Source organism: Drosophila albomicans, unplaced genomic scaffold (genome assembly GCF_009650485.2).
Source record: "Drosophila albomicans strain 15112-1751.03 unplaced genomic scaffold, ASM965048v2 utg000122l_pilon, whole genome shotgun sequence".
In the NCBI taxonomy this organism is placed as follows: Eukaryota; Metazoa; Arthropoda; class Insecta; order Diptera; family Drosophilidae; genus Drosophila; species Drosophila albomicans.
The window spans coordinates 1086-73174 of NW_026263521.1; the positions used below are offsets into that span (position 1 = coordinate 1086).

The 72089-nt window shown below is 36.8% G+C and overlaps 1 protein-coding gene, 1 long non-coding RNA gene and 1 pseudogene across 2 annotated transcripts in view; 1 reads left to right on the forward strand and 2 right to left on the reverse strand.

The window, feature by feature from the left end:
- Nucleotides 1–15364: 15364 nt before the first annotated feature.
- On the reverse strand, nucleotides 15365–43224 carry LOC127566278 (trissin receptor-like; annotated as a pseudogene).
- LOC127566280 (uncharacterized) lies at nucleotides 23604–24104 on the forward strand. The gene is made up of 3 exons (XR_007955526.1): nucleotides 23604–23815; nucleotides 23930–23953; nucleotides 24010–24104. It is a non-coding gene; the product is annotated as an uncharacterized LOC127566280 (long non-coding RNA).
- A 27370-nt stretch (nucleotides 43225–70594) lies between the features above and the next one.
- LOC127566279 (uncharacterized) overlaps nucleotides 70595–72089 on the reverse strand; it is a 6233-nt gene continuing 4738 nt past the window's right edge. The window contains exon 2 of the mRNA XM_052008297.1: nucleotides 70595–71641. Within this exon, the coding sequence (XP_051864257.1) occupies nucleotides 70900–71641 (742 nt within the window). The 3' untranslated portion in view covers nucleotides 70595–70899. The remainder of the gene's footprint in view (nucleotides 71642–72089) is intronic.

The following is a 72089-nucleotide window of genomic DNA, read 5'->3' on the forward strand; positions in this document are numbered from 1 at the left end:
ACTGAGGTTCCGATGCATGAGGTTTGGACGGGATCACTCTCGAGTCTGTTACTGGCTCAAGCAACAGCTCTAAAGAACTATGGATTCACGAACCCCAACTCCTATTGCCGCACTTGATACCAAACAGTGATCATAATCACCAAAGTCACAATATCGAAGTCCAACGCGGATGCCCCCAACTCAAACGCTTAACAACAACAACAAAGATCCTCACGGTGCTGACGGACCTGCACCGGCGCAGCCAACATTGTCTCTCATCAGCGCAGCTGGTTGCATATCGGCTAGGAGAAGCATGCACCAAACTACATCAGATAAGATACGGCGCATCATACGGACGCAGCATGCCCCGAAGATTGGACCCTCAGCACTAGCTTCCATCCTCGAAGCACAGATGATGCCACGTGCCGACGCACACAACTAACCGCCGGACAACTAGTCTTACTTCCAGTTCGCCAAATACACACGCGCCCTACACGAACGCTCATGTGTGAAAGATTTGAAACCCATTCTGCATAGCAATGAATACATCTTGACCGCTTCATCATGTGCCGGCCGTCAGGCGACACCCTAGGCAAGTCACCCATTCTGAGGCACCACGAAATGTCTCTCACCTCTGCGCCCACAATCCGGGAGAAGTCTTACCCGAAAACCGAATAACTATATTGATATGCGGGGCGGGATGCAGTGAGGACAGTAGGCAAAAATGGGTGAAACAAAACTTGATCTGCGTGCAGAAACATAAACACACCACAATGCTGTTCAAAAAAAAACACCACCATATAGATCTCTCTCTCTAGATCTACGGTTTCATTAGACAGGGACCACACACCACGGACCAGACGCGACAATGGCCTAAATCTCTACACCCCCCCTACAATGATCTACGCTGATCACAAAAAAAATAACCGGAAAAACATGCGGAATTTGTTCTTTTTAATTCTACTATTTTTCAAAAGGATAATCACCATCTTAAATATTATTTATTACTGGAAGTGACTTGTAAAAAGTGTGTATTATCGTCCGTCAGTCTTATCATCTTCGTCTTCGTCGTCTTACGCGAGCCAACGCCGAAGCTTCTAGGTCTTCGCATCCTTCAGGACTGAACTAGTAGGCATCTTCCCTTTCGCCGTCCTGCCACACCCGGTAAACGAGTTTCTTTGATTTTTATCCAAGCTTACAGCTATATTGTACTGGTTGAATTATTGAACATGCCGAGGAGATGATTTTTGATTTTCATATTTTTTATTTACACTCTTTCAAACATATATATTGAAAATCTTTTGTTCTTTTTTGCCTAATTCAATATTGGCCGTTGCCTTCCTTTTGGTTATCAGACGCCGTCTTTATCGGACTATCGCAGCTTGTATGATTTAAAAACGAATTTTGAAATAGCTTCACTAGGTATTGATTCCAGGGCCAAAAACACCACGAGAACATGTCTTTCATAATTTCACATCAATAACATAATTTCACAACGAACATCTTGATTTTCGAGCTATACAAATAATAGAAGATGCGTATAACGAGCTTAATATAAGAGTTGCATATCGCGTTATTTAATTGATGAGGAATCGCGAGCGGAACCGAATTTTTTGAATAATACTTGACAACAAATTTATAAAATGATACGTAATCATTTCAAAAACTCCTTCCCTCCCCGTGACTAATCAAAAATAATCATTTCCTTGACCACCGCCCTCCCACCATAAGTGATTACAATAATATATGGACACCCCTAGACCCTAGAGTAAGTAGCGGTTTTGCCATTTTAAAGTAATTTCTTCGAATGAGCTACATATTATCGACTATAACATAATATACCGTAATGGTAATTTTAGTATTTTGTACTATTTGTATATTTTGAAAATAACACCGGAACTATATTTTGCTTTTTTACTCCAAAATGGTAAGATGGGTATCTCACAGTCGAGCACACTCGACTGTAAGCTTCCGTACTTGTTTTATATGTATTATTTTCGCGCATACTGGAAACAGACCATAAGGAATAAATTTTTAGGCCAATGTTGTTGCACCTCACACATAATGACAACATTATAAATTATTTACTCGGCAATGTGACATTGAATTCTAATCCATTTTGGTATTTCATTTAAAATTTCCATCACCCTATGTTGAATATTTACAGGAGAATCAAAAGAACTGCTAACACAATTTTTTCTAATCCACTCAATAGGTGCGGAATATATTGTATAAATTTGGAAGAAACGAAATACAGCTGCTATATAAAATTGATCACTAGAAAAATACGGTAAGACAGCATAATACATACATGATAAATCTTAATATGTACCCCTGAAGTGTCACATCTTGCTTCCGCAATTTTTTAAAATTTTATATTTGTAGATTACAAGTGGACACGCTTCGAGGAACATAAAGAAACATTCAAAACGGAAAAAATAAACAGAATAGCGTAATAAACATTTTTCACATATTCTGGAAATAACTGCAATCGAAATCAACTTCAAAGAATAAAAGTGTTCTTAAATAACTTATGCAATAATTCATCTAACTGAACCAATTTTTTCGAATCATAAATACTGTAGGTATTACTCGTGTTATTCGATTTTTGTCGATTTGTGGGGGCGGAAGTGGACGGAGTGTTTCAATATAATATAACTAGAGTCTTTATGATTTGTTAACAATCAGAAAAAAATATAGAAGTTATATCGTTATTTATTCTTCGTTTTGAAAACGAAAAGTTTGGTGTTCCCGCTTTGACCTTTCATAAGATTTTTTCGATTTACAAAACGAGCAAATTTGTCTGCAGAAATTAAATTAATTAATCTACGTTAAATCGATTTTGTGTGCAAAAGGAAAAAAAAAATAGTTGACTCATTGGTTTATTTGTTGCTGTTAAGGACTGCCGAAAGGTCAATTAGGCATGTCCACTTATTTTTTAAAACAACTTATTTCCGACACCACCTTCAAATTTGGAAAATAAGATTTTTACAAATCGCTACAAACAATTTTGCATTTTGTTTGAGCGACCATACTTTTCATGGAATGAAAAAGCAAGTTAAATCAATACTTGTAAAATGAAACGAAATGCATTACAAATTTGTTGAAGTTTGTAAAATGTTTTTTTTTTAGAAATGAATTAGTTTAATTTAATAACTTAAATAAATAAATTGCATAAAAAGTTGTTTAAATCATCGGAATGAAATCGGTTAAAAGGTGACATCCGCTTTTTTGTGGAAAAACCTCTAATTGCGTTCACTTTTTTTTTTTAATGTAAGTTTTAAATATAATATAATTAATATTAATAATAATATAATTAATATTTTAAATATATTTCTTTCAGGAAAGCATAAAATCATCTATGCCGAATAAATCATAATTTATGCGATTCTATCCTGGTTGAATGCCGAAGGACGCGTTTTTAGTTTAATTTTTTTATTCAGGTGTTACAGAAATCACTAAACGTCAAAACCACTAAATATATAATATATGTCGGGAAACAATAAATTCAGGGAAGCACAGAATTGTTGCGAAATTCTAAGTTCGGGGAAGTACAGAATTTATGCGTAAAGGCATAGCAGCAGAGATGGTGCAGTCTCTGCTGGTGAGTGAGGTCCGTTGACGAGTTACCGAAAGTCGTGAATAGAAAGAGATGACGTTAGAGGGCTCAACTGAGAGAGAGAATGCTGAGAGAGCATGATTGAGCATAATGATCGATGAGAGTGGATTCAGTCTAGTTTCGGTAACGAGTGTGAGGCGGGAACTCGCTGTGCTGCCGCATCGACTATAAAACTTAAGTGACAATGGATGAACATTACCGGTCTTCCGACATCAGAAGTGGGATCGCCTTCGCCACAAGAGCACAGCTCCGCTCAATATATGGCAGCGCTGGAAGAGCAAAACAAAAATCACATGGAAATTATAAAAGCCATGCAGGCGCCAAGGAGCCTCGGCGTCAGATGGGAAAACCACGCATGTGACACTGCCCAAATTTAATCCCGATGGCGCTGGAACAGATGCATCAGCATGTGCACTACGGTCGATTTAATCTTCAAAGATAAATGTGCTCGAAGGCAGCGCCCTAGTAATAGCACTAATCAAAGCGCTGGAAGGCAGTGCTTCGCAATGGCTATCCCAGGTATGCTTTGCTGCATCACCTCGACCCAATTCAAGGAACTGTTCATCCAGCGATTCGTGGGCATTGAGACAACAGCTGCCGTTACTGATTAATGTTTTAAATGGGCATCCCAGATCTGGAGAAAGCTTTGCGGAAATATGGCAGTCGCATAGTTACGCTCATTACTATCCAAGTGGAAATCGAAGGAACTGGAGGAGATTGCGGTGTCAATAGCGTTAGCCCACATGACACAAATTGACAACAATTTGCTGCGTTGGGTTTTTGACGACGCGTAATGAACTACAGCGGCAGCCGCAGGCTTACGCCTTCAAGAAACGTAAAAACGAAAATTATGAATATTCGTCAAGCTCTGACAAGAAGAAACCACGAATGCAGTCGCAGGTAAAAGGCCATTGTTGTGGAAAAATTGGACACAAATACGCCAAATGCCGCGCTCGCATGGAGAGCTCATCCTTCACCAATGGAAAGAATTACAGTGAAAGCAGCGTGTCCGGAGTAAAGGAGCGTTCAAAGTGTGGTGAGGTTGGACATATTGCTTCTGTATGCCCCAAAGGTAGTACCAGTGGAAACGGCGAGTACAAGAAGAAGCGCGTGGACATTTGTATGTCAAGTTCTTCAGCCCAAAGGCTTATTCTATCAAAGGGGTGAGACCTTTCCATTTTTTTTTGACTCGGGTGCCTTGTGTTCTTTGAGAAAATAAAAAATTAAGTAACAAAATTTCTGGAAAAAGATTTAATAATTTAATTGTACTACGAGGAATTGGCGACAATATTGTTAAGAGCCATTTGCAGATTTTGTCTACGGTTCAAATATCCCAATTTAATTTATAAATTTTGTTCCATGTCGTATTCCAAGAAACATCCAATTTTGAAAATTTACTTGATACCGACATAGATTTAAGTGAAATTGATAAATGTAAACTAAAAAACGTATTGGAAAAATACTCTGACAATTTTATAAATGGAATCCCAACTAAACGCGTAACCACAGGAGCATTAGAAATTCGTTTGATAGACGAGAATAAAACTGTTCAAAGGCGCTCATATCGACTCAGTGCAGATGAAAAGCTATTAGTTGGAGAAAAAATAGACCAAATGATTAAATCCAATGTGATCCGTCCAAGCAATTCGCCATTTGCAAGTCCAATGCTCTAGTTAAAAAGAAAGATGGCAGCGACAGACTGTGCATTGATTTTTCGTGAGCTAAATTAAAACACTATCTCAGATAAGTACCCGTTGCCATTGATTTCTGATCAGATAGATCGCTTGCGAGGCGGAAAATATTTCTCTACTTTAGACATGGCCAGCGGATTTTATCAAATACCGATTCATCCTGACTCCATAGAAAGAACAGCATTCGTTACCCCAGAGGGTCAGTACGAATTTCTGGTGATGTCATTTGGGTTTAAAAAATGCATCTTCTATTTTTTCAACGTGCCATAGTCCGAGCCCTGGGTGACTTAGCCTATTCCTACGTAGTAGTCTACATAGATGACGTGCTGATTGTAGCAGAAACAAAGGAGGAAGCATATGAAAGGTTAGGCATAGTGCTGTGAGTTTTGTCTGGGGCAGGTTTTACATTTAATATGAAAAAGTGCGCTTTTCTTCACACAGGAATAGAGTACCTCGGATTCTATATTAAAGATGGTGAAATTAAACCGAATCCAAGTAAGAGATAGAAGCCCTGTCTGTTCTGTCGCCACCATCCACTGTAACGCAGTTAAGGCAATTCATAGGTTTGGCATCGTACTTCAGACAATTTGTCCCGCAGTTCTCAGAGCAGATGAAGCCGCTCTATGAGTTGACCTCTAAACTTAAAACGTTTGATTGGAAAGAAAAGCATGAGCAGATCCGACAGAAGATTATCAAAGTACTGACGTCTGACCCTGTACTGACAATCTTTGACCCTGAACTCTAAATCGAATTGCATACAGATGCCAGTGCTGATGGGTATGGCGCAATGCTAATACACAAAATAGATGGTAAAACGAAGAGTAGTTGAATATTTTAGCAAACGCACGACAGTATCGAAGCTAAATATCACTCATATGAGCTGGAAACCTTAGCTGTTTACAAATACAGTGAAAACACTTCAGACATTAATTTACATGGTAGAAATTTATTTGTGCACACCGATTGCAATTCACTAAAAGCGACTCAAACGAAAGCTGAATTAACCCCAAGAGTACACCGTTGGTGGGCGTATTTACAGGCTTTTGATTTTAGCGTTGAGTATAGAAACAGTAGCCAAATGGCACATGTGGACTTTTTATCGCGCAATCCAATTCCTGTAGTTTCAACTGTCATCCGTAGAGCAGAGGTTCGTGTAGATCTAGCAGCAATAACAAATAATTGACTGATAGCCGAATAGCAACGAGATGATAGCATAATAAAAATCATGGACCAATTAAATAGCGAAGTTATAGAGACAGATGTGATGAAAACTTATGAAATTAGAACTGGGCTATTATATCCCAAGATACAACGTAATGGCAAGAATCGTTGTTTACCAGTGATTCCTAAAGCGTTTAAGTGGTCTGTCATAAACCATGTACACGAGGCTATGATGCATATGGGATGGCAGAAGACTCTAGACTAGGTTTATGAACAATTCTGGTTTGAGCACATGTCTAAATATGTCAAGAAGTTCGTTGAAAATTGCATAACCTGCAAATTATCTAAGCCCCCTTCTGGAAAGGCACAAATGGAATTGCACCCCATACCTAAGATTAATATACCTTGGCATACTATCCACGTAGATATAAGTGGCAAGCTCAGTGGAAAAAATTACCTGAAGGAATATATTATTGTCCAGGTAGATGCATTTACAAATTTTGTTCACTTGTATCACACTCTTAATCTAGACTCAGAAAATTGCATTAAAGCCGTGAAGTCAGGTATATCTTTCTTTGGAGTTCCCAGTCGAATCATCGCAGATCAAGGCAGGAGCTTTGCAAGTAATAAATTCCGTGAATTTTGCTCAACGAATAAAATTGACTTGCACTTAATAGCCACGGGCGCAAGCCGTGCCAATGGACAGGTGGAACGTGTCATGAGCACGCTAAAAGCTATGCTAACTGCTGTAGAAACTAGTGAACGTTCTTGGCAGGATGCATTGCAAGATATTCAGTTAGCCATGAATTGCTCTACAAATAGAATTACAAAATCTAGTGCTCTAGAATTGCTAATAGGGAAAGAGGCTAGGCCTTTTGGTATGCTGAAAATAAAAGAAGAAGATAATATAGTGAATAAAGAAAATGCTAGAATAAAAGCTAATGCACGGTACGATAAAAAAAGATTTGACAAAAACAAGGCGAAAGTTATTGCGTATAACGTAGGTGATCATGTTTTACTGAAAGCTGAAGAGCATCATCAAAAAAAACTTGATCCCAAGTTCAAGGGTCCGTTTCAAGTGGTCAAAGTATTAGATGGAGATCGATATGAATTGAAATCATTAGTTAATAAGCGGACGTATAAATACTCACACGAGTCTCTGAGAACGCTACCAAACAGACAGTTAATCAGCGAATTTACAGGAGAATTCCAAAGTAATGATGAGCCCCAAAATGGGGGAGAGCCTGCGATTGGCACAAGTGAAAGTGTGTCTGTGTCCCAAGAGGGGAAAGAGCATGAAGACGGCACAAGTGAAAGTGCGTCTGTGTCCCAAGACAAATTTAAGTTATGTAAACGATGAATTGTTTAAAATTAAGAATGGCTATGTATAAATTTGTACAAAAAAAAAAAATGAGAAGTTTATGTTAATTGTTGGAATTGTCTGTGGAAAGCGACTCTTATAGTTTGTAACTGCATAAGAGAACAATGATGAAAAGAATCAATGAATAAATTAAATTTAAGGCTTGGAATATGAAAACCAATATAACAGATGTTTTCCTGATTTGTTTGGCAATCTAGAAATTCAACACACAGGGACGTGTGATAGGTCAGGAAGGCCGTGTCGGGAAACAATAAATTCAGGGAAGCACAGAATTGTTGCGAAGTTCTAAGTTCGGGGAAGTACAGAATTTATACGAAAGGCATAGCAGCAGAGACGGTGGCAGTCTCTGCTGGTGAGTGAGGTCCGTTGACGAGTTACCGAAAGTCGTGAGATAGAAAGAGATGACGATAGAGGCTCAACTTGAGGGAGAGAATGCTGAGAGAGCAGGATTGAGCATAATGATCGATGAGAGTGGATTCAGTCTAGTTTCGGTAACGAGTGTGAGCGGAGCTCGCTGTGCTCCCGCATCGACTATAAAACTTAAGTGAGAATGGATGAAATTACCGGTCTTCCGACATATAATATATGTACCTAAATACTTCGCGGCGGGATCTTCCAATGAAACATCGCGAATTTTTTGTTTATACATTTGAGTCATTTTTTTTCGCAAATGATCACCGTACAAGCAAACTTAACACAAAAATAAGTTAATTTGAATGTAGAGATGGTAGCATTGCGATCGCTAAGCGATTTTGAAAAAATACCCAAACACTACAGAGTAAATAGTATTTTAGTATTTAAAATACAAAATTCGATTACGCTGGGCGGTAACGTGGTGTGTTTGAGTCGATAACTACACAGTGTGTAGTACACACCATGTCTCTATTGCCAATATACGATTTCCGAAAATTGATAGAGCATTAAATTTTAAGGTCCACTGTTTTTTAGTCGACTTTAAATAAATATTTATTTATTTATTTACATGTTAATTATTATACAAAATAATATAATAACTAAAAGAAGGTAGTGCTAGCAACTAAGGCCATCGACTTTTAAATAAATAAATAAAATCAAATACTACAAATTATTTAAAATAGCTAACAAATAGAAAATTATTTTTGTGAAATAACCAAAGTAAACAATAGCCCATAAATAGCAAAATAGCCAAATCTGGCTAGAAATAGCTAGTTGGTTGCACCTCGGGGCAACTCAGGCTGAGGCTGTGGCTGAGCGGGGCTTAGGGAGAGATTTGTATGAACCGCTAAGCATCTTACCTGGGGCAACTGTTGCAAGTGTTGCATAGAGGTGGAAAACTATCGATAGCGAGCGATTGTTTTTCTCAAACCATCGATAGTGTTGTACAAATTAATAAAACATTTCATTTAAGCTATTTTGAAAAAAAATAGATGTAAAAAGCTTATTTGTGGAGCCAAGAGTTCTAATTGAGAAACAATAACATTTTATTCTCCTTCAGTCGAGTTCGGCGATCGGAGACTATTTGTCCGGACTTGCTAAACAAAATCAAAAAAAAATTTTTTTTCTTTTGAAGTTGTAGCTTCCAATTCCACAATGGGTCTCGAGATTTGCTGAGATGCAATGAGAAGCTCACTTTCTAAAGAACGATTGCTTGCTCAGCGTTATTTAAGCGTTTTAATTCTGGTCATGCTTCTTTCTTCATATTTAAAAAACATTTTTTTTATTGACTCCAACAAACATTCTTGCAGCATTTTCCATTCGGTCGTGTTTAACGATGGTGTCAGTTGGTCAACTTTGCGGTATAATCCGTAAACTATTGGTATTATTAGAGAAACCGTGATGTGATGTCAATATGTTTGTTTGTTTTAATTATTCGCTCTATTCTAAAGTAGAGTCTGTTTCACCTAGTTGGCATTTCCTGTAACAAGCTAAGCGGTGTTTCGGATTCTAGGGCTTTTTATACCCGCTACCCATAGGGTAGAAGGGTATTATAACTTTGTGCCGGCATGAAATGTATGTAACAGGTAGAAGGAGGCATCTCCGACCATATAAAGTATATATAAGGTTGGCAAAAAAGTCTTGCGGTAATTCCGATAGGTGTCTTTGCAATCGCGTAGTTCTAGTTCTATTCGTCGCATCGGTTCATGTCGTTCGTGAGTTATAGCGTCACAAACATGGAGCAAAATAAAGAGAAAATACAGCATATTTTACAGTACTACTACGATAAAGGTACATACCGATACAGTTTCCATTTCCACCGCACAACGATGGTTTCAACGTTTTCGTTCTGGTGCGGAGGTGGTCGAAGATGCTCCACGGTCCGGAAAGCCTGTCGTCGAAAATTGCGATAAAATCGCTGAATTGATCGAAAGAGATTGGGATAGTAGCGCCGTAGCATCGGCCAAGAGCTGGGCATGAGTCATCAAACCGTTTTAAACCATTTGAAAAAGCTTGGATTAAAAAAAAGCTCGATGTATGGGTGCCACACGACTTGACGCAAAAAAACATTTTTGACTGTATGGATGCATGCGAATCGCTTCTGAATCGCAACAAAATCGACCCGTTTTTGAAGCGGATGGTGACTGGCGATGAAAAGTGGATCACTTACGACAACGTGAAGCGCAAACGGTTGTGGTCGAAAAGCGGTGAAGCTGCCCAGACGGTGGTCAAGCCTGAATTAACGGCCAGGAAGGTTTTTCTGTGTGTTTGGTGGGATTAGCAGGGAATCATCCACTATGCTCCCCTATGGCCAAACGCTCAATTCGGACCTGTACTGGACCGCGTGAATGCAGCACTCATGTAGAAGAGTCCATCTTTGATCAACAGAGGCCGAATTGTCTTCCATCAGGACAACGCCAGGCCGCACATCTTTGGTGACGCGCCAGAAGCTCCGGGAGCTCGGATGGGAGGTTCTTTTGCATCCACCGTATAGTCCGGATCTCGCACCAAGTGATTACCACCTATTTCTATCCATGGCCAACGAGCTTGGTAGTCGGAAGTTGGCCACAAGAGAGTCCTGTGAAAATTGGATCTCCGAGTTTTTTTGCCAATAGGGGAAGCGAGCTTCTATAATAGGGGCATTATGAAGTTGGCATCTCGTTGAGAACTCGTCATCGAACAAAACGGCGCATATTTGACTTAAATCGCATTATTATAACCAATTTTATGAACAATTGAAAATTCAATAAAAATACCGCAAGATTTTTTTGCCAACTTTATATATCATATCAAATACATTTCCATATATGTATATGAACAGCAGCAACTTGTGATCCAACGAGTTTAATAAAGATTCACGCTGCTATTTGTGTTTTATTTTTAAATTTTTTTGTTTTTTTCCAACAGCGATATTTCCGTCTGATTTTTGTGTCGGCCTTGTTCACTATCCTGTGATAGCCGAAGTTCCTCTCCATTTTTTATGCTTGCTTTCGGCTGTCCGCTTTATCTTGAGTTTTTTTTTGTCGAGAAAAAGACTCTAAAGAGACTGCCGAAGCATAGTATGTCCAAAAGCCAAAAGAGTAAAAAAGACTCAAAACCTTTATTAAAGCTTCCGACCACAGCTCGTCGCCTGTCGTCCACTTCGTCCGCTTCTTCGGGGTCCAAATCCGCCACTCCTGCCGCTCAACTCCAAGTCAAAGTTGATCGTCCGTCGCCGTCTGCTTCTTCCTCGGCAAAGACTCCGTCGTTGCCTAAACCTCCAACTGCTTCACGTAGAAAGGCAACTACCCGTTCAGTCCAAGCTACTGGTGCACTTCGAGAGTCGGGTCAGAGGGCCTGCAGCCGAAGGCGACAATGTACACACGTACGAGATCCGTCGTGACCGGCTGGAAGTCCTCTGGGACAATGTCGAGGCCGCCTATACCACATGCGCTGATGCACTGCATCGAGACGGCGATAACGAAGGCATACAGGCCATGGAGGCGAAATATGACCTCTGCTATGCAGTGTATGAGCGGTGTCTCGCCCGTGTAAAGTGGCAAATTAACCAAGTTTCCGGGTCCACCAGGAGTGAAGCATCCGCTCCTCCTGTGTACTCCAGTGGCTGCCGGCTCCCTCCAGTCGACACCGAAGTATTCCGTGGGGATTACTTGCGGTGGCCGACCTTCCGTGTTCTTTTCACGGCCATCTACGTCAACAATCCGAGGTTGACTCCGGTTGAGAAACTTTTCCATCTCAATTCAAAACCGCAGATGAGGCCAACGAGATCGTAGCCAAATTTCCGCTGACGAACGATGGTTTCGCGTCGGCTTGGAGTGCTCTCTGCGAGCGGTTCGAAAAAGCGCTTGTTGATAACGAGCCAATTAAAAATACTCGTCAACCTGTCCACGGTTTCGCAAGAGTCGGGAGCAGCGATTAAGGATCTGCATCATCCAAGCTTCCCAAACTTACTCTCTCACTATGGGAGCAATCATTGGTGAACAAGTCCAAGATTCCCGCATGGCAGGACATGAGCACGTTCCTCAACGAGCGTTATCATACACTCGAGGCTGTTGAGGACGTGAAGCAACCTTTCAACTCGCAGAACTCGACCGCTGGACCATCCCGTCCACAGCAGAGTTCAAAGCGAGTTAACTCTTTCAAGGCCCGAGTCATTCAGAGAGGCAAATCGTGTGACTTTGATCAAAAGAGAATCACCCTGTCCGGGTCTGTCCAGGCTTTCTTGAAATGTCGGTCCATGATCGGATGACCTACATCAAACAGAAGAGCCTCTGTTTGAATTGTTTTGCAAGAGGTCACCAACTCCGAGAGTGTGCGAGTGCGCACAATTGCTTCACATGCAAGGGGCGGCACCACACTCTTCTCCATCGGGGCGACAGTGCCCACAATGGTGCCTCTTCCTCTTCCACTTCAGCCACACTTCCCAACATACCGGCCACTCCGAATCAATCGGCAACAAATGTGCAAAATTACTTTGCCATTAACGCTCAGAACATCCTTCTCGGCACGGCGGTTGTCACTAATCGACTCGGGGTCCGAAGCGACTTTCATTTCTGAGCGTTTATTTCAACGCATAAAGTTGCCATTCCAATCCGTGCAAGCCCAAGAATCTGGGGTGAATCATGCAATTGCCGCCCAATCGCAGAAGTTATGCAACTTCAGCATTGGCTGTCCAACGAAGCCGAGGCTCCATATCGACACCTCAGCGTTCGTTATTCCACAACTGGCAGACAAGCTGCCATCATTCCGTGTGCCGAAAGGCTTCCTAAAGGATCTACCAGAGATTGAACTGGCAGATCCATACTTCTACAAAAGTGCTCAGATTGACATCTTAATTGGCGCGGATATTCTTCCGTCAGTCATTCTGAGCGGCTCCCGGCCAAACATTTGTGGCTCACTCCTTGGGCAAGAAGCCGTGTTTGGTTGGATCCTCACCGGCCCCGTCTCCCAGAATGTGTCGACACAACTGTCTCTGCGTTTTCGACGAGAGACGCCATCCAAGCAGACTATCAACTCGACAGATTAAGTTCCAAATTTTGGGAGGCGGAAGATATTCCGTCGAAGCTGGTTAGCTGCGAAAATACAACTTTCACGTAGCAGATGTGGCAGATATCGGGTGGTTCTTCCATTCCGGAAGCCCGTCACCACTCCTAATTTGTATCTGCCTCATCATTCATTCAAACCAGATAGGCACCGACACAAAGAAGAATAACCTCCTACTTCGTTTCTCTATTCGTCGTCCTGTGCTGTCCTATACTGTCCTGTTCCATGTGTCATTGACAATGTAAAGAAGGTACTGTAATAATCATTTGTTCTTGTTTCATTCCATGTTGCATGCCTTTCTCCGTGTGGATGGGCCTCAACTCGCTCGTAGACATTGTGATGTACTTCTATTACATGATTGCTGCCATGGGACCCAAGCACCAAAAGTTCATTTGGTGGAAGAAGTACCTGACCACCTTCCAAATGTTGCAATTCGTGGCTATTTTTACGCATCAGTTTCAGTTGCTGTTCCGCGAATGCGATTACCCCAAGGGATTCATGGAGTGGATTGGACTGCATGGCATGATGTTCCTGCTCCTCTTCTCCGTTTTCTACAAAGCCAAATACGTGAATGCCCAGTCGTCAGTGACGACGCGACGACCAACCGGAACCGACTCGATCTTAAACTCCAGCACGGCCACGTTCCCGCTCGCTGTCCCCCCATCGACCGGCCTCACCTCCGCCCGAGGGCGTTTCCAACTTCGCTCACATCTTTGCTACAGGATAAGGCTGTGAGCATCCTCCCGAGGCCAACATCCTGATCGACACCGGGTGTAAAACCTTCGAGATGCGAGCTCTGATCGACCCGTGCACTGCAACCAGCCGTACCAGCGCATCCTTGGCAACAGCCTATCGGCTTTCCGTCACCTGCGTTGGTATGGAGGGCGTATGCACGGCGATCATCCGCTCACGGACATCCGACTTCCGTCGAAAGGTGCTGCTTTGCCGCCGCACCGCCCTCCGAGCTGTCGATGGTCAGAACTTGGAGCAGTTCCGCAGCATTACTTTTGCCGACGAACGCTGGTTCCAGCCATCGATGATGTCCTTGGTGCTCGGCACTGATGTGTATCCTCACATCATTCAACCTGGCATCCTGCGAGCACCAACGGTTTTGCCAATAGCCCAGAACTCCACATTGGGTTGGATTCTGTCCGGTCCATGTGGACAATAAAACCGTTTGCAACTCATTGCAAGGGGGGAGGTTGTTGATGATAAATGTTTTTCGACAGCATTTGTTATGTTTCCATGCAGATAAATTTGTTTCAAATTTTTGCCATGCCCACAACCGAAATTTTAAAGTTACAGCTACAGAATTTTGGTGTATACTACAATAACAATAGTAATTATGATGAAAATAATACCGTAATATTTTGTTTATATTTCAAACTGGGTAGCGGGTATCTTACAGTCGAACACACACGACTGTAGCTTTCTTGTTTACTCTGTGATAAATTTCAATGTAGTACATCGATAAAAATAAATTTACATTTGGTATACTTAAATGATAATATGTATTGCTTTGTTTTTATTGATAACAGGTAGCGCTTAACTTATAGCCGAAGAAACTCAACTGAATCTTGGTAAACAGTAAATTTGGTTAATCAAATTAATTAATTAATAAATGTCAACTTAGGAGTCCTCACAATTAAATAAGACTCACAATTATTAAGACTGTATTGGGCTAGCGCCGAAATTATTTCTAATATTTATTATCGTACTTCTAATCGTGCTAGGCATAACCCAATTCGTATTCGAGTGGGCGTGGCAAAAAATTTGAAACAAACTTGATCTGCGTGCAAACATAACAAATGCTGTCGAAAAAAATTATAGCTCTATCACTGTCTCTGAGATCTAGGTGTTCATACGGACAGACGGACAGACACACAGACGGACAGACAGACATGGCTAGATCGTATCGGCTGTTGACGCTGATCAAAAATATATATACTTCATATGGTCCTTCTACCTGTTACATTTCCTGCCTGCACAAAGTTATAATATCTTATGGGTAGCGTGTATAATAATAAATAATTATAATCAACGCATATTTTACTTTTATTTAAAGTCTGTATTCACTCACCTGTCTATAAGATAGATTGACAGATTTTGCATAACGCAAAAGAGACCTACGCAAAAATCGGCGAATGCCAAGTTAGCCAGGAAAAAAGTTTGTTATAGATCGCAGGCGACGGGAAAGCGTTACTACCAATATTACAAGTAAATTGCCTGAAAATAAAAGTTTACATCATTAGCAATAGATTCGAAAATGCTTGAACATAGGTTCGACAAAAAAAATACAGAATGCTTAAGTTCTCACGTTAAGCACGTTCGATAATCATTATAAAGAAATTAGGAAGCTAGTGCTCTCGACTATGAGATACCCGCCACCCATTTTGAATAAACAAAAATATTGCGGTATTATTCTCAAAATATAAATACTGAATACTAAAAATAACCGAATAGTATATTGGGTATACTGTATACTACTACTATAGTATCTGATCGCAACCAAATATCCAGGAAATCATTAGAAGAAACTCTTGCTTCTTCTTAATTTTGAGGCTACCAATAAGTTCACGAATCTTAACATTTAAATTTAACTAACAGTGTTCTAAGACTGCATTCTGGCTGCGCGTCCCTTAAGTCGGTCGCTGGGTGGGTAAGTCATTGCGTCGAAGACGTGATTGGTTGCTCAACCTTGTTAGACCTCGCGCGTGGTGGTTAGGATGCAACAATAGCTTGGTAAAGTACTTTTCCTTCTGTTCTGCGATCACTTCTTTGACTGTTTAAGTCGCTATGTATGTTTTCGTTGCGAACGTAACACGGTGCCCCGGTGATGGTTCTCAAGATCTTCGACTGAATTCGCTGGACTATGTGAATATTACTATTGCTGGCATTTCCCCATAACTGGTAGCCGTACATCCATATAGGTTTTAGTATCGAGTTATACAGCAGGACCTTATATTCAAGGCTAAGGGGAGACCGAGCGTTGATAAGCCAATGAAGGCTGCTGGCTTTTAGCTTTAGGTGTGTTCTTTTGGCTTCAATGTGCCGGCGCCATGTGAGTCTTCTGTCGAGGTGTACTCCTAGATATGTCACTTCGTTTGCTTGCGGGAGTAGAGTGTTGTTTAACGTTAGCGGCGGCCAGTTTTGCCTGTTCAAGGTAAATGTAACGTGTTTGCATTTTTTTCTCGTTCACTTTAATTCTCCAATCTGACAGCCATTTTTCAACATCGACCATGTGAAGAGCTAGCTGTGCAGTTACTTGCCTCGGGCATTTTGAGCGGCTGAGAATAGCTGTATCATTAGCAAACGTAGATGTTGTTATTCGTGTGCTTGTCGGGATATCTGCTGTGTAGATATCTGCTGTGTAGCACGCTACCTTGGGGAACTCCAGCTCCAACAGGGAAATCTTCAGATATAGCAGTGTTGCATCTCACATCAAAATTTTCTGTCGTAAAAGCTTGTGGGTGTTGTTGGGGAGCATTGTCTTGATCTTGTAAATTAGGCCTTATTGCCAGACTCTATCTAATGCTTGAGATACATCTACAAATATGACAGTACAGTACTCTCGTTCTTCGAACGCGTTTGCGTATTTCTGATTTTATCCGTTTACCTGCTCAATTGTTCCGTGCTTTTCACGAAGCCCAAATTGGTGTGACGGAATTCCTTTCTGGAGTCTTAGGTATGTGTTTATCCGAGTCAAAACGCATTTTTAAAAGAGTTAAGATAAGCACGAAAGTAGGCTTATAGGTCTATACTACGTGGGGATTGTGTGGTCTTTTCCGGCTTTGCTATCACTATTATAATTGACTTTTCCATCTGACTGGGAGCTCGATGATCATTTTGGGAGTTATGTGGTCGTAGCCCGGAGATTTTTCGGATTCAGTTGATTTTTGATGATGCTAACGATTTCATTTGGGCGTAATTCAATTGGCTCATGTTGAAGCTGAAACTCATATGGGAAAGTCGGCAAAGTAAACGCACTCGTGGCAGGATTTGGTTGGAAGACATTTTTAAGGTGGTTGGCAAACGTGCTGGCTCTGTCTGCAACGCTGCGCGCCCAGCCACCTGTGGGATTTCTTTCGGTGGGTCAGCTGTCTATAGTGAGTGTTTTGTACGAGAAGTACACAATTGCTCTATGTAGTGGCGGTGGACATATGCTTCTTCGTACTGTAGAGCTTTAGTAAGTTCTCATGAGGCATGTCTTTAACTTTGCTTAGCAGATGGCGATCTGTGGAGTTGCCACTTTCGACGTAAGCGTCTCTTTTCGAGGACGAGCTGCTCGATTTGTAGATTTGTCTTCTTTTGATTGCGTTGTGTATTTATAGTTTGAGGTGTTGAAGCTCGAGCTGCAGAGACAAGTACAGACTCCAGTGAATTAACAAAGCTGTCTTAGCTTAGCTCAATGTGTGAGCTAATATACTTTCTGTACTTAACCCAATTAATTAATAGTGATTGTTCCAATTTTCCTGGATGACGGAGAATAAAATAAACAGAATAGGCGAGTGATCAGATGAAAGATCCGAAAGGCATTCGGCGCTTATCAGATTTTTTGCAATGTTTTTGGTAATCGCAAAGTCTATTAAATTGGGTAGTTTCTTTGGGTCGGCGGGCCAGTATGTTGGTGTGCCAAAAGAAACATAGTCGAGCTTGTCCTTGACGTTGATAATTGCATTATAGAGCTGATTTCCTTTTGGAGTCACGAGACGAGATCCCCAGTGTGTGGGCTTGGTCTCCTAGTGAGTTGAAAAACTGCATAAACTCATCTTCAGCTATAGTGATATATGGCGGCTAGTGTAAGTTGGTTGCCAGTATTTAATTTTATATTTATAGATGTGTCCTGTAGGCAGTTCTTAGGAAACGATTTGATTGTCGAGTAGGAATTGAGCTAACTCAAGTTTATGCTTCAAAACGCCGTTAGCGTTCCATGTAGATATCTGTAGGAAGTCATTATTTGAATTGTTGTGAAACCACCATTTGAATCAATAGATTTTGGTTTCGCATTAAATCTTGCATAGTTGTGCGCATAAATGACATAAATTCCGTAAGGTTTTTTGTAGGCTGAATATCATAGCTTCGCAGTTGCTTTTTGGCTGCTCCAATGATTGAAGCTGGTATGCTGATTGCACAAATAAACTTTTTGAGGCAGGGGTAGCCGGTCCTGATTTTAAAGCGCGCGTATGTCACACTTTTGACAGAGTTAATAGGTTCTAGTGAGGATCTGGCTGCAGTCGAGAAGAAGACTTCAGGGTTTGATCTGGAGACTTTCAACGTTTTATTTTGGGTGCGGGCAGTGATTAATTAATTAATCAATCATTCAATATAAACATTATCGATTTCATCGCAGAGAGCGTCTTTTCGCGTTATTGTAGATTTATTGAACCAGTCACTGCACTTTTGTGATTTTATTGAATATTTTTTCCCGGAGCACAATAAATACACGTCTGCAAGCGACGACTGATAATAGTTGAAATAGTGTCAAAAAAAAAACTTGGTCTGCGTGCAGACATAACATAACACGATGACGAAAAATTTATATCCCTATCTCTTACAGTCTCTGAGATCATGGTGTTCATACGGACAGACGGACATGGCTAGATCGTCTCGGCTGTCGGCTCAGATCAAGTATATATACTTTATAGGGTCGGAGATGCCTCCTTCTACCTGTTACATAAATTTCCTGCCGGCACAACGTCATAATACCCTTCTAACATAAGGGTATACATAATATATAATACATTAATTGAATTAACCGAAACAATAAAACAACAATTTTTGAAATTTTCTTTATCATTACTTTATTAATTTCAAAGGTCAGTTTAAAAAACCTATCAAGCACAATCGTTTTGACAAAAAAAAAAATAAACACTAATGGTGACTTATGTGGTGCGCAGTGCGAAAACATAAATCAAAGAATTTTGTATATTCGCTCGCATTCGCAGTCAGAAGTAACTTTTTTACACTTTACCAATCTTACTAGCTTAGTTGTGTTATTAAAATACCTGTGAGATAGTGACTTTAATTTGAAAAATTGGGTTTTAATAAGCAAGCTATCACCCAGCTCGCTATATAACAAATATAAAAAGTTACCAATTCTAACATATATTACTTTTAATTCACGACTTGGGTACTATTTTAATAAGGCAGCTGCATTTTATTTAATGTAAACAAGAGCTATATTATAACATTGTTACATCATCCTATTTTACACCAGAGTATTTTATTAATGCTTTACTTTAATTTTTTATGGATCTGTTCTTTGGCTGGGATTAAACGATATATGAGCAAGTCTTATAATTAACAGAAATTAACAGTTTTCTTTCACTGTCTCCGAAACGGCTGCACAGTCTAGAGTTCTCGCGCGAAATGATAAGGATGCTAAGACAGCTTACAAAGATATTTTTCTGTGTATTCGTCTATTACACCGTTGCCATGCTGAATATTAAGGTCTTTCAGTATGTTTTCGGTTTGAAAGTATCACGGCGCAGTGATGATTCCCTAATCAATTCATTAATCTTTGAAAGCTGAAGACTCACCTCTGCAGAGCTCTGCTCATAATAGCTAAAAAATGAATAAGCCAAACTATTGTCACCGTCGATCGAATGATCATTAAAGATCGAGATGGGATTGTGTATTTCTTAGGGCAATAATGTGCTCTAGCCTTCCACAACCACACTAAAAATCTTTGGAGTTCTCTTTCACATTAATGCATACATTCATATACACAGACGGTTCCAAAACGCTTCACTCGACTTTATACCCCAATTACTACATAATTTACTACTAAGGCATCCGAGTTATTCAATCAAAAAATATTTTATTTAAACCATTAAGCTTAATCATGGCAAATATGTTGTTTGCTCTGATTTCTTATCCTCACTCCACACTAAATGCAACTGTAATAATACTTTTTTTTTCCCGACATCTATAAGAACCCTGGATTCCAGGTCATAAAATCATAACAGGAAACGAATTTGCAGACAAAATTGCCAAATTTGCAACCAAATTTCCACTTTCCTCATTCAAGATATAACAGACAAAAATATGTTTTGAAAATATAATTTCCTTATCTTAAAACCTAATCGACTATCTGACACATCCATATAGTGTCGACCTAATAACATATCAAACACCAACAGATTTATAAGAAATATGTTATAGACCATGCCGATATCCCAAAAAGTCAAATCAATAAACTTAAAGCTTAGACTTGGGCACAAACACTAACTCTGAAACATTTACTATTATATATTTATTGTTACTAAAGCTAATAAATATATATATAATTAAATGTTTGCGGTTCACGAACAGTAAAAAAAATAAAACAACAAGCGATTTATTTTTATTTACTTGGTAGACTACTTTATTGTTATTTATAAGTTCGCGGGCTACGCGTCTTAGGCGACGAAAGTGTCTTTAAAAACTAACTTCACAATATGCTGAGCTTTAACATGAAACTTCTTACTGCGACTTAAAGCTAGTGTGATGTTTGGTGTTTGTGTTAGTGCATTAATGCTGAGTCCTCAAGTTGTAAGTGGAAAATTTTAATTGACTTTGGACTTTTGAAAGTGGCATGATCGCCAATGTAATAGGATCTTTTTGTTGGTCGTCGTCGCGACAAGTGTTTATGCTTACAATATGATTTGTGGGAAAAAATTTGGAAGATAGGGGAATATTTATGAGTATGTGTCACATACGAGAAATTATTATGGAGGTGGATATATTACTCCCCCAAGCTATAGAGGTTAGCTTGTCCTCGAGCGTTTAGTTCAGGGTACATAAGTAGGACTGGAATTTCAATATTATCGGTTTCAGCATTAGCACTTATGTTTGTGTCATGTTTTCTTACAAATTTTTGTGTTATTGTGTTGAATAGTGTTTTAATTTTCTTATTCACTAAGTGGTATATAACAATGAGGATTAATATTAATACAATCATAATTATTGAATATTTATAAATGTTGTTTTCTCTATTATTATACATAATCATTTCTTTTATCTCAATGTGTGATAGTGGTTCTACTTTAGTTACATTGTATTCTGTAAACATAATGGTTGTAAATTGTTGTGCTCTATTTTAAATTTAAACATTTTTTTATTCAATAGTACAATTAAATATTTTTATTATTTTATCTTTTTCAATGTACATATCTAAATCGTTACAATTTTGATTTAATTTGGTTCTGGTTAAGTTCCAGGTTATTATGATGTTTGTTTCTACTATTTGTATAAATTCTTGTTTACGATATTTATTAAAGGTGCAAACTGGAGTTTCATGTTTTATTATATTAGTTATGCATTGGTCATTTATGATCTTTTTAGAGATTGAATTCGAAACAAAGTTATTGTGTAAATAAAATTTTCCTTCAACACTTTCATTGATGATTTGTCCATTCTTATCTGGGTAAGGGATTACTTGGAAAGTTTTGGTTTCAAGATTACTCAATGGAATATGGGACATGATGAAAATTTTCATTTGTAAGTGTACTGAACAAGCAGAAGTTTTTAATATTCATCAACTTTTTCGTGATTAATGTGATCTATTTGATCGTGTTTAAGTAATTTTGGATTAAATATTCCTAAGCGAGTTAATTGTAGGCTTAGTTCGATGTCTTCTATATATTCGGTAAAATGTTCAATGTTAAAAATTAATGAATTTAATTGTTTTTCTTCTTCCAAAATTTTGCTTTGATTATTTATAATATTAATACCTTGATTAAATGTATTTATAAAATCATTAAGATTATTTGCCTGAATTGAATTATGGGCAATAATGTTAATTTGGTTTTCAAATTGTTTCTTATCTTCTTCATCTAACGTGCCAAAAAGGAATTTAAGTGATGATCCTATGAAATCGAATAAACCTCGTTTAGTACGACTTGTTATTCTGATACCTGCCATTTGCTTTTCTAATTTATTCATTAAATATTTTATTTGGGGGTACTTGTTAAGGATATGGCTTTGAGTTAATAATAAATCAAAATAATTTTCTATTTGTGTTACGTTTATAGTTAGACAATGATGTTCGAAAGATATTGGTAAATTGATTGTTCTTGACTCAAATAGGATGAATCCTTGGTCATTTTGAATTGGATTTACTTCGACTCGTTGAGTGTTTACGGTTGTGCAAATAATTGATAATATAAGTAACATCAGCAATTTAGGGATGTTTCATCATTTAACATATTTACTTTTGTTAATTACTTTCTTCTTTTTGAACTTCGATCTATAGTGTGTAACTTTTCTGCCTCTATTAGTTTCTTCAAAATGTTTTTCATCAAGCTTTTTTATGTTACCTGTCGTTTTGAAAGGATTTGTTGTTTTTATTTAACCAATGGAGCTTGTCTAAATCGTGTATCTACTTCAACATTATTCCTGTTTTTTTGCGGTTATTTATTTGATTTATTTTATTCTCTTGTGAGTTATACTCAGGGGTTCCTGCATAAATAAAAATATCCGCTGGGTTTCCATTAGTGGCTTTATTTTTTGTTTTATGATTATAAATGTATAATATTGTTTCAAACTTTGTTATTTTATTTTCTACATTATCGTTGCTTCCTATTATTCTTAACTTTTCATTTATAGTTTTGTGAAACCTTTCTATATCTGATATTCCTGTTTTACTTGTAGTTATGTTAATTTTTATGTTTTCTTCTTGTAACCAAATCTGCAAAGCTGCACTAATAAATGCTGAGTTTTTGTCTGCTTTTATTTCTATGGGCTTTCCCATTTCATTGAAAACTTTTAGTAAAGCTCTTTTAGCTTCTAGCCAATCTCTACTTTGGACTTCAACTAATGTTGTGAATTTTGAATAAATATCTAAACAAGAAAGAAACTGTTTCTTATCTATCATCTAAAAATCTATTACATATTTGCCCCTAACATTAAGTACTTCGGGTGTTATTTCGAACGTGAGTTTTGTATCTCTATGTTCGGTTTTAGCTATGTTGCAAATTTCACACTCATTAATTAAGTTTTGTATTAGTTTCTGATAATCAGGGTAATAATATTTTTCCTTAAACCAATTTATTGTTTTTTCTATTCCTGGATGTAACAACTTTTTATGTGTTTTTAAAATTAATTCTTTAAACTCTGCGAATGTTTGTAAGTCAATTAATTTCAAGATTGTTTTCATTATTTTAGTTATATTATTCGGACTTATTATTTCTAAATAAGCTCTTTGAAAAATTGGAAAATCTATTTCATTGTGAAAATAGACAATACTCTTTTTCGAGCGAAGATATTCCTTTATCATATCTTTGGCGTGTTGATTAGTCATTTCCTTATAAGAAATTTTAAGTTTATGAAAATAGTGAGTTGTTTCGACTTTGTTATCATCACTTTTTATAAATTCTATTTGTCTGCTAAAATAATTTAAAGGTCTTTCGGTTATAGGTATGTGGTGTTGACTATCTTCTTGAGCGCTATGTGTAGTTGCTCCTGTGCTAACTGCATCATCTCCTAAGAAATTCTCTTCTATTTTTATACGCGAAAGTGCATCTGCCACATTATTCTCTTTTCCTGGTAAATACTGGATTTGATAATCATACTCATTTAATCGGATTTTCCATCTTTGCAATTTCATATTTGGTTCTTTAATATTACTGAGCCAAACTAATGGTTTATATGATCACTTAGGATTTGGAATTTTCTACCGAATAGGTAAGAACGGAAATACTTAGTTGCCCACACAATAGCTAATAATTCTTTCTCTATAGCTGAATAGTTTGATTCGTGTTCGTTTAAAGTTCGACTTGCATGGCAAATGGGTTTGTGTTCCTGTGACAGAACGGCGCCTATAGCGAAGTTGCTAGCATCTGTAGTCAATGAGAATGGCTTCTCGAAATTTCGATAAACTAGTATCGGATCGGACGTTATTAAAACTTTGAATTTTTCGGATGCAGATACATAAGTGGGATCTTTTATATTTATGGAGGCGTTTTTCTTTAATTTAGTTGTCATGGGTTTTACAATATTTGCGAAATTGGGGATAAATTTGCGGTAAAATCGGCATAGACCTAGGAATGATTTCATTTCCTTTGGTGTCTTAGGTATTGGGAATTCAACAATTTCCTTAATCTTGTTCGGATTTGGTTTTATACCTTGCGTGGTGATTACATGCCCGAGGAAATCAGTTTTCTTCTTCATGAATTCGCATTTGTCCAATTGTAATTTCAAATTTGCTTCCCGAAGTTTTGAGAAGACTTTCGAAATGGATGATATGTGCTCCTCCAATGAAGTGGAGTAAATGATGATATCATCTAAGTAAACTAGACAATCTTTAAAGATCAGATCTTCAAGTAGATTATTCATGCATCGCTGGAAAGTCGCTGGAGCATTTTTAAGCCCAAAGGGCATACGAGTAAATTCGTAGTGACCATGCTTGGTTGAAAAGGCGGTTTTTGCAATTGAGTCGGGATCCATTTGGATTTAATGGAAACCCTTTGCAAGATCGATCGTAGTAAAGTATTGGCATTTGCGTAACTTGTCTAAGATCTCATCCATATTTGGTATGGGGAATTTGTCATCAATGGTTATTTCATTAAGATTTCGGTAGTCAATGACTAACCGGAATTTTTGTTTTCCTGAAGCCTCCATTTTCTTTGGAACAATCCAGATGGGTAAACAGTAAGGGTTTTAGATTTTTTTATTATGCCCTGCTCTATCATTTTGTTGATTTGTTTATTGACTTCTTGATCATAAGCCTGTGAATATTTATAGGGTTTTTTGTATATTGGGTCTTCGTGTTTTGTTTAAATCGAATGCTTAATCGTACTAGTGAAAGTCAAATTGTCACTTTCCCGGTACTGAATATCGCGAAATTTATGTAAAACCTTTTTTAATTTTTCTACTTCTTCTGTGTTAAGATGTTCTAATCTGAACTCATTACACTCTTTTAATTCACCTTCGATTGCGAAGTTGAAGGGTCTATCTTCGGTTGATGGTGGATTTTCATAGTTTTCTGTATAAGTTTCTTCAGAATTTTTTCACTGTTTTAAATGTGAATTAATAGTTTCCTAATGTAACTGTTCCATTTTCATAATCAATTTGAGAGTTACTGGCTTTTAAGTACTCCCTTCCTAATAACATATCATAGTTTTCAGAGAATTTTTGAATGTAAAATTTTTGTTTTATAGGGCAAAGACTACTTGGACCAAAAAGTATATTTTCTGATAATTCAGTAATGCCATTAATTGTTTGAACATTGATCGGGTTTTTATAAGTTGGAAAACTGAAAATATTTTGTTATATAAGATTTATTGAAGAACCTGTATCAATGATACATTTTAGGTTTACTTCATTCATTTTAATTTTTATGTATGGTGTGTTTACTCTGCACTTTGTTCTGAGGCACTTTGATGAAAATGTTCACCTTGTTCCATCTTGAACTGGCCACTTTGGCTTTCCCTTTGTCTTTTCACTGGTGGGTTAATCCCACGGCCAGTTGAGGTGTCCCTCAAATAATTATAAGGGTTTTGGTTTTGAGCTTCTTTTAATTTTTTATTAAACTCTGGGTGAAGGTTTTGTTTATTTTGGTTTTGGTTTGAATGGTTGTTTTGTGTTTTGGAATTGGACGTATCATCTGAATGAAAATTATTTGAATAGTTTGCATAAGATCTATTTTGATTTCTGCGGTTATTGTTTTCGCTTTTAGGGTGATTCTGAATCTCATAAGATTCATAAATCCCTTCTGCTTGAGCAATAGCTTTTAACTTGCTTATTGTAGTGATATTATGCCTTGCTAAGGTCATGTATATTCTGTCAGGCAGTTTCCTAGTTATTACATTCTTGGTAGTTATTTTTAATGAATTTTTGTATAATATTATAGTACTGGCATCATTATCTAATGCTAACTTATTACTGATTATGTAAGATTTGCGTTCGAGTTCTTCGACAAACTTACGTAGACTTCCGTTCCAGTTGGTGTTGTAGAGTCTTCGCAATAGTTCTTCATAGGGCATCTGTGTTTTGAATTCCTCGATAAGTGATGATCTTAGTGATGTCCAATTGTTGGATTGCGTTACTTGGGCTGTTCGCAATGCTTCTCCATCTAACTGTCGTTCGATGGCTCCAAAGATTACGCTACTTTGACGTACATCGTTTGTTGTGTATAAAGATAGGATAAAGTCTATCCTCTTTATAAAGGCTGACAAATTTTCTGCACCATTGTCAAACGCTGGCACATGTTTAATTCGATTTAAGCACTGGTTTAGGTGTGCTTCCGAAAGTTCATTTGCCATTGTTGGTGTTGTTGTTAATTCACACACACGTGGTTCGGGTTGTTTGAGTTTTATTATAACGGGTTCACAATGTTCTTTTGCTTAACAGTTTTTTGCGTTTTTGGTTGTTGTTTTTTGCGGATACGTTTTATATAGTTCACAACTTATGCGCGTTTACCCAGGACAATGTTAGAGTCCTTTTAGCGGTTTACGACTGCTTGTTGATTCAATTACTATTACGACGTATCCTACCGACTGCGCCAATTAAATGTTCGCGGTTCACGAACAGTAAAAAAAATAGAACAACAAGCGATTTATTTTTATTTACTTGGTAGACTACTTTATTGTTATTTATAAGTTCGCGGGCTACGCGTGTTAGGCGAGGAAAGTGTCCTTAAAAACTAACTTCACAATATGCTGAGCTTTAACATGAAACTTCTTACTGCGACTTAAAGCTAGTGTGATGTTTGGTGTTTGTGTTAGTGCATTAATGCTGAGTCCTCAGTTGTAAGTGGAAAATTTTAATTGACTTTGGACTTTTGAAAGTGGCATGATCGCCAATGTAATAGGATCTTTTTGTTTGTGACAATTGGTCGTCGTCGCGACAAGTGTTTATGTTTACAATATGATTTGTGGGAAAACATTTGGAAGATAGGGGAATAATTATGAGTATGTGTCACATACGAGAAATTATTATGGAGGTGGATATATTACTATATAATATTGCCATCGTAACTAAAACTTGTATATACATATATGTATATTACTCAAAAGACAAAAGGTTGAAATCTAGATTGAAAAAAGTTTGACTTAAGATTTTTTCGATTTTAAAAACGACAATGAAATAGGTTGAAACAATCTTAAATCTAGATTTTTATGCTGAATTGGATTAATAATATCTTATTTCAAGATTAAAATGAATAAAGATTGTTTTATTCTAGATTAAAAAGAAGATTGCAAATCTGGATTTAAGTCCATTTCGATCATACAAAAAAAAAAGAAGTAAAGGCTTGTAGTTTCTTGTAGTTCTTTCTTTTAAAATTATAACCCAAATTTGAATGTTGTTGCTGTTAGCTCAGTAAGTAGAGTTGTCGCAAATTATTGTTCCTTGTAGTCGTGTTAAACAAACACACAATCTATTTTTTTTTTTTTTTTTTTTAATATTTTGCCTTCTTAGTTTTTTTTTTCTGTGTAACCTTTGCTTTAATAATAAAAACTATGTTATTTGAAAAGAGTGCTAATTTGCATTTGTAAAAGCAAAGTATGTAATTTTTAAATCTTAGACCCTTATTTTTCTTTTCTAATTAGGTTTATTATTCGATCTGGCATACTTTCGACTATATTCGTAAAAATCTTATCGTTTTTTTATTATCGACCAAAAATTTTCAAAAGGATTGAGATTTGGACTCTGTATTGCCTTCACTCGATCAACTTACAAATTTATTTTGCGATCTATTGTTTAACTTTTCATCTATTATACATGTCGACTATCTATTTTCAGTAAGGTTTACTATTGAGTCTTCAAAATTTATTGAAAATGTTTTCATGTTTGTAATTTTAATTGCGCAAAAACAGGTGATGTTTCATACGTTGTTGGTTAAAAGCTTTCATATCTGCAGTTTCAAAAATATGTAGCTTCATAAAAAAACAGAAAATTCCAAGATTTAAGTTTTCAGTTTAATGAGATGTTTAACTTTCTTGTTGTTTCTTGTTTTTATGTTTCGTAAAAGAATATTTTAATAATATTAAAAAAATAAACAACAATCTTGGGTTAATTGGCTTTAATGTACTCACACTTGCACGCGACACTAAACACTAAAGTGAGTGTAGGAATAAAGGTTTTTAATGTAATGATCGCAACTAAATTTCAGGGCTCATAAATGTTGCAGTTATTATTGTATGTGCCGTAAAATAGACTACAGACTACTAGCTTTTGAATTACGTTTGCAATAGGTTTTTCAATTCGAAAGAACGGAAGTGGCCGTGCCAAAAATCCAAAACAATCTAAAAACTTGCAGAAAAAAAATTATAGCTCTAACTAGTATAGAGTCTGAAATAACGTGTTTCATCATCACTATATGTATCATCAATATAACTTCGAAGATGTCACCTTCTGAAAAAAGAAGAAAATTCTAGTAAACATTATCTTTTCACTTACCAAAAAAGCAACAACAAAATACAAGGGTATAAAGTATGATGAATATAATCCGAATATCGGTGCGATCAAAGATATATTCACTCGTGTAATCGCCGTCGGCAGTCTCCAATTCGTTGTTGTTCCTTTGGATCAACGACGATGCAGTAGTAGCTGGTTCATTTGTATCGTTTCTTGTCTGATTAACGCGAAATAAGAGTTCCGTTCTGCTAATATTGAATGTGAGGTTATTAACATCCGCTGCTTTAGAGGAATCCACTAAGTTGATCAGCAGTATCAGCAGTGAGCAAGGAAGAGAGAAGAGCAATGTGTGGGTGAGGGTGGTTATATATTTAACAGGTTCTTGTTGCTCCCACTCAGAAAAGGGTGTAGGTAAAAAGTGGATTTTCCTTTTGCTGTGATTATATCGAGCGCTGTCGCTATCGTTAATATCATCATCATCTTCAGTTTCTGATATGTTTGTGCCCACACTATGAAGCAGTTGTTTAATTGCTCGTCTTTGCGTTGCTTCCGTTTCCTGCCTTTTATGCCACCTTTGTCGACACTGCTTCTTCCATAATGTTACAGGCGTCAATTGCATAAGCCGGACGCACATAATGTTAAAACCTCGTTGCCGCTGCGAAAACAACCCAGAGAAAATAAAAGTTAAGGATTTTCAGGTGGCTTCATAATAATAATTTATAGTAATTAATAAAGTAAGCAAATTAAAGTAATAGTTAAACAAGTAAAACTAGAGTAAAGTTTGCTCGACTGCGATAAAAAACCAAAGCTTAAACATATCAATATACTATTCCGTTCCCATCTTTAATTGAATTTAAGAGGGGTGGGTCAAGGGTAAAAATGTAAAATTATAATATATATATTTTTCTTTAATAAGCTAAATTATGTTCAGTCTTTAGTACCACGCGTTGTATCTAAAGCTGTTATATTAATATGTAACATGTAATATGTTATGTATATATGTACGTACATATATAGTGACATATCCACTACCACACTCATTTCTCGTATTGACACATTCTCGTAATTATTCCCCTATCTTCCAAAAGGTCCTATTGCATTCACATAAAGATCATATTCTAAACATAAACTCTTCGCGACGGCGACCAATCGCCACAAACAAAAAGATCCACTTCACGCCACTTTCAAAGTCCAAAAATCAATTAAAATTTTCTATTGCAATTTGAGGACTCCGCATTAAAAAACTCAGAAAAGTGTCTTTAAAAACTAACTTTACAATATGGGTAATGTCATGACGGAATTTGTCTCGTGCGAAATATATAAAAGACATCCGTTGTGACATCGAAATAGCGATACGTGCCTTGAGGCACGTATGGGGATCCAAGACAACTTTTGTTGCCAGCTGATAGTTCACAATAGATTGCAATTTATGTGATGGTTTCTATTTCATTGATATAGTGGAGTCTCTTAATACTGCATTAGAAGATCTTGAGGCTATGTCATTTATTGAGAGTAATGTTGAAAATGTCCAAAACAATGCACAGAAAGCTGTGACTTCCCAGAAAACTGCAAGAAGGCCGCGATCACCTTTACCAATCAGTAAATTTTCGGCGTGCGCCAACTTCTGGTGGGTTCAATGGAGCTGGTAAGCCAAATTTAATTGCTATGTGTTATTTTAGTGAATAATTAGTTTTATTTAAACAGGTATTGAATCAATAACATATGATTCGAGTAAGATTCTGTGGCGTGAGAAATCAATGCAGTTGCATATTAACAAAAAAGCATTTCGAGGCGATTTTTCGTTGCCAGCAGAAATAAAGGAGCTCAAAACACCACTAGAGCTCTTTTGCTATTTCTTTAATGCGGAGATCATGAATATGATCGTCGGCGAAACCATGTGCGCAGCTTTAACGGATGATATCAACAATAAGTTCAAAATTAACACTGATGAGATGCACCACTACATAGGTATTTTGATGTACATGTCTATTTATCGCTACCCATATCTGAAGATCTACTGGGGACAAAATGCGCTCGCTATACAAACCTGCATGACCCGAAGCAGATTTGAGGCAATCAAAAAGTACTTCTCGCTACGTGACGAGCGCGAACGGATCGAAAAGGGTGAACTCGGTGCCAAAGTATGCCCGTCTTTGTGTTGACGAGCAAATGTGCAGCACAAAAATGAAGCACCACTTGCGTCAGTACATGCCAAATAAGCCGCACAAGTGGGGCATTAAACTATTTGTATTGTGCGATTCATTTGGATACGCATACCGCTTTGAGATTTACAGGGGTGCAGGTGATAATGTGGTCTTACCTGGTCACCCAGATCTTGGTGCTTCTGCCAACATTGTAGTGCGCTTAACACAAACCGTTGAGACATTTAAGACTCACATCATTTACTTCGATAATTTTTATACATCTTTGCCTTTGATGGTTTATCTAAGAGCGAAAGATATTTACAGCCTCGGCACGGTGCGAGGAAACCGTATCCCCAATTGCAAGCTACCAAATGATATTCGATATTTTCGACTGAGTACGTTGGGTCTCATATGGTGTCGACACCAACCAATGTACTCTGGAAAGACAGCAAACCTGTTCGCTTTTTGTCCACCTATGTGGGTGTAAAGCAATTTCAAAGGACAAACCCTCGTGAAGGAACTGCAAAGGCTGCTCGTTTTGACAGAAAAGCTAAGCGACACATATCAATTGATTGTCCCCAAATTGTGCATGAGTATATAACGCTCACGTGGGCGTCGTAGATCTCATGGACGGCCTAATGGGTCGCTATCGTATCAAAGCAAAAACACGGGATGCTGCAACACGAGTTTTTTTATCACTTAATTTATATGGCAGCCACCAACGCCTATATTTTACACAGACGTATCCAAAACGAGAACGAAAGCAATGAAAAATTACTCGCACTCCCAGACTTTCGCGAAACCCTAGCCGCAGGGCTGGTGACATATAAAAACAAAACCTTACCGGGTCGTCCAATCTACACCAAAAGTGCATCTTCACCGCGATGGGCAAACCAGTCTCCATCCTCTCAGTCAGGACGAACAATAAGTTCCCCATCCTTGCAGACAGAGCGGGCAAAGGAGTCTCCACTCTCTCATCGACCTTATCAGCATAAGCTCAAACATGGTCAAAAATCAAAACATCCAATATCGGACTTGCGGTTTGACCAGCTGAACCATTTCCCACATTGGTTGGATCGAAACAGTGGAAAAAGATGTTGCAAGCACTGTAAAACTTCACAAACGCAATGCATATGCACGAAATGCAATCTACATTTATGCTGCATAGAGAATAAAAACTGTTTAGTGGAATACCATAAGAAAAAATAAAAAAAAATTTTCATTACTTGAAAAAATGTTATTCACTCAAAGCCCCAAGCGTGCCTGAAGGCACGCTTACCTTTCCTCTCACCTTAAAGGTAAACCGAAGATTCAATGTAATTTCTAAGCACATATTTGAGCTTAGAAGCATTCATTTACTTAAAAAGAAATTATTTGAATACCTTTTTATACCCGCTACCCATAGGGTAGAAGGGTATTATAACTTTGTGCCGACATGAAATGTATGTAACAGGTAGAAGAAGGCATCTCCGACCCTATAAAGTATATATATTCTTGATCAGCATCAACAGCCGAGACGATATAGCCATGGCCGTCTGTCCGTATGAACACCTAGATCTCAGAGACTATAAGAGATAGAGCTATAATCTTTTTTCGACAGCATTTGTTATGTTTGCACGCAGATCAAGTTTGTTTCAAAATTTTGCCACGCCCACATCGGCCCCCCGCAAATCAATAAAATCAAAAATCGAATAGCAAAGCGCAATTTTCAAGCTACAGCTGCGAATTTTGGGTGTATACAATAATACCTGTAGTATTTATGATTTCTGAAAATTTGATGGCGATCAGACAAAAGTTATTAAACAAATACTTTTGTATGGGCAAAAAAGCCTACTTACTAGGGGTCTTAGGCCAATGGACAATCTGGTATATTGTGCAGTCTATGGTATATTTTGAATGTGGTACTATATCGATATAACAAGTTTTGAATATTTTTAGTATATTTGTATTTTTGGTCTATTTTGAAAAAAGTACTGAAATATTTTGCTTTTATTCAAAATGGGTAGCGGGTTTCTCACAGTCGAGCACACTCGAGTATAACTTTCTTACTTGTTTCTATTACTTTGGAAAGTAGTCTTAGAGGGTTAAAAATGTCTATAAATAAGGGCCTAAAAAATTTAAATAATAGATACCTTATATTTTTAATATACATATTTATCAAATAACAATTAAGGAAGCGACAGTCGAGTGTGATCTTCTGTGAGATACCCGTTACTCATTTTGAATTAAAGAACAAGTAAGAAAGCTACAGTCGAGTGTACTCGACTGTGAGATACCCGCTACCCATTTTGAATAAAAGCAATATATTTTGCGGTATTTTTCTCAAAATATACCGATTATACTGCAAAAATACTAAAAAATATACCAAATGGTATATTTGGTATATCGATATAGTACCGCATTCAAAATATACCATAGACGGCACAATACACCAGATTGTTAGCCAAAGCAACTAAGACGCCTAGTAAGTAGGCGTTTGCCCATACAAAAGTATTTCTTTAATAACTTCCACATCTTTTTATCTGATCGCAATGAAATTTTCAGGACCCATAAATACTATAGTTTTTATTGTATACACCAAAATGCTCTAGCTTTAAAATTACGATTGTTATTCGATTTTTTGATTTGCCGGGGGCGGAAGTGGGTGTGGCAAAAATTTGAAACAAACTTGATCTGCGTGCAAACATAACAAATGCTGTCGAACAAAAAAACGAAAATTATAGCTCTATCTCTTATAGTCTCTGAGATCTAGGTGTTCATACGCACATACAGATAGACATACAGACACACAGACGGACAGACGGACATGGCTAGATCGTCTCGGTTATTGATGCTGATCAAGAATATATATACTTTATAGGGTCGGAGATGCCTCGTTCTAACTGTTACATAAAAATATAAGAAAGAGCGCTAGAAGTCTGAGCAGAGATTGCCAATTACGGAATTCTGTCTGAATTGAGAGAGGGAGAGAGAGAGAACTCCGTCTCACTGCAAGCAAGAAAGAATACACAAAAGGAAATACGCAAACACAACCACAAAAATAAAGCTGCAATGTTCACTTTATGAATCGAATCACAAAACACTTTTTAAAGTTCCTAAAGGGACAGAGTCCTTATGGACTGCTACTGTAGCAAACGGCGAAAAGAGTCCAACTTAACTTAACTTGTTCCCATTTTCTGGACATACCACGGTAAACCCACCCATTCCACCCACTTCACAGTCAAACAAGCTAAACACTAGGCCAAGTTATCACTAGGTGCACTCGGCACCCCTAGTTCTTATGATAATTTATGAATATTAGGAATCTTGAATCTGTAACATTTATTGCTATTGTTAAGTAAGTAGTGACTAGCTTTTTATACCCACTACCCATAGGGTAAGAGGATATTAGAACTTTGTGCCGGCAGGAAATGTAACAGGTAGAAGGAGGTATCTCCTATAAAGTATATACATACATATGTATATTCTTGATTGACTGAAACTTGATATCTTGATTAGATACAAATGCGACGAACTTTTTAGATTACAAACTCAAAGACTGTTGCCTTTTGCTATTCAGTTAATTTACAGTAGAAAAAGTTCAGGAAAAAGAGCTATCTGTCTCTCACATACTCGCTTGACTACTCTGTCAGCTGTTTCAGCAGTAAGGAGTGAAACGTTTAAAGAGAAAAACGATGACCAAAAACTTGTGAAAACCAAAGCACCTAAGAGCGAAAAAGTCGGTTTTGGTCCTAAAACTAAAATGAAAATTGAAAACCGGTGCACTCACCGGCATCACTTGCTATGCTTGCCAAGTTTGTTTCAAAATTTTGCCACGCCCACTTTCGCCTCGCAAATCGACAAAAATTTATTAACAATTGATTTTACGGCGAGTACTTTGATACCTACAATAAAACCTATAGTCTTTATGATTCCTGAAAGTTTGACTGCGAGCAGATAGAACGATTAGAACCCCAACGCAGCAAGCAGTGCACATTGGGATGAAATGCCTTTATTTTGGCCATAACCGTAATTTTAAAGCTAGAAAGTTGAAACTTGGAGAATTTGCTGCTTATACTATTTGTGAATTTCGGATTTTTTTATTTTATTTTATTTTTTTTTAGTTTTTATTTTTTAATTTTTTTTGTTTTTAATCACCTCTAAATCGTTTTCTGGAAAAGCATTTGGAATTACCTAGTCAAAAGAGGCCTTGACATTGCGATTTGAATCCAGCCAAATTTTTAGTTAGTCACCCCGACGAAGAGAAACCTTGCTTGTATCTATTGAAATATTTAACCCCCCCGCAAATTCCCGCAAATTAATTAAATGCTACCTGAATATACACATAATAACTCATACTACCACATAAGTTGTTATTTGAAACCTGTTGTATCTTGCTAGATATGCTCCACGAAACACAAATATTTTAAGGTTAGAACCAACAAAACTATTGCTTACGTATTTCATTAAAAACATGACAACACAAAAACAAATATAATTAAAAACTTATACATATATTTTCTACATACCATGAAGAACATTTTCCAATTTAAGGTATTTTAATAAGTCAAACTGTTTAAAAATACGACAACGCCAAAATTAAGAAACTTGACTAGTCAGCAAGCTTGCACGCACCACGTGGCAACAACAGCTGACTTTAAACAGTTGGTGCAAGACGAGGGCTGCGCAATAAAATTCAAATTAAATATTTTCGATGTCTAGGGACATTTCTTAGCTTGAAATAATTGCAACATTATTGATATATTAACATGAGCTTTTTAGGTTTTTGCCAAAATAAAGGCCTTTCATCCCAATGTGCAGTGTACGTCAGACATTTAGTTCAGTCGCGCTGTGCTTTCGTTTGTATGTATGCGTCTATGTATCTACATGGTCGCCTATATTGGTATGTACATATGTATATGCATGTGAAGTTTTACAGACGTCAATTTTATTTTAACGCGACGAATGTCTCGAAGATGAAGTCGACAGCAATTGCTCGTATCTTAGATGACTGTAGTTAAATGGCGCCCGCACGAGAACTGCATTGGGTCTAATGATAATTTGCAAGCCGAACATATTATTGTGTTCGAGTTCGATTCCCAGTCGAGAATACATGCTTATGTTTTTTAAAAATACGATTTACATTTTTTTATTCGCTTTCTAGGTAACTGACGGAAGTTTTAAGAAGATTTAAAATTTTAAACATTTAAATATTAAAATGAAGCCGTAATTTTGATTTACAAACACCATTTAACTCTTTTAAAAAAAGTTTGAACTTTGCGGAATGAAATTGCGTCTTCCAAAACGTTGATAATGTTGCAGAAGGTCTTTGGGGATTCATACCATGTCGCAGAAAAAATTTCTTTCTATATGGTACATGGTCGTTAAAAGCGACTTGGAGCGCTGCGGACGACGTTCGACGTCAACGGATGACCAACACGTTAATGAAGTAAATTAATTAGTGCTCAAAAATCGTCGGTTTACTGTAAAAGACTACCAATAAAAATACCTTAGAAATATCAGAAGGATCTGTAAAATCGATTTTGAAAGACAATTTCGTTTTAAACCGAGAACGCGCAATTTCTGCATTCGTTCTTTGTGACCCTTTCGCCAAAAAAATCCGACGCATATCGTTCTGCAACCACCGTATTCTCCATATTTTCCATCGTCTGACTTCCCAAAACTCAAGAGACCTCTTTGGCGAACGCATTTCGAGTCGATTAAGGAAATAAAATCTGAATTGAAAAAGGCGCTGATGGGTATACGGGAAAAGGATTTAAAACCATTGGTATAAGCGTATTTTTTAGGTAGGGAATTACATAAAGGGGATGAAATTGATTTAGAAGAATAAATAGAGATTTTCAATTTTACAAACAAACTCATCTTACTTTTTATTCATAGTTGTATAGGTAAGACTATCATCATACCAAATGATGTTTAAATACTTACATATTTAAAACTTACCAAATGGTTTTATTCTTATGTATACAACTTATTAACGACCGCTAGAACGTTTGTTCATTTAACATGTTCATGTATCTAGTACATTTAATAATATTTCAAACAGTAAGCATGATCACACTAACCGCATCTGCTTAAAAACTTCGATTAGAAGTAAGATTGGAAGTGCTTTGCGATCGATTTTAAATCATTCGTGACGAAAAAATTTTAAAATTCAAAATTTCGAAAAATAATTTTTTTTTTTAATTAAAAGGTTGTTAGGCAAGATTTTTTAAATTACGAAAACAATGTATTGTTTGGAAAGTAAGGATGGACAAAAAAAAATGTTTCATGGCTAAACAATTTCAAACGATGGGCAACGATTTTTTTTATAATATCATAATTCACTGGACCCAGCTTCTCAGAGTTTTAAAAATTGTGACGAAGGGAACCAAATTAAAAATAAAATTTCATTAAGTTTAATTTAATTTGTGTTAACCACTATTTATGAGGAACGGTTCAGTGCAGCACCGCATTATATTCCTTGAATTTATGCAAAAACTAAAAGACATCGCCAATGGTTGTTTGTCTACGTGATAATTATTTGAAAATCTGTTAAAAATAAGAAACATTGTAAGATAAAAACGACATTATCGAATTTTCAAAATGTATTTATTTGAATTCAGCACAAATTTAAATGAACATTCACAGGCAAGCGACTAACTTTAATTGCTAACTAAATATTATTTCTGTATTAAGATTATTATCGCTTTATTATTGTAGTTACGATTTTTAAATTTATAAAAGAAAACTCTACTAGGCTGAAAATAAAGATCATATTTATATTTTAAGACATTTTTCTAGATGGTCAACATTTTTCTTTGGATCACGCATTATGTATTACTCCATCAAAAAACTCAAAGCATTGAAATCTCGCACGATTTGTTTTAGAAGATTTAAAAATATCCTCGCTTAGCACAAAGATTTGCTCTCGTTTGGTAATAGCTTACATGATATATTTTTACAGTGTTAGTGTTTCGATTAGTAACAAATAAAAAAAATTACAGTCGGATGTGTTCGATTGTGAGCTCTCCGCTATTAATTTTCAATAAAAGCTTAATAGTGCGCTATTATTCTATAAATATATCAAATTATGTTAATATACCAAAAAATACTGAAATATAGAAGGGTATTATAACTTTTTATCTGCAGGAAATGTATGAAAAGTATATACATATACATATATGTACATATATTCTTGATCAGAGGAAAACGACTATCTATTATTACGCAACTCCACTTCGAGCACTCCGCTCTCTGCACAATGGGATGTAGACCACAGCGACCACGAGGGAGCCTCAACAAAATACCAGATCTCTGAGACTGTAGAAGATAAACCTATATTTTTAAATTTCCACAGGACTTGTTATTTTTGCACGCAGATCAAGTTTGTTACAAATTTTTACCACGCCCACTTTTGCTCTCACAAATAATATAAACATACAAACAAACGTATTTTAAAGTTAGAGTCGCAAATTTTGATATATACAATAATATCTACAGTATTTATTATTTTAGTTTTATCGGATATAAATTGTTATAGCTAAGAAACACTTATGTATACCTAAATTTTACACTATACCGTCATCTCCGACCCTATAAAGTATATATATTTTTTATCAGCATCAATAGCCGAGACGATGTCCTTGTCCGTCTGTCTGTCCGTATATCCGTATGAAACACTGGATCGCAGAGACTATAAGAGATAGAGTTATAATTTTCGACTGCATTTGTTAGACTTGCACGCAGATCAAGTTCGAATAACAAGCGTAATTTTAAAGCTAGAGCTGCTGTATATAATAATAGCAATAGTAGTTATGAATCCTGAAAATTGCTTCGATCAGATAAAAATTGTGGAAGTTATTTAAGAAATGCCTTTGTATGGGCAAAAACGCCTACTTACTAGGAGTTCTAGTTTATTTGGCCGACAATCTGGTACATTGCGCCGTCTATGATATATTTTGAATGTGTTACCGTTTGGTATATTTTTAGTATACATATTTGTATTTTGGTATATTTTTAACAAAAATCGCAATATTTTGCTTTTATTCAAAATGGGTAGCGGGTATCTCACAGTCGAGCACTCTCGACAGTAACTTTCTTACTTGTTTTCTTCTAAAGAGCTGTTCCCGTGATGCAGTTTTGGTGTAAGCACTTGCATCATAGAACTGCATCTTTGAAGCAGATGCATTTGATATAAGTAGAGTATATAATACAAAATTTACGAAATTGCCAAACAAAACAATTGAAACTTGATAGATGCAGCGGGTTTTTGTTATATAAAATTATTTCTTTTTTGTCTGAATGAAATTTTTCATTAAGATTGTAATTATTATTGTTCACCAATGGGTCAGAGATGCGTCCTTTTGGCATAAAATTATAATACCCAAGTTTCTCCGGCCCCATAAAGTATATGTATGTATTTGGGGAAGTCCGCACCCAATGATAATTCTTGTTGTAACTGCTTAAAAATGTGTTAAAATTTGAAATCTGATGTAAACTCAATTATACAAGGGTGCCGAAGAAGTCTTAATTTCGTTGAAATTGGTCAATTGGCCGCTACTAATAGGAAAATTCAGACTTCAAGGTGATAACATCACCACAGTTCGAAAAATGTGTTAAATGCCTTAATTTATATTTTTCAACAATCTTTTTAAGTTTCTACTTGGTGTTAAACATTATTTAGCTATTAAAAGTAAACGAACTTAGCGCATATTGACTACCTTTTGTGCCAACAATGCGATATTTCTCTAACTTCAATAAACTGAGAAAGATTCCACCAAACTAGGAAAATAAAATTGTGGAAATGGCCAATGAGAGCAAGACAGTAAATCGCAGGTCACCGAAACAAAGTGACCGCGGCGGAGACGACTAAATCTCGATCACACACCTCATGACCTATAAGTAGATGACAACCCTTAAGAAAGCTTCCGGATCAACAGTACGCAGAGATCTGCACAGATTCAGGCTGACATCGAAACGGTATGTTTAGATCAGTATCACCGACGTATAACTTTGTGTCAACAGAAAATATATGAAATAGGAAGATGCGTCTCCATTCCATATAGTACTTATCTATATGTATTCTTGACCAATACCCGACGGGATATGTGTACAGCTGTGAACTTTGAAATAGCAGTGCTAGTGACCTGTGCGTTTAAAATTAAACAAGTGTGCTCGACTGTGAGATACCTGCTACCCATTTTGATTAAAAGCAAAATATTGCGGTATTTTTTCAAAATATACCAAAAATGGTATATTTTTGGTATATCGATATAATATCACATTCAAAATATACCATTAACGGCACAATATACCAGATTGTCAGCCAAAGCAACTCCTAGTAAGTAGGCGTTTTTGCCCATACAAAAGTACCATTTCTTTAATAACTTCCACAATTTTTATCTGATCGGAGAAATCATAAACACTATAGATATTATTGTATATACCAAAATTGGCAGCTGTATCTTGAAAATTCAATTGTTATTCGATTTTATTGTTTTGCGGGGGCGGAAGTGGGCGTGGCAAAAATTTGAAACAAACTTGATCTGCGTGCAAACATAACATAAGCTGTCGAAAATTATAGCTCTATCTCTTATAGTCTCGGAGATCTTGGTGTTCATGCGGACAGACGGATACGGCTAGATCGTCTCGGCTGTTGATGCTGATCAAGAATATATATATATATATATATCGGAGATGCCTCCTTCTACCTGTTACATACATTTCCTGCCGACACAAAGTTATAATACCCTTCTAGCCTATGGGTAGAGGGTATAAAAATACTGTTATAAACACAACTACCAGATAAAATTTTAGTTATAACAGCATAGAGTATTTAATTTTAATAATTAAACACTTTTTTCACTTTGGCTAATTCAATATTTTAGCGAATATGGATAATAACAAATGAAATTGGGTGGTTTATGAACAACTTTGAAATAGCTGTGCCAAAAGAAAAATTTAATAAATTTCAAAAAATCTTATAAATAACTAAATCCTTTTACATTGCGAGTTGAATTCGACCTTATAATTTGTTGTGTAGCCTTTATTGGTTATTAGAGCGCCACACCTACGTGGGATGGAGTCCACCAAGTCCTCGCAACGATTGCAGGGATTCTGGCCCTATAACTCCTGCGCAATTTTTCAGAGATGTGAAGATGTCGGGGATTTCTTGGCAACATAACGCTTGAAGTGCCCCTTCAGTTCCCAATCGGATTTAAATTTGGAAACTGTGTTGGCCATGACGTTACATTAATTTTTTCTTGGCCAAACCACCACACCACAACACCAGTTTGCCGGTGTGTTTAGGATCATTGCTTTGGTGAAAAGTCCATATTGAAGGGCATTTCATCCTGAGAATACTTCAGCATGACGTTTCTCAATATATTTTCGTAAACTTGTTGGCCTATGATCCCATGGATCATATTTATAGATCCCACACCACTGTATGAGAAACAAGCATCATGATTTTAAGGCCACAATGGTTAGCGTCTTAAGGGTATGGTTTAGGTTGTTCTCGGTGTCTGGTGGTCAACCTTTCTACCAAATAACATCAGTTTAGACTCATTTGTCCAAATAATATCACGTCATTTGGTTAATGACCAGTTCAAGTAAAACTTGCCAAACTCCCACCTGGCATTGATATGTCTTTTACCAAGCAATGGCATCTTTCCTGGACTGCGGGTATACAAAATTATATCCACCAGTCTTTGGCCAATAGCCACATCACTGATTCCTCAACTCAGCACTGCTTTAATATCCCTAGAGGATGAAAAAGTATTAGTTTAACAAAGCTGAAGAGCACTATGCATCGTCCTCTAAAAACTGTGGTTTTTCGTATCGGACCACTGTTTTCGGGATTCGATTCATAATTTATGTCATTGAAAACCATTTTGGTAAAACATTTTTTATACAATTTTTCCTCTTTCCTAAGCTCAAGAAAGGACCTCCTTTCTACCTTGGACCAGTGAGGTCCCTTACACACTAAAATTTAATTTTTTTTTATTGTTATAGTGTATTGTCGTAGATAAATAATAAACCAACTTAAACTCACTTTTTATAAAATTAAAAACAATTTCGGCTTTTTTCGTGGAAGAACAGAAAAAACTGTTATTCTAAAGTGCAGCCCTATGTAAAAATATCAAAATTTCTGAAAAACTGAACAAATCGCACGGGGTTTTAACTTGTTTCCTTTCTCTATGCTCCATTTTACAAAAATAATGTGCTAAGGATCAACTAACAAAAAGGAATATGCTTAAAATCCGTTATTTAGTTTTTTATGTGTTGGACTGCTATTTCAAAGTTCTGTATGTATATGGATTGTCTGTCCGTACTATTTGTTTGGTTTGTTTTTGTATTTTTAACAATGTTTTGAATAGTGCTTTCTCACATTTGTAGCTCACGTGTTTATCACGTCTGTATTAAGAAACGGCCAAAGCAAAGAAAAATGGAATCCTGTCACACAGTATCACAATCTTTCGAATCACATGCAATGTTTAAAAGACAACGCAAGAAGTTATGCGTACTGCATAGTTTGCTACTTTAAAGTATTTTTCTCCGAAGTTGTGTCGAGTATTAAATTTTACACTACTCACTCACCACAAAGAGTGTTTTTTTTGGAAAGTGCCGAAAGTCTTAGCTACACTCTTTAATTACTGTCGAGTGTGCTTTTCGTGTGTGCTTTGTAGGTTGAAGATTAAAAACTTTGCTAGTTAATTCAAATTTTTGTCAGCGTTTTCTACTTGTATTTTTTTTAATACTTTGCATTTTTAGGTTTACTCATAATTTGACATTCAAAATAGATTTTCACAACAGCTTTGATTTAAGTAATATTATATATTTTATAATCATGTGAAACATTTACATATGTATTCTAATTATATATCATATCTAATTATTTTACAATTTGCCGTCACTTATCGCATGATTTATTACAATTTGTTGTGCAGTTTCCCATGGAATCTTTATTGGAAGCAAATATTTTTGGGCGATGCATAATAAACGGTATATAAAACGCAATAAAAATGTTGAATATTTACTTGAACAAATGTGGATTTAAAATTATGACGATTACATAGTATATTTTCGAAAAATCTCCAATTTGACATGCGCTAAATTTATTTGCAAATATATATCAAGGGCATCAATTTCCATTGTTAAAATACAAATGAAGCGTTAAAAATCGATTGAGCTACAAACATTTAACAATATTGCCCAATTTTGAGCATCACTAATTATACAAATTATGTTATAATTATTAACATTTAATCGGACATTTTTGGCATTTCATTATTTATTCACATAAATTAATGTAATATTTACGTAATGTTGGCAATTTTTTATTTATTAATTTTTATTTTAATTAAATGTTTATTAAACAATTTATTTTTTTGTACGTATTTAATACTAAACATTTAATTGATGTTGACTGATTTTAAATATATTTATTGTTTGCGTTTTTTTTATTTTTGAATTTTGTGTATATATTTATATATATATATATATTCCTTTTAATTTTCCACATTAATTTTGTTTTTATCTTTTTAGAGTAGATTAAAAAATTCTCCAGCTGAAATTGTAATTTCGTGGGAAATTTCGCTTGATTTCTAATGACACTTCCTCGACCGATACATTTCAGATCCCGAAACATACTAAATCGCTGTAATTTAGTTGATGTCATGAGGAGTCGACTTCGGCAGTGACGAGACAACATTCCGAGTGTAAACGAATTTTTTGTTAACATTGAAATGTCGGCAACAGCGTTGACGACAGTGCTGTTAATAGTTCGTTTGTTGTGGTTGGCTTCGTTTTGTTATTTCATTGAACTTGAACTACTATTGTTGTCTCTGTCATTTCTTATCTGTCCTTTAGACCTGTTCATTTTCGAAAGAGTTGAAAAAGTTTTATTAAATATTTTGGAGCCGAAACTTGCTTTAGGGTAACGAAGTTTGTTATTTGGTTGATTTATTTTATAACATTAACAAACTTCCTAATAACCAGTTAAAGTTAAAAAAGAATTTTGGGGATAAAACATTGGAATAATTGTTTGCCACTATGTTTGCGTTGAACTTTTGGAAATTATAGTTTTACTTTGCAATAGAATTTGTATGACTTGTTATAACAAAACTATGTATATACTGTAAGTGTCCACATGCAAAGTAAACATGAAAATATAATACAATAAGATGTTATTACTCTCGACATATTTTTTCTCTGGGAATAACACAGAGCACCGAACATAAAGAGGTGTATTGCAGTGAGCACTTGCCTATAAATTTGTTACTTGCTTTGTTGCTGGCTATATCTGTGCTCACAACGCATGCGCTTAAACGGTTTCTTTGTTCAACTTACACTCTCTGTAAATTTGTTCCAGACCTTGTCTGTATTTCATTTTTTGACTATACATACATATGTATGTACATACATATGAATTTCGAAACAGTGAAATGCTGGCTGTGAAAGACCTGTTTTTATATGTTAGAAATTCTGAAAAATACATTCAAGAGACTGAATAGGTCTCGGTCTTTATAATACAATAAAACAAGTAAGAAAGCTACAGTCGAGTGTACTCCACTGTGAGATTTGAAGATTTTGAATAAAAGCAATATATTTTGCAGTATTATTCTCAAAATATACCAAAATACGAAAATACTAAAAATATACCAAATTGTATATGTGGTATATCGATATAGTACCACATTCAAAATATACCATAGACGGGACAATGTACCACATTGTCGGCCAAAGCAACTAAGACCCCTAGTAAGTATGCGTTTTTGCCCATATAAAAGTATTTCTTTAATAACTTCGACAATTTTTATCTGATCGCAACCAAATTTTCAGGAATCATAACTACTATAGTAGTAGTTATTGTATACATCAAAATTCGCAACTCTAGCTTTAAAATTATGTTTTTTTTTTTTATTTTGTTGATATGCGGCGGCGCAAGTGTGCGTGGCAAAAATTTGAAACAAACTTGATCTGCGTGCAAACATAACAAATGCTGTCGAAAAAAAATTATAGCTCTATCTCTCGTAGTCTCTGAGATCTAGGTGTTCAGACACACAGACGGACATGGCTAGATCGTCTCGGCTGTTGACGCTTGATCAAGAATATATGTATACACTTTATAGGGCCGGAGATGCCTCCTTCTACCTGTTACATTTCCTGTCGGCACAAAGTTATAATACCCTTCTACCCTATGAGTAGCGGGTATAAAAACGATATTTTGGCTGACAATCTGGTATATTGAGCCGTCTATGGTATATTTTGAATGCGGGATTATATCGATGTACCATATATACCATTTGGTATATTTTTAGTATTTTTGCAATATATTTGGTATATTTTGAGAATAATACCGCAAAATATATTGCTTTTATTCAAAATGGGTAGCGGGTATCTCACAGTCGAGTACACTCGACTGTAGCTTTCTTACTTGTTTTTTTTTGCGCCGTAAGGCCAGCTATTGGAAATAAAAAGGATTAAAACAGTTTTAATAGATTGAAGTGGATAATGATTATTAAATAATTATCTTTTAAAATACTCACCGATCATAAAACCAACGAAATTGTCTTCTTTTTTTAGGGCCGCATTCCTCTGTCATTATTTCCATAACGTAGATTTTCTGTCATAATTTCCACTTCCTCTTCTTTAGGCACATTGTCGTTTTCCACTGTAAAACTTTACTTTATGCTAACTGCTTTTCGTACCTTTATTATCTGTTTATTTTATATTTTACACATTAATCATATAATACAAACATACATATATTATTTACGTAACTCACGTAATAATTGATCGCGGATCCGTTTTGCACTTCTCAACTCACATGCTTGCAAAATTTCGTCAGCCAGCAAACACAGCTGCACCTAGCAAAAGAGTATCACAAAATAAAACAAAGACGCGTAAACAAACAGCGATGCAAAGCGTAATCGAAGTTTTGTCTTTAATCTTGTGTATGCCCTTTCCACAAAATAACAAAAACGAAAGCGATGCTTGCCGTTATTTTGTACTTATGCTTTAATACGCATACATTTATTAGCTAGGTGGTTCGATATTGGTTTCCTATAGGGTCCTTTAGTAAGTATCCATGTAGTGATCGGCGATGTAAGCACTTACCCATGGCCAATCGACACCTACAGTTCATCATAATTATGATTTTAGTTAAATCGCTCTGATTAAATACAAATGGCTTCTCGCTTTTTGATGCTAGTGGTGTCCTGGCCTGAAGATGATGTAGTTATTCTTCATAGAACTGTTGGGATCTTTCTTCTTCTTAACACTGTGTCTCTGATAGCCTACGGGTTGCACTTTTCAACCGCCGCACACTGGGCAGAGAAACCTAAAAAGCAACGACTAAATCAACCGCCCAAAAAACTGACGATGTTATATTTTCGAAGTTTGTATTTGACCAATAAAATTAAAAATCATTTACATTTGGATATTGCGTAAAATTTATTATTATTATTATTTAATTTTAAAAGCAACTTTGTTTTTTTATTTATTGCGTAACTTTGAATTCTAATCACTCTCTTTGGGCAGATGGGGACAGAGAACCCCTTGGTAGACACTTTGGTAGATATGTTATAAATTTAATAAATAAAGAATGGTTACGTCAAGGGTGCTTGACTGTGAGATGCCCGCCACCCATTTTGAATAAAACTTAATCAGAGTACCGCAAAAACTCTAAAAATATACCAAAGGCTGCATTTGGTTTATTAATGTAGTACTACATTCAAAATATACAATAGAGTGGAAAAAATTTACCAGATTGTCTACATGCTAAAGCATTTATACAATTACTATCTGATTGCAACCAAATTTTCAGACTCTAGCTTCAAAATTAGTGGGGGTGGCAAAAAATTGAAATATTGCAGTGGACAGTTTTTTTGGTGTATCCAACTCTATGGTCTGACGACCTTTGTCATATTTGGACGTTGACGTACTAACGGCAGTACCATCAAGTGGCCCAGCGATACCAAGCAAGGGCTTGTTGACGCGCGGACAAAACAAAATAAATTTGTGAACAGCATGCATTACACGAAAACCGCGAATAAATATTAAAAGACGGTGGACAGCTAATTAAATTAAATTAAAACAAGTAAGAAAGTTACAGTCGAGTGTGCTCGACTGTAAGATACCAGCTACCCATTTTGAATAAAAGCAAAACTTTGCAGTATTTTTCTCAAAATATACAAAAAAAATACTGAAAATATACCAAAATGTATATTTGGTATATCGATATAGTACCACATTCGAAATATATACCATAGATGGTACAATATACAGATTGTCGGCCAAAGCAACTCAGACCCCTAATAAGTAGGCGTTTTTGCCCATACAAAAGTATTTCTCTTTAATAACGCAACCAAATTTTCTATAATCACTATTACTATAGTTGTTATTGTATATACCAAAATTCACAGCTCTAGCTTTAAAATTACGCTTGTTATTCGATTCTTTTGATTTGCGGCTTCGGAAGGGGCGTGGCAAAAATTTGAAACAAACTTTATCTGCGTGCAAACATAACAAATGCTGTCGAAAAAAATTATTGAGATTATTATAATTCAAACACAAAATACGGAAGGGATTATGGCAAGTAAAGTTAGAAGTTTTACTAATTTGACTTAACAGCTCAAAAGAGTCTATTTCGGCAATAATTAGTCTCTGTATGAAAACAGCACTTTGCATAGATCTACGGTCAGAAAGAGAAGGAAGGTTTAGTAATAAAATTCTACTGCGATAAGGTGGTAATCTAATATTAGGATTCCAATTTAAACTACGAAGAGCTGTTTCTGCACCCACTCAATCTTATCTTGATAAATCCTATACTGGGGATTCCAGACAAGAGATCCGTACTCAAGGATAGGACGAACCAGTGAGACGTACGAAGTTTTAGTAATGTAGGGATCGTTGAACTCTTTCGACCAGCGTTTTATAAATCCCAGTACACCCATGGCCCTATTTGCAAGAGACAGAATATGTTTATTAAATTTTAGTTTTGCATCAAGCAGAACCTCTAAGTCATTCGCACCTTCAATTCGCTCTAGAGGAATATCATATAAAACATATTTATTAATTTAGAACCCCTACAGAAGGTCATAAACTTACATTTATTGCAGTTGAGATGTAACATATTTACTCTGCACCAAGATTCTAGACGGTTAAGGTCACATTGTAACAGTGAGCTCGCAAGACTATCATTAAATGTCAGGCAAAGCTTAACGCATCATCGTACATAAGTACACGGGAATGCTCTATAACAGAAGGAAGATCATTTATGAACAAAGTGAACAATAGAGGACCCAAATGACTACCCTGGGGTACACTAGAAGTAACTTGGACACATTTAGATACAAGGCCAATATAATAAACATTCTGTATTCTGTTAAAAAGGTATGAGGAAATCCACTCAATTAGGCTATGAGGAAACCCTAAAAGATTAAGTTTATTTTTTTTTTCTTTTTTATTTGGACGTTGACGTACTAACGGCAGTACCATCAAGTGGCCCAGCGATACCAAGCACGGGCTTGTTGACGCGCGGACAAAACAAAATAAATTTGTGAACAGCATGCATTAAACGAAAACCGCGAATAAATATTAAAAGACGGTGGACAGCTAATTAAATTAAATTAAAAATATGTTAGAATATATGTATAATAAGATAAATAACAATTAAATACTCGATAAATAAGCTAATAATAAGGTTTTAAGCAAAGGAATAGATTTACTAGAGCAAACTACGTTATTGAGATTATTATAGTTCACACACAGAATACGGAAGGGATTATGGCAAGCAAAGTTAGTAGATCTACGTGAAATGAGAAGAGGAAGAAAATTCCTAGTGATCCTGACAGGAACTGCAAAACTAATTTGACTTAACAGCTCCAAAGAGTCTATTTCACCATGAATTAGTCTCTGTATAAAAACAGCACCTTGCATAGTTCTACGGTCAGAAAGAGAAGGAAGGTTTAGTAATAAAAGTCTACTGCGATACGGTGGTAATCTAATATTAGGATGCCAATTTAAACTACGAAGAGCAAATAATAAGAATTGTTTCTGCACCGATTCAATCCTATCTTGATAAACCCTATACTAGGGATTCCAGACAAGAGATCCGTACTCAAGGAAAGGAAGAAACAGTGAGACGTATAAAGTCTTAGTGATGTAGGGATCATTGAACTCTTTCGACCAGCGTTTTATAAATCCCAGAACACCCAGCTATTTACAGCAGATAGAATATGTTTATCGAATTTTAGTTTTGCATCAAGCATAACCCCTAAGTCATTCACACCTTCAATTCGCTCAAGAGGAGTATCATATAACACATAGTTATTTAACTGGGAAGAACCCCTACAAAAGGTCATAAACTTACACTTATTGCAGTTGAGATGTAACATATTTACTCTGCACCCAGATTCTAGACGATTAAGGTCACATTGTAACAGTGAGCTCGCAAGACTATCATTAAATGTCAGGCAAAGCTTAACGTCATCGGCGTACATAAGTACACGGGAATGCTCAATAACAGAAGGAAGATCATTTATGAACAAAGTGAACAATAGAGGACCCAAATGACTGCCCTGGGGCACACCAGAAGTGACTTGGACACATTTAGATACAAAACCATTATAATACACATTCTGAATTCTGTTTGAAAGGTATGAGGATATCCACTCAATTAGGCTATGAGGAAACCCTAAGACATTAAGCTTATACAGTAAGAGGTGATGATTAACAGAGTCAAAAAGCCTTACTAAAATCGGTGTAAATGACATCCGTTTGCATTTTATTCTCGAATCCTTTAATTACAATAGAAGAGAACTCCAATAAGTTAGTAGAAGTGGATCTAGACTTCACAAACCCATGTTGGCACAATACCTTAGCACACAACTAGGAACATGAGTTAACGGATACTCCATCCGGTTTACACGATACCAGCACTACTGCCGATGAAGCCAGCAGTAGAGTTCTGGCAATCGAATACCGGGCGCAGTACTCTCTAACACATTCCAAAATGGAGGATTCCAGTAATTTGTCTTCTCTCAATGCTTAGGCGCGATTGATTAGTATGTTTTTGTTTTTCATTAAGTTTCACTAAAATAAATTTTCAAATGACTGTCACATTGAAATTCATCCATCCGCTGCGGATACCACCGACTATTTTAATTACAGCGTAAGCTATTTAACTATTGTTGAGGCGAGCGCATAGTAAGTGTGTGGGACTCTCTCTGCTACGTTTCGAAAGCACTAGTGCAGTTTCGATCTCTTATAATGCATTCACACACAAACAACCACTCCAAGCTCCAGTGCACAGTGATTGTCCATATCGTACGTCTATAGCATATAGCTGCCATAGGAACGATGGGATAGAAATAAGTATATAGTATAAAAAAATTTTTTGTTTTCAAGATATGTAAACCAAACTTACAGATTGTATGCTTGGACCAGTTTTATATATGTTTGCCAAATATAGTCCAAATCGGAAAACTACATACAGCTGTCATAGCAAAAATTGTAAACACAAATAAGTACCAGATTCAAGTTATATTCAAATACTTTAATAATAAGACACTTTTGTAAACAAATTAGGAGCCATAACAAATAAAATAAAATAAAAACATCAATTTAATCAAAAAACAAAGAAAAACACAACAATTAATCAAATTCTTCTAACAAATCTAACGTTGATTTCATTAAATTGGATTTAAATTTGCAAGGTAATTTCCTTAGTCCTGTAATAAAAGGATCAGAAGACAAAAGTAGTCTATTAATTAAATCCGTATTTGTGGCAATTCGATATATTTTTCTTGTGTTCTGCTTTCTATATAGTTTTATGTCTTTGTTTTGTGACTCTGCAGCTTCTTCCGATAATTCTCCAATTGAAACAAGAGCAAAATTAATCACATCTGCACTATGGATTAACACTTTGTGCACTGAGAGTGGGAAGTAGTACCAATCATACAAACATACGTTGGTGTCACCTTCTGCACACCAAAGATTAAAAATATATAGACGTGTAAATACATACTTATGGGAATCTCCTAAAAAGTGAATTTCAATGAAATAAATAAATAAATATATTTCAAAAAACATTACAAAACAAAAGCACACTAAGGAAAAACTTCCCTTGGCAAAAGCTAGATGGCATGAGTATTTTTCCGATTATATAAACTTTCTGCAGCTGATTTTAGGCATATAGCACCCTAAAAGTCAGACGAATACATTAACATACATATTGTATTTGTGGGATTTCGTGGGATCACAACTAAAACTTTAACTAAACATGTAAAAGACTTTCACAAAATATACCAAAAAGGGTTAATCGATCTAAAATACACAAAGAAAATTTAATTAGTCAGATAAATTTCATAAAACCAATTTATTAAAGTTAATACCTCCAATGTTAAAATGCATTTTAAATAATTAAATTTGATGAATTTTTGCGAACGTCCGACCACTTTGAACTTCACTTTTGTTTTGACAAAAAGCTCACTAAACGCAGCTGCAGCAGAAAAATTGAAGACATGTTCACACTTTGCATTCTATTTTTAGAATGTCCCGTTAGATTTCCGGAAAAACTACCTAGACAAAATGTGGACCATTTAGAGACAAATTCTTTACATTTTGGCCAATTATTTTTAAGTCGATTTTTCGATTTATGGCCTACGGGCGCAACCACTGTGCAGTGCTCCCAGTCTCCCTCTCCCAAAACTCTCCACGGCCAAGTCGAACATCTCAAGGGGCTCAGCGCTAGATGACCGTGAACTTGGCCCTAGTATGATCAGGGGATTCCCGTTTTTCTCTTTCTTAAACGCCTACATGTTATGCGCGTCTTCGTCATTTTTGTAGCTGAGTTCGATAAGTTTATGTTATTTCTGTCGCGAAGTAACGATATAACGATTTATGGCTGCAAGAGAAGGAATTAAAAAACTAGGCGGCAGCGTCAAGTTCAACCCGTCAAACAAAATGCTATCCACAAAAATATGGAAAAGAATATGAATGTTAACTGTTTGAGTTTTTATTTTAATTAATTAAGAATACTAATATGAGTTATTTTATTTTTATTGTTTCATTTAAAAAACCTATGTGCGGAATTTGTGGGGAATAGCGGAATTTTGTCCCCAAACTTGGGGAATTTTATCCGATTTTTGGGGAATTGTATAAATTTGCATTGGCAACCCTGATCGATATAGTACCGCATTCAAAATATACCATAGACGGCACAATATACCAGATTGTCAGCCAAAGCAACTCAAACCATTAGTAAGTAGGCGTTTTTGCCCATACAAAAGTATTTCTTTAATAACTTCGACAATTTTTATCTAATCGCAACAAATTTTCAGGAATCTTAACTACTATAGTTATTATTGTATATACCAACTCTAGCTTTAAAATTACTCTTGTTACTCGATTTTTTTGATATTTGGGGGCGGAAGAGGGCGTGGCAAAAATTAGAAGCCAACTTGATCTGCGTGCAAAAATAAGAAATGCTGTCGAAAATTATAGCTCTATCTCTTATAGTCTCTGAGATCTAGGTGTTCATACGGACAGACGGACATGGCTAGATCGTCTCGGCTGTTGACGCTGATCAAGAATATATATACTTTATAGGGCCGGAGATGCCTCCTTCTACCTGTTACATACATTTCCTGCTAAAGCATTTATACAATTACTATCTGATTGCAACCAAATTTTCAGACTCTAGCTTCAAAATTAGTGGGGGTGGCAAAAAATTGAAGTATTGCAGTGGACAGTTTTTTTGGTGTATCCAACTCTATGGTCTGACGACCTTTGTCATATTTGGACGTTGACGTACTAACGGCAGTACCATCAAGTGGCCCAACGATACCAAAGCAAGTGCTTGTTGACGCGCGACAAAACAAAATAAATTTGTGAACAGCATGCATTACACGAAAACCGCAAATAAATATTAAAAGACGGTGGACAGCTAATTAAATTAAATTAAAACAAGTAAGAAAGTTACAGTCGAGTGTGCTCGACTATTGTATTTTCCGTATTTAGTTCCCAAGTAAAAGTCAGTTTAAGTTGATTCACTTTGATCTATATTATTTGTTTTATATGCGCGCACAACCAGCCTTGTCAGTAGAAAGAAAAACAGTGAACAAAGAACTTAATATCGATAACAATTCATAAAGTAGAGATCGGGCAGTGTGACCGCATTTGTGATGTTGGTTTTGATAACATATTCCAACACGCCCTCCTCAAAATTAACATTACAAGTTTTTTATAAGTACTGGTGGTGCGCATTCTGGGAGTTACAATAAAATGATTCAGCATTTGCTGCATGGATTGGGGAAAACCCAGAAAAACCCAATCAAATCATTATATAAGATATGGTAAATTATAAAATTCTTACTTCAGTAAACAATAAACTACATTTTGGTACTATTTCATTTGGTTAAGTTAGATTAAATCATATATGTAGGATTTCCTTTAAAAATTTGTTTTCTTGAATTTAAATTAGTCCCATTTTGCTTCTTAGGGTGTTGAATCTTCCGATAGGCAGCGGCTTTGTAAGGATGTCAGCGAGTTGATTTTCTGTGGGTATATACTCAATAGAAACAATATTATTCTCGACCTTGATTATCCTCAAAAATGGTTATAGGTCTTTCTAATTTTATGTAAACGCTTTTTAGAAGACTCTTCAACCATAAGGCTTCTCTTACAGCTTCAAACAAAGCCATATATTCAGCTTCAGTTGACGAAGCAGCTACTGAACTCTGCCTTTTTGTATTCCAACAGATTAAGTTGGAATCAAAACATTTTAAAAAATATAACCTGTTGTACTCTTTCTATCGATTTCATTACCGCCCCAATTAAAATCAACATAACCTGTAAAAATGTTTTCGAATTCTATATTTTTCTTGAATACTAATTTCATATCAATGCTACCTTTAAGATATCTTAAAAATTCTCTTTAGGGATTGCCATAACTCAGAATTATTTTTATTTGTGTAACGACTTAAAATACTGCAGTGGCAATGTCTGGTCGTGTACATAACATTAGGCAACCAATTAAATTGCGACAAGGTGCATCATAATTCTCCTCAGAATTCAATAATTCATAATTAAGTTTAATTGGGAGCGGTGTACTGACCGCTTTACAATCTTCCATTTTAAATTTATTTAAAATCTTTTTAATATATGCTGATTGACTCAATATATTTTTTTTTCACAGAATTCTATCCTCATTCCAATAAAATACTTTATTTGTCCCATATCAGTCATTCGAAATTTGTTCATTAAATATGCTTTAAAACTATTCATCCTCTCTTTATCTAATGTGGCTATCACCAAGTCATCTACATATAGTAGTACATAGATGTTATTATTGATATCTTTCTTATCTAAAATATATATGCAGCGCTCAACAGGGGAATTTACAAATCCACATTCTTTTAGAGATTTCTCAAATACTTCAAACCAGCATCTCGCTGCTTGCTCAAGTCCATATATTGCTTTATTTAATTTACATACTTTATCTTTGCTACATGCTACTCTTTCAGGAATTTTCATGTAAATTTCTTCTTTCAGTGTTCCATTTAAGCAAGCAGTTTTTACATCCATGTGATGTACGTTCAAGCCATATTGAGTTGATATTGACATTATGAAACGAAAACTTGAAATTCGGGCAACTGGTGCAAATGTTTCTTCATAATCTATTTGATATTTTTGCATAAACCCACGTGCAACTAATCTTGCCTTATATACTTTACAGGGTTTCCAAATTCATCGCATTTTAAAGTAAATACGCATTTACTGTCAACAATATTTTTGTTTTCAGGTCTTTTAACAATACACCATGTATTATTCAATTCATGGGCATTTAATTCTACATTAATAGCTTCTTCCCAGGCACGCTTATCACTTCTACTTCGAATTTCATCGAATGTGCTTGGAATATCACTAAAAATGCTGTGAGCATTTAATATACATTTATTAAGATCTGTTTCATCTTCATTATAGGATATTTTGGCAAGTTCTTTAATCTATTACTTCGTCTAGTGGAACCTTCAACAAGTTGTTCTACGACATCAGTATTAATATGATTTTCTTGTTTTGATTTTGATTCCGTACTTTCATTCCGGATAAAATCGCTGTATTTCTCCTTACTCTCATTCAGGACATCTGATTGGTCATTTTCCTTACTATCATTCGGGGAATTTCAATTTATTTGAGTTTTCCTTACTCTCATTCAGGACCTCCGTATAGTCGTCTTCCTTACTATCATTCGGGAAGTTTAATTTGTTTGATTTCTCCCTACTATCATTCAGGACATCTGTATGGTTATCTTCCTTACTATCATTCGGGAAGTTAAATTGACTACATTGGCTTACTCTCATTCAGCAATTCAAATATCGTTCAGAACAGCTCTAGAATTTATCATGTTTGTTTCGTCAATTATTACATCTCTTGCAATAATAAACTTTTCATTATTTAAATCCCATAATTTAAAACCATTTGGGTCATAACCAAACTAGTATTGCTTTAAATGATTTTTCATCAAATTTTCTCTTTCTGTTTTATTATGACATAAAACTGTTGACCCAAAAATCCTAAGATTTTTTAAACTTGGCTTTCTATCATGCCACATCTCATATGGAGTTTTTTCAAAATTACCAAGTGCTCTAGTTGGAATTCTGTTCGTTAGATATGTGGCTGTTAGCACAGCTTTACCCCAGAAGGTTTTATCTAATTTTGCACCATTTACCATAGAACGCGCTTTTTCAGTGAGAGTCCTTATCATCCTCTCCGAAACTCCATTTAACTGCGGTGTATATGGTACAGTTAGATGGTAACTAATCCCTCTCTGGACACAAAATTCCCGCATATCAGTTGACAAATATTCCCTTCCATTGTCTATATATAAATTTACAACCTTTAGATTAAAATGCGCTTCACTTTTTGCAACGAACTCTTAAACATGTTAAATACATCAGATTTATGCTTAATTAAATAAGTTACACAATAATGTGTAAATTGATCTACAAAAATTACAAAATAATTCTTGTCATCAATTGAAGTAGGTGTGATGGGGCCACACACATCTGAATGTATTACGAAAAGTGCTCTGTTAAATCAAGCGCCTTGTCCCACTGTAAGCCTGCTCAGCCTAACTGAGCAGTTACATTTACTCTCAATCTTGCGCTCTTTGCTACAGTTGTTACATTTTAGTTATAAGCTTTCGCTCAACTTTTGTTTTCCTTTAACTACTAATGTCGGAATAACCGCAAACAATAAATTTGTCGCTCTCTCCTTTCGCAACTAGCAAACGAATTAGAACGTGTTTTAAATTTGCGCATCAGCAGCCTTCAAAGTGCCTCATCTTTTTTTGCTCCCAACAACACAAATATATTTTCGATTTTCGTAATTTTACATGGCGCCCGAGCAGGGACTACAAAAAAGACTTTGTTGATTGTTAATTAAACATAAAGAAATTCAATTATTGCAGTTGATAAGTTTAATTAATTTCACACCTTGTTGGCAGCTGAGTGCATATAATTATAAACACATTCGTTTGCGTTGTTTCGTTGCTGGCCTTTGGATTTATGGATCAGTCAGAAGTCAACAGCTCTTCTGATGAACAGGTAACAGTGTCAACAACTGGAAAACTTTGTTAATAACTTTGGACCTGGTGACATTCATTGTGATTGTTTCCCAGTTCAGACTGTTATATCTTGTATTAAACAAGAGTCCAGTTGCCTGACACTGATTATTGAATTGTAGTGAACAATTGATGCAACACACATAAGTGAAATCCAAGTGCCAAACAACAGTGAAACCACCCCTCGCAACTTTATGATTATGCTTTCAGGTTCTTTATAACATTGAATTACAATAATAGCACCGCGCATAAATTCAGTTATTTTTTCGCTCTCTTTATTTGGTAATCTTCGCTCTCGCTTGCTTAAAAGGTTGCGCTCTCGCTTTGCTTGTTCATCTTCGCTCTCGCTTGCTTAATAAGTTGTGCTCTCGCTTTGTTCGATCATCTTCGCTCTCGTTGTGTTCGATCGTTTTCGCTTTGCTTGTTCGGCGCCGCTCAAATTAACATTGAAGCTACGCTCACTGTTGAGTTTGACATTAGAAACTTTCTCTTGACTTCTTGCATTGGTGTTTCTCTTAATAGTAGAGTGTGTTTTCTCTTTGCTTAACTTGCACAACCCAGAAACATACACCAAGTCGCAATGTCGAAAGATAAAGGGAAGACTGAATTAAATCAAACCGTGATTGAAAATTGCCATAGTGCAAAATTAACACTGTTATTTTCTAGATTATCGAAGCTAGAAGAAGTATTGAGAGGCTTAGATTAACAGTGTTAAATGAAACAGGTTCCATGAACAAAAATTGAGATCCAATGTCGTTTGGATATATTAAATAAATACATTGCAGATGCCATGGAGTTGCAATCTGAAATTGATTGCATTGACCCGGATAATTCTAGCCGTGCTTCCTTAGAAGAATTATGCATTTAAGACAAGGTCGTTGTATCTGATTAGTTTGAAGGAGCCCGATTCGGACCGAGTGGCTTCAGCCAGCGGCGTATAGATCTCACTTGCTAAAATGAACTTACCAAAGTTCAATGGCAAGCACTCAGAATACAAGCAGTTCATAAGCCTTTTCGAAAGTCTTGTAGATTCTGACCGGTCGCTATCAAATATTGAAAGTTCAATCACTTAATTTCATGTCTGTCTGATGAGGCATTAGGAACAATAAAGGCGTTCCAAGTTTCGGGTGTAAATTACCCAAAAGCTTTAGAAAACTTGAGGCGTGTATATGACAACAAATGTCTTATATTCTTCGAAACAATCGCACAATTGTTTCATATCTCGCCTATGAATAAACTTCAGCATCTGGGTTGAGAACCATTATAGATACTGTTTCGGCAATTTTTGAAAATTTGTTGTCACTAGGAGATGAACGGGACATCACCAACGCGATTCTCATACATATTGTATTATCAAAGGTTGACCATACCACCAAATCAAAGTATGAAGAACAGCTCGACTATAACAGGCTTCCACAATGGTCTGATTGTGTCGATGTTTTGAATAGGCGCTACCAGCATATTTCAGCTGAGGAAAGCTCGAAACATAGAACGAGCCCTAAGCCAGAACCGAGTCCCAAACGGACTACCAAAGCGTCGTATTCAGCGTCTAAATCCAGCAAACCCTAGTTGTCAGTTCTGTAACGCGAATCATTTTATAAGCAGTTGCCAAGGCTTTAGTGCACTGCCGGTTACAGAACGATTCAGTTTCGCCAAGACCCAGAACCTTTGTTTAAACTGCTTGCAGTCTGGGCATAGAATATCCAGCTGCACATCTTCAAAATGCAGAGTGTGTTCTAAATCGCACAATACATTGCTGCATAGATTCGATGCGACAGCTCAGCCTCAGACCACGGGTATAAGCCAGCGTCAAAATCAACAGCCTGGTAGCTCGAGCGGCCAAGCATCGTCACATCCAGCGCACGTAGCCAAGCCAACAGCAGAAGTTGACCATGTCATTTCTGGCTACCGCTGTTGTGAAAATTCGCGATAGATTCGGTCAATTCCAGTTGGCCAGGGCTTTGTTGGACTCTGGGTCTCAGGTCAATTTCATGACTGAAGAATTTGCCCAAGCTCTAAGGTTGTCGCGAGCCAACAAGTGTCTGACAGTTACGGCCATAGGAACGTCAAACTTGGTAGCCCGACATGAAGTGTCGACAACGATATCATCTCGTGTTAACAAACATCAGTTTGACGCCGATTTTTGGGTGCTGAAATCAATTTCGAACCAGCAGCCAGACAGCTTGATTCCAGTCAGGCAATTACAAATACCGGCTAACGTGGAACTGGCTGATCCTTATTTCTACAAGCCGCAGAGAATCGATTTGCTATTAGGAGCCGATTCATTCTTCGACCTTTGTGCACAGGCCAAATTAAATTGAACGACAGTGGCCCTCTGTTACAAAAAACTCTGCTAGGGTGGATTGTGTCAGGGCGTTGCAAAGGTCTTCCGAGTCAGAACCCATTATGTGGTGCAACAACGTACTCGTCGGAAGATATACAACTTGACTCGCTGGTAGAAGAAAGCTATGGGAGTTAGAAAAAGTTCCAGATTTATCGAACGTCGCTAAATACTCGTCAGAGCAAAGAGCCTGCGAACAGGACTTTATTGACCGAGTGACAACTCTATCGACAGGGCGATTAGAAGTTAGTCTTCCTTTAAAACAGACCCAAAAATACTTGGTTCGTCCTTCGAAACGGCAAAACGTCGGTTTCTTTCACTTGAACGCAAGGTTTCAAGAAACACAACATTGAAGGAAATGTATGTCAGTTTCATGAAAGAATATATAGAACTTGGTCATATGTCTCCCGTTGATTTTCCACCAGGACCACACTATTTTTATACCACATCAGTGCGTCCTGAGGCCTGATAGTGCCACCACCAAACTTCGAGTTGTTTTCGATGCTTCGTGCAAAACGACTTCAAATTATTCATTGAATGATATTCTAATGGTGGGGCCAACTATACAGAGGAACTCTTCTCGTCGCTAATTCGCTTTCGACTTAGTCGGTTTGCCCTCACGGGCAGATATTACTAAAATGTATAGACAAAGTAAGCATGTCTCCAGAGGATCGGATGTTTCAACTTATTGTCTGGCGTGAAAATCCGTCAGAAAAGCTTCAAATTTACCAACTGAAATACAGTTACTTATGGCACTGCGTCTGCTCCTTTTCTGCCATACGAAGCCTTCACGAACTTGGTGTTCGCCATAAGGAAACACATCCTCTTGGAGCTAAAGTCGTCTGCAATGACTTCTACGTCGATGACATGCTTACTGGAGCTGACGATGCTGACACGCTGAAGGAGATTTGTGTCCAAGTGTCAGATATCCTAAGCTCCGGTGGTCTCCAATTGGCCAAATGGTACTCCAACCACCCTACTTTAATCAATGAGAATGAAAACTGATAAAGTTCTCAGTTTCAACGACACAGATTCGACCAAAACATTGGGCATGCGGTGGACGCCAAAATCTGATATATTTCGATATCATTTGGATTCCAGCTTCACCGATCTTAGCCCAACAAAACGCAACGTTTTGTCTGTGACAGCTCGTATGTTCGACCCACTTGGCTTGCTGAGCCCCATCAGTATTAAAGCCAGAATCTTACTGCAAGAGCTCTGGCAAAAATCATCTGGCATGGGACGAAACTATCCCTATGCAGATGCATACAAGATGGGAGAGATTTAAAGAAAATCTACTAAACCCTTACAAAGTATCCATTCCACGATACACCAATTCCAGCAAAGCCAAGATCCAAATTCATGGATTTGCAGACGCTTCCAGCCACGCTTATGGCTGCTGTTTATATATACGAGCTAATCAGAATGGAAAAGTGAAATGTAAATTGCTTACATCAAAAGCAAAAGTTTGCGCTTTAAAAACCAAGTCGATCCCAAGACTTGAGTTGTGTGTGCAGCGTATTTACTGGCGCAATTGTGGTCGTACGTAAGCCAATGCTTGGCAAATGCGGAATCGACAGTGTGCATTTTTGGACAGATTCAGAAATCACACTGTATTGGATTAGAATGTCGCCTTCTTCGCTAGCAACATTCGTAGCAAATCGTGTATCCAGTATACAAGACCTCACACAAGATGTTACATGGAGACATGTGCCTTCTGCGTCAAACCCTGCCGATATTTGTTCTCGTGGGTGTGACATCGATGAATTAGTCGACTCGATATGGTTAGAAGGCCCACTATTCTTAATGGAAGAGCAGTGTGAGTGGCCTAAGAATCCTCATTTTTCATTGTCAACCGATTTAAAAAACAGTGAAACAAAAAAATCAGCTCAGGTTTGTTTAACTACCAACCCTGATTTTCTGTCATCTATACTGGCTCGCTTCTCTTCATACAAAAGGTTAGTTCGAGTGATTGCCTATGTGTACAAATTCATTTGCTGGCCAAAAACTAAAAATTGTTCTTCAGCCCTTAGTAAACAGGAGTTGTATTTTGCCTCGTAAAGTTATTTGAATTGGTTCAGCGGTCAGAATTCAACTTGGAATTTTAAAAAACTAAAAGCAAATCAATTAGTTCAACCAAATGTTCAATCTCTCGCTCCATTTATTCAGAAAATCTCTGAGCTAGGAAAATCTCTTTCGTTGATCCGCGTAGGTGGCAGATTATTAAATGCACCGATTGACGACGATGCCAAGTTTCCAATCTTAATGTCAAAAAATTCGCCCTTGGTCAGACTGTATTTAAGAGAGACTGCATCAGACCAACTGTCATGCTGGTGTTAAAACTATGATTTCGCTCTTAAGGCAAAGAATTTGGCTGATTAATGCTCGAAGAGAATGCACACAAATAGTTCGTGGTTGCATTCTTTGTTTTCGATACAAGCCAAAACTAATGGAACAAGTAATGGGGCAGTTACCAACTGATCGCTTGATTGCTTCACGTCCATTTCACATTTGTGGCGTTGATTTTGCGGACCCATAAATGTCTCCTTGAGAATTCGGGGACGGCCTCCTTTAAAAATGTATATATAGCAGTATTGTGTGTTTTGCATCAAAGGCTGTTCATCTAGAACTGGTTGCTGACTTGTCCACTAATTGTTTTTATTAACCCTAAAAAGCTTCATCGCAAGGCGTGGCGTTCCACTTCGGATGTATTCGGACAACGCCACCACTTCGTCGGGACAAACAACGTACTCAAGGAGCTACAGATGGAGTTCACGAAGCAGCAGGAGAAACTGCAGTTGTTCGCGTCGGAGATGGGGATGGAATGGCACTTCATCCCTCCTCGAGCCCCACATTTCGGAGGGCTGTGTGGAAGCCGCGGTGAAATCCGCAAAGCATCTCCTCGTCCGGCAAATGGCCAACGCGTCACTGACGGAAAGCGAGGTCAGAGCTCATCTGGCAGATGTCGAGGCCATCCTCAACTCGCGGCCTCTCACTCCACTCAGCTCCGATCCCAACGATGGCGAGGCTCTAACGCCGGGCCATCTTCTAATCGGGCAAGCATACGTTCGCTGCCGCAAGGATCCGTGCCAGACAGGCCCAACAAAGAGCTGACGTATTTGCGACGGTGGCAAAATGTTATCCACGCTCAGACAGCGGTTTTGGCTCGCGTGGTCGAAGGACTACATCCACAACCTCCAAATCCGCACCAAATGGAAGTCTCCACAGCCCGGCTTGGAGGTCGGATGCCTCGTCCTGGTTCACGAGGACAACACGCCACCTCAGCGGTGGATAACTGGAAGGGTCGCAGGCGTAACCCGAGGAACAGACGGCCAAATACGGGTGGCCGAAATTAGAACGGGCACTGGTACATTCAAGCGCCCAATCCATAAATTAGCACGGTTGCCAGTGATTTGAAATCCCACGTCGGGTATTCCAAGGTGGCCGGTGTTAAATCAAGCGCCTTGTCCACTGTAAGCCTGCTCAGCCTAACTGAGCAGTTACATTTTACTCTCAATCTTGCGCTCTTTGCTACAGTTGTTACATTTTAGTTATAAGCTTTCGCTCAACTTTTGTTTTCCTTTAACTACTAATGTCGGAATAACCGGCAAACAATAAATTGTCGCTCTCTCCTTTCGCAACTAGCAAACGAATTAGACGTGTTTTAATTTGCGCATCAGCAGCCTTCAAAGTGCCTCATCTTTTTTGCTCCCAACAACAACAAATATATTTTCGATTTTCGTAATTTTACATGCTCTTTTAATATAATTTTTATTTTTTTTGTTTTGCAAAAGGTAATCTAGCTTGCTTTCCATTAAGACAAGCTTCGCATATCTCTGTAATAGGTAGAACCTTGTCTAAAAGTTTATTATCATTAAAGAAATTCTTTCTTTTTATATCTAACAATTTCCCTTCACTTATATGACCTAGCCTTTCATGCCATAAATTGATCTGTATTTTTGTTTTGCATATTAATGTAAATGCTGCAAACTTAATAATAGGTATATTGTACATACCGGTATTCTCAGCAACTAACAGCCCATTTTTGATATTTTCATTCCGTTTTTTGTTAAATTCCACTGTCATCCCAGCCTCTTGGAGGCGCTTCACCGAAATTAAGTTGTCGGGAACTTCTGGGCATAGGACATCTTCCAGTGTTATTTGTCGTCCATTATACAGACGCACTATTCCACGCCTTGTTGCATAAACAAATTCTCCTTGCTTTGCCACCGCAATCTTAATGGAGGCTCCAATGGATCGATTCATGAAAAGGTTTTTGTCATTTACAATATGATCACTGGCACCAGAATCCAATATGAAGCTGGTATTCTTATCGGAATTTGTCAGATTCTGATTTGCACGTTTAAGCATAAATGCAAAACCAGGCTGAGTTGTCGCGACTTTTGCTTGTTTTTCATTTTCTTTATTTTTATTTGAATTTTTTCGTTTATAACTGTAGCAGTCCTTCTTAACGTGTCCCTCTTTTCCACAGTAGTGGCACTTAATATTTGTTTTCTTAAATTGTTTACGTCCAGTATTATTTATCCCTTTCTTGTAATTATTTTTAAACGGTCCACTTCTAACATTTCTTTCCGTTAAAGGAACTAACTGTATTCATTATCTTTTTACTAGTATCATTAGAATCATTCTTAATTTTAATTTCATGATCTAACAATCTGTGTTTTACAAATGCTAATGTCAAATTTTCTACAGCCAATGTTTCAATGGCAGTGATTACTCCGTATATTATGATGGCAAAGTCAGCAATAAATGCGATACTTTACCCATTTCATCAAATTCGAGATCCTGCGGCCATTAAATTCATTGACAATTTCATCGAATATTATAAAGTGATCTGAAAGTGTCATCTCACTTTTAAGTTTAAGAGATAATAATTTTTTTTGAAGCGACAAAATTGCGATGCAAGACTTTTTCTCTCATAGGTATCATCCAAATTCTTAAATATTTCTCGCGCAGTTGTGTCGCTTGCCGCGAAATTTCAAAAATGAGTCACTTAAATGTTGAATTATTGTGCTTTTTTGCACGTATTTCTGCCTTTAAACCAATCATCGTCAATTTCATGCGGTACTTCCCCATCTATAACTTTTAAGACCTCTAGCTCTTCCAGGAGTGCTCTTACTCGAAATTTTCCATATCCCATACTTTTGCCCATTCAAACGGTTTTACATTATTCTTTGTCTTATCCATATTTTCTTTTTAAATTTGTATGTATGACTTGTGAATGTGAACTACAAAAAAATGAAGTATGTATTTGTGTATTTGTGAATTTCATAAGAACCACTCTATTTCATCAGATTTCAAAGAACTTTAAAATGAAGTATGTACATATATGTGTATGTGTGAATTTCACAAGACCAATTCTATTGCATCAGATTTAGAAGAACTGAAAAAAAAATTAAGTATGTATATGTATGTGTATGTGTGAATTTCACAAGGCCTATCCTATTTCATCAGATTTAAAAGATAACTGAAAAATTAAGTATGTATAAATGTATAAGTGACTTTCACAAGAACTATTATATTCTTCAGATTATTTATACTTAATAAGATTATTATATTTCACAAACTTTTATATTTCACCAAGAATACTATATTTCACAAGACCTATAGAACCGTCTCTGTGTATGTGTGAATTTCACAAGAATCAAATTAATATATTAAGTTTTTTTTATTTTCTCTTTAATAATATCTTTAGTGAGGGCTGGGCCCATAACCTATTGTATTTTCCGTATTTAGTTCCCAAGTAAAAGTCAGTTTTAAGTTGATTCACTTTGATCTATATTATTTGATTTATATGCGCGCACAACCAGCCTTGTCAGTAGAAGAAAAACAGTGAAACAAGAACTTAATATCGATAACAATTCATAAAGTAGAGATCGGGCAGTGTGACCGCATTTGTGATGTTGGTTTTGATAACATATTCCAACATCGACTGTAAGATACCAGCTACCCATTTTGAATAAAAGCAAACTTTGCAGTATTTTTTCTCAAAATATACAAAAAAATACTGAAAATATACCAAAATGTATATTTGGTATATCGATATAGTACCACATTCGAAATATACCATAGATGGTACAATATACCAGATTGTCGGCCAAAACAACTCAGACCCCTAATAAGTAGGCGTTTTTGCCCATACAAAAGTATTTCTTTAATAACGCAACCAAATTTTCTATAATCACTATTACTATAGTTGTTATTGTATATACGAAAATTCACAGCTCTAGCTTTAAAATTACGCTTGTTATTCGATTCTTTTGATTTGCGGCTTCGGAAGGGGCGTGGCAAAAATTTGAAACAAACTTTATCTGCGTGCAAACATAACAAATGCTGTCGAAAAAAATTATTGAGATTATTATAATTCAAACACAAAATACGGAAGGGATTATGGCAAGTAAAGTTAGTAGTTTTACTAATTTGACTTAACAGCTCCAAAGAGTCTATTTCGGCATTAATTAGTCTCTGTATGAAAACAGCACTTTGCATAGTTCTACGGTCAGAAAGAGAAGGAAGGTTTAGTAATAAAATTCTACCGCGATAAGGTGGTAATCTAATATTAGGATTCCAATTTAAACTACGAAGAGCTGTTTCTGCACCCACACAATCTTATCTTGATAAATCCTATACTGGGATTCCAGACAAGAGATCCGTACTCAAGGATAGGACGAACCAGTGAGACGTACAAAGTTTTAGTAATGTAGGGATCGTTGAACTCTTTCGACCAGCGTTTTATAAATCCCAGTACACCCATGGCCCTATTTGCAAGAGACAGAATATGTTTATTAAATTTTTAGTTTTGCATCAAGCAGAACCTCTAAGTCATTCGCACCTTCAATTCGCTCTAGAGGAATATCATATAAAACATATTTATTAATTTAGAACCCTACAGAAGGTCATAAACTTACATTTATTGCAGTTGAGATGTAACATATTTACTCTGCACCAAGATTCTAGACGGTTAAGGTCACATTGTAACAGTGAGCTCGCAAGACTATCATTAAATGTCAGGCAAAGCTTAACGCATCATCGTACATAAGTACACGGGAATGCTCTATAACAGAAGGAAGATCATTTATGAACAAAGTGAACAATAGAGGACCCAAATGACTGCCCTGTGGCACACTAGAAGTAACTTGGACACATTTAGATACAAGGCCAATATAATAAACATTCTGTATTCTGTTAAAAAGGTATGAGGAAATCCACTCAATTAGGCTATGAGGAAACCCTAAAAGATTAAGTTTATTTTTTTTTTCTTTTTTATTTGGACGTTGACGTACTAACGGCAGTACCATCAAGTGGCCCAGCGATACCAAGCACGGGCTTGTTGACGCGCGGACAAAACAAATAAATTTGTGAACAGCATGCATTAAACGAAACCGCGAATAAATATTAAAAGACGGTGGACAGCTAATTAAATTAAATTAAAAATATGTTAGAATATATGTATAATAAGATAAATAACAATTAAATACTCGATAAATAAGCTAATAATAAGGTTTTAAGCAAAGGAATAGATTTACTAGAGCAAACTACGTTATTGAGATTATTATAGTTCACACACAGAATACGGAAGGGATTATGGCAAGCAAAGTTAGTAGATCTACGTGAAATGAGAAGAGGAAGAAAATTCCTAGTGATCCTGACAGGAACTGCAAAACTAATTTGACTTAACAGCTCCAAAGAGTCTATTTCACCATGAATTAGTCCCTGTATAAAAACAGCACTTTGCATAGTTCTACGGTCAGAAAGAGAAGGAAGGTTTAGTAATAAAAGTCTACTGCGATACGGTGGTAATCTAATATTAGGATTCCAATTTAAACTACGAAGAGCAAATAATAAGAATTGTTTCTGCACCGATTCAATCCTATCTTGATAAACCCTATACTGGGGATTCCAGACAAGGGATCCGTACTCAAGGATAGGACGAACCAGTGAGACGTATAAAGTCTTAGTGATGTAGGGATCGTTGAACTCTTTCGACCAGCGTTTTATAAATCCAGAACACCCAGCTATTTACAGCAGACAGAATATGTTTATCGAATTTTAGCTTTGCATCAAGCATAACCCCTAAGTCATTCACACCTTCAATTCGCTCAAGAGGAGTATCATATAACACATAGTTATTTAACTGGGAAGAACCCCCTACAAAAGGTCATAAACTTACACTTATTGCAGTTGAGATGTAACATATTTACTCTGCACCCCAGATTCTAGACGATTAAGTGAGCTCGCAAGACTATCATTAAATGTCAGGCAAAGCTTAACGTCATCGGCGTACATAAGTACACGGGAATGCTCAATAACAGAAGGAAGATCATTTATGAACAAAGTGATCAATAGAGGACCCAAATGACTGCCCTGGGGGGGGGGTGTGCCCTGGGGCACACCAGAAGTGACTTGGACACATTTAGATACAAAACCATTATAATACACATTCTGAATTCTGTTGGAAAGGCATGAGGATATCCACTCAATTAGGCTATGAGGAAACCCTAAGACATTAAGCTTATACAGTAAGAGGTGATGATTAACAGAGTCAAAAGCCTTACTAAAATCGGTGTAAATCACATCCGTTTGCATTTTAATCTCGAATCCTTTAATTACAATAGAAGAGAACTCCAATAAGTTAGTAGAAATGGATCTAGACTTCACAAACCCATGTTGGTAAGGTGAAATTATAGATTTACACAGACGTTGCAGTTGAGAAGTATATATTTTTTTCAAATGCTTTCGGAATCGCAGACAATTTAGATATACCGCGATTATTTTGAACTTTAGATTTGTTCCCATTTTTTAGGATAGGTATAATGAATGATTTTTTCCAGATTTTAGGAAAAGAACATGAGTTAACGGATAATTCAAACAATTTAAAAAGCGGTTTACAGATACTACCAGCACAATACCTTAGCACACAACTAGGTACTCCATCCGGACCTGCCGATGAAGCCAGTAGAGTTCTGGCAATCGAATACCGGGCGCAGTACTCTCTAACACATTCCAAAATGGAGGATTCCAGTAATTTGTCTTCTCTCAATGCTTAGGCGCGATTGATTAGTATGTTTTTGTTTTTCATTAAGTTTCACTAAAATAAATTTTCAAATGACTGTCACATTGAAATTCATCCATCCGCTGCGGATACCACCGACTATTTTAATTACAGCGTAAGCTATTTAACTATTGTTGAGGCGAGCGCATAGTAAGTGTGTGGGACTCTCTCTGCTACGTTTCGAAAGCACTAGTGCAGTTTCGATCTCTTATAATGCATTCACACACAAACAACCACTCCAAGCTCCAGCGCACAGTGATTGTCCATATCGTACGTCTATAGCATATAGCTGCCATAGGAACGATGGGATAGAAGTATATAGTATAAAAAAATTTTTTGTTTTCAAGATATGTAAACCAAACTTACAGATTGTATGCTTGGACCAGTTTTATATATGTTTGCCAAATATAGTCCAAATCGGAAAACTACATACAGCTGTCATAGCAAAATTGTAAACACAAATAAGTACCAGATTCAAGTTATATTCAAATACTTTAATAATAAGACACTTTTGTAAACAAATTAGGAGCCATAACAAATAAAATAAAATAAAAACATCAATTTAATCAAAAAACAAAGAAAAACACAACAATTAATCAAATTCTTCTAACAAATCTAACGTTGATTTCATTTAAATTGGATTTAAATTTGCAAGGTAAATTTCCTTAGTCCTGTAATAAAAGGATCAGAAGACAAAAGTAGTCTATTAATTAAATCCGTATTTGTGGCAATTCGATATATTTTTCTTGTGTTCTGCTTTCTATATAGTTTTATGTCTTTGTTTTGTGACTCTGCAGCTTCTTCCGATAATTCTCCAATTGAAACAAGAGCAAAATTAATCACATCTGCACTATGGATTAACACTTTGTGCACTGAGAGTGGGAAGTAGTACCAATCATACAAACATACGTTGGTGTCACCTTCTGCACACCAAAGATTAAAAATATATAGACGTGTAAATACATACTTATGGAATCTCCTAAAAAGTGAATTTCAATGAAATAAATAAATAAATATATTTCAAAAAACATTACAAAACAAAAGCACACTAAGGAAAAACTTCCCTTGGCAAAAGCTAGATGGCATGAGTATTTTTTCCGATTATATAAACTTTCTGCAGCTGATTTTAGGCATATAGCACCCTAAAAGTCAGACGAATACATTAACATACATATTGTATTTGTGGGATTTCGTGGGATCACAACTAAAACTTTAACTAAACATGTAAAAGACTTTCACAAAATATACCAAAAAAGGGTTAATCGATCTAAAATACACAAAGAAAATTTAATTAGTCAGATAAATTTCATAAAACCAATTTATTAAAGTTAATACCTCCAATGTTAAAATGCATTTTAAATAATTAAATTTGATGAATTTTTGCGAACGTCCGACCACTTTGAACTTCACTTTTGTTTTGACAAAAAGCTCACTAAACGCAGCTGCAGCAGAAAAATTGAAGACATGTTCACACTTTGCATTCTATTTTTAGAATGTCCCGTTAGATTTCCGGAAAAACTACCTAGACAAAATGTGGACCATTTAGAGACAAATTCTTTACATTTTGGCCAATTATTTTTAAGTCGATTTTTCGATTTATGGCCTACGGGCGCAACCACTGTGCAGTGCTCCCAGTCTCCCTCTCCCAAAACTCTCCACGGCCAAGTCGAACATCTCAAGGGGCTCAGCGCTAGATGACCGTGAACTTGGCCCTAGTATGATCAGGGGATTCCCGTTTTTCTCTTTCTTAAACGCCTACATGTTATGCGCGTCTTCGTCATTTTTGTAGCTGAGTTCGATAAGTTTATGTTATTTCTGTCGCGAAGTAACGATATAACGATTTATGGCTGCAAGAGAAGGAATTAAAAAACTAGGCGGCAGCGTCAAGTTCAACCCGTCAAACAAAATGCTATCCACAAAAATATGGAAAAGAATATGAATGTTAACTGTTTGAGTTTTTATTTTAATTAATTAAGAATACTAATATGAGTTATTTTATTTTTATTGTTTCATTTAAAAAAACCTATGTGCGGAATTTGTGGGGAATCAGCGGAATTTTGTCCCCAAACTTGGGGAATTTTATCCCGATTTTTGGGGAATTGTATAAATTTGCATTGGCAACCCTGATCGATATAGTACCGCATTCAAAATATACCATAGACGGCACAATATACCAGATTGTCAGCCAAAGCAACTCAAACCATTAGTAAGTAGGCGTTTTTGCCCATACAAAAGTATTTCTTTAATAACTTCGACAATTTTTATCTAATCGCAAACAAATTTTCATAACTACTATAGTTTTTATTGTATATACCAACTCTAGCTTTAAAATTACTCTTGTTACTCGATTTTTTTGATATTTGGGGGCGGAAGAGGGCGTGGCAAAAATTAGAAGCCAACTTGATCTGCGTGCAAAAATAAGAAATGCTGTCGAAAATTATAGCTCTATCTCTTATAGTCTCTGAGATCTAGGTGTTCATACGGACAGACGGACATGGCTAGATCGTCTCGGCTCAAGAATATATATACTTTATAGGGCCGGAGATGCCTCCTTCTACCTGTTACATACATTTCCTGCCGACACAAAGTTATAATACCCTTCTACTCTATGGGTAGCTGGTATAAAAATGTGAGTTTATGAAAAAGCAAACAGAATTCCTTATGCATATAATTACCACGGAAGGCATAAAACCAAACCCCAAACAAAATCAAAGCTATTGTTGATAGGTTTTCGCGATCGACCTCTTGCTGACGTGCCTACTCAAGCTGTAAAATTACGAAAATCGAAAATATATTTGTTGTTGTTGGGAGCAAAAAAGATGAGTCACTTTGAAGGCTGCTGATGCGCAAATTAAAACACGTCTAATTCGTTTGCTAGTTGCGAAAGGAGAGAGCGACAATTTATTGTTTGCCGGTTATTCCGACATTAGTAGTTAAAGGAAAACAAAAGTTGAGCGAAAGCTTATAACTAAAATGTAACAACTGTAGCAAAGAGCGCAAGATTGAGAGTAAATGTAACTGCTCAGTTAGGCTGAGCAGGCTTACAGTGGGACAAGGCGCTTGATTTAACACCGGCCACCTTGGAATACCCGACGTGGGATTTCAAATCACTGGCAACCGTGCTAATTTATGGATTGGGCGCTTGAATGTACCAGTGCCCGTTCTAATTTCGGCCACCCGTATTTGGCCGTCTGTTCCTCTGGTTACGCCTGCGACCCTTCCAGTTATCCACCGCTGAGGTGGCGTGTTGTCCTCGTGAACCAGGACGAGGCATCCGACCTCCAAGCCGGGCTGTGGAGACTTCCATTTGGTGCGGATTTGGAGGTTGTGGATGTAGTCCTTCGACCACGCGAGCCAAAACCGCTGTCTGAGCGTGGATAACATTTGCCACCGTCGCAAATACGTCAGCTCTTTGTTGGGCCTGTCTGGCACGGATCCTTGCGGCAGCGAACGTATGGCTTGCCCGATTAGAAGATGGCCCGGCGTTAGAGCCTCGCCATCGTTGGGATCGGAGCTGAGTGGAGTGAGAGGCCGCGAGTTGAGGATGGCCTCGACATCTGCCAGATGAGCTCTGACCTCGCTTTCCGTCAGTGACGCGTTGGCCATTTGCCGGACGAGGAGATGCTTTGCGGATTTCACCGCGGCTTCCCACAGCCCTCCGAAATGTGGGGCTCGAGGAGGGATGAAGTGCCATTCCATCCCCATCTCCGACGCGAACAACTGCAGTTTCTCCTGCTGCTTCGTGAACTCCATCTGTAGCTCCTTGAGTACGTTGTTTGTCCCGACGAAGTTGGTGGCGTTGTCCGAATACATCCGAAGTGGAACGCCACGCCTTGCGATGAAGCTTTTTAGGGTTAATAAAAAACAATTAGTGGACAAGTCAGCAACCAGTTCTAGATGAACAGCCTTTGATGCAAAAACACACAAATACTGCTATATACATTTTTAAAGGAGGCCGTCCCCGAATTCTCAAGGAGACATTTATGGGTCCGCAAAAATCAACGCCACAAATGTGAAATGGACGTGAAGCAATCAAGCGATCAGTTGGTAACTGCCCCATTACTTGTTCCAATAGTTTTGGCTTGTATCGAAAACAAAGAATGCAACCACGAACTATTTGTGTGCATTCTCTTCGAGCATTAATCAGCCCAATTCTTTGCCTTAAGAGCGAAATCAGAGTTTTAACACCAGCATGACAGTTGGTCTGATGCAAGTCTCTTAAATACAGTCTGACCAAGGGCGAATTTTTTGACATTAAGATTGGAAACTTGGCATCGTCGTCAATCGGTGCA